The sequence below is a fragment of the Nicotiana attenuata genome, chromosome 9, assembly GCF_001879085.1.
Source record: "Nicotiana attenuata strain UT chromosome 9, NIATTr2, whole genome shotgun sequence".
Lineage (NCBI taxonomy): Eukaryota > Viridiplantae > Streptophyta > Magnoliopsida > Solanales > Solanaceae > Nicotiana > Nicotiana attenuata.
In genome coordinates this window covers 46,097,242-46,169,330 of record NC_031997.1, presented here as the reverse complement: position 1 = coordinate 46,169,330, position 72,089 = coordinate 46,097,242, and the positions used below count along the sequence as shown (strand labels likewise).

Genomic DNA, 72,089 nt, shown 5'->3' with positions numbered 1-72,089 from the left:
AAAATATATTTGGTTTTGACAAATCTGCCCGAACTACGCTAGTTTGATTCCCACAGGGCGTGGGATACGTAGGCAACCCCCATCGGGTCCAACTGCCCTTTTTCAAAAATAGCCCAAAACCAACAAAAATCTTAATTTTTGCCACAAATAAGTCAGGTGATGCCATTCTTGCTTAAAATAAGCCGAATGTCCCCAAAAGGGCCCCGGAAGGCTGTTTTTGCAAGAACAACCACCTTGGGTCATTTTCAACGGTTAGCGGGCACAGCCTTAAAATCTTCTTCCCCGAAGTGCTAAAAGGCCGTATCTGCAAAGCCAGGGTTTTGTTTTTGAAATAAAAGTTTTTGAAAAAGTAAAAAAAAAATTCCCAAAAAATTGTTTCCTTACTTCTCGCATTTATTTTCAAGAACTACGCTTGGTCTGATTCATGCGGGGTCATGATACGTAGGCAATCTCCATAAGATTCGACCGTAACCCTAAGAGAAAAGAAAAAGGGAGGAAAGAGAGTAATAAAAAACAAGAGAGGAAAAAAAACAAAAGAGAGAAAATAAGAAAACCGAGAGAAAGAAACCATAGCAAAAAGCAAAAGCAAGAATGAAAGAAAAGAAAAGAGGGAGAGAAAAGAAAAATGAGAGAAAAACTAGAAAAGCAAGGAAAAGGCAGGAAAAAGAGGGTCGGAGTAAAAAGAAAAGAATTTGGACAGGAAAAGCCGGGATGACGCATGCAACCGTTGCGAAACATATAGAAACACATTTAACTGTATAGGTGCATCACGCCTCAACGTGCGATTACCTATCTGTTATTTGCCTCAAACTAACCGTTTGTTGCTGTCACTTCCAGTCCAGATTTTATAGAAACGGTGGTTGGTTTTTCGTGGTAAACTGGCATCATATCCGTACTTTACCAGATCAAAGGGGAGCATAGAAATGTCTTCGGAAATGACCTTGCCAGCAATTCCCATCCCAGAAGATAGCCCAATCTCGGGCATCCCGGCCTCCGAGTCTGCAGCGGCTGAAGAGAACAGGATCTTACGTCTTACGGTCATGGAGATGTGGGATGCGTGGACTAATGGAAGGGAGCCTCCAAGTGCCATCCCCGGATTCCCCGAGTTGTTTCCTAGAACAGGGGGTACCTCTAATATCCCCATCAGCCACCCGAATACCCCATTGAGACAGCCCACCATGTCGGCTCATTTTGTGGGAACACCTTCTGAGGTCCGCCCCCAGGTGTTCACATCTGGAGCACTCCCCAATATCTTTACCGCTCCACCATGCTCGGCCACCACACAGCCTTCACTGCCTAGGCCTACTTTTGATCCTTCGGCCTTTACTTTTCAAAATCCTATTTTTCAAGTGGAGCCTCCTCAGTACCCCACATATACTTACCCGCGGCCACCTCCATGTGAGTTCACACCCGGACAGGATAAAACCCTGAAGCTCCCGAACAGGATGAGATGGCAAAAAGGATGAGGAGCCTAGAGCAAAGCCTAAAAAACATGCAAGTTTTAAGCTGGCAGAAGAGTGTTTCCTATACTGATCTGTGCATGTTCCCTCACGTGCATCTGCCTATGGGATTCAAGACTCCGAAGTTCGAAAAATACGATGGGCATGGCGATCCCATTGCTTACCTTAAGAAATACTGCAATCAATTGCGTGGGGCTGGAGGAAAAGAAGAATTGCTCATGGCTTACTTTGGGGAAAGCTTGGTGGGTATTGCCTCCAAGTGGTATATGGATCAAGATATCTCTCGATGGCACATCTGGGACGACCTCGCGAGAGACTTTGTTAGACAGTTCCAGTACAATATAGACATTGCTCCAGACCAGAACTCGTTGGCAAATCTGAAAAAGAAGTCTTCGGAGAGCTTTAGGGAGTATGCAATCAAATGGCGTGAGCAGGCATCGAGAGTAAAGCCTCCAATGGACGAGGTCGAAATGGTCACGGTGTTCCTTCAAGCTCAGAAAGCTGATTATTTCCAAAATATGATGTCAGCTATGGGTAAACCATTCGCAGAAGCTATTAAAATTGGTGAAATGGTGGAAAATGGATTGAAGACGGGTAGAATTTTGAGCCAGTCCGCTATCAGAGCAACCTCCCAAGCCATTCAAGGCGGGTCTGGAGGAATGGCCAAAGGTAAGAAGAAAGAAGAAACATCCATGGCGGCCTCGGGTGCAAGAAGACACCGCTCTCCTAGACCCATGTTCTCGCAAAGAACCCCTCAACATTACTACCCTCACAATGACATGGCTTATGCTCCTCAACCATATGCGGTCATGAATGCTCAACCCTTTGCTCGGCCGCAGCCACAAGCATATAGAAACCAAGCTCCATTTCAAAGAAACCAGCCTCCTCACGAAAACCACTATAACCCCTGTCCTCCACAAAATAACTTTCGTCCTCGTGAACCACCCAGGAAGCCAAATTTTACACCAATCGGTGAATCCTACTCCAGTCTGTTTCTGAAGCTTGTTCAAATGGGTCTGCTGCAGCCCATACCTCCAAACAAGCAAAACCCAGAATCACCCTCCTATCAGCGGGGTGTCCGATGTACTTATCACTCAGGAGCTGAGGGGCATGATACAGAAAACTGTTGGACGTTGAAAAGAGCCGTGGAAGACTTGATAGAGCAAAGAAAGATAGTGCTAAGGGACGAGGAGGTCCCAAATATGACCAACAATCCTTTGCCAGCCCACAATAATGGGCCTGTGATCGGGATGATCTGTGAGGATAAAGAGTTCGATCCGGCATTAAAGGCCATCATTGTTATTGCTGATGCAGAAAGAAAGCCAGGGGTTGCCCCAAATCAAGATAAAGGGGAGAAGAAAAACAAAGTCACCAAGACGACAGAAAAGAAAGCTGAAACTAGAACAGAAGCGATACCTCCCAAAAATGGAATTCTCTATGTCCCACGAGGCCGCCAAGAAAAGCAGCTGATTGTGAGCCCTCCAAAAAAATTGGAAGTGAAAAAGGGAACACAAGTGTACGTACCCAAGCAAGCCTATGTGGTGCGGGGGACAATTAAACCACCTCGGCTGAATGAGCCAATGGTTATTGGACGCGTACCACAGAAGCCTATGACGAACCCTGCTGCAGTGCCCTGGAATTATCATTAGACGGTGGTTACGTATAAAGGAAAAGAGATCTTGGGAGAGCTTCCAGAAAATGTTCCCGCTGAAAAGTACTCAAACATAGAAGCGCTAGACAATGCTACCAAAAGGCGTTTCCCGCCTAAGAAACCTGTGAGTGCTGAAGAAGCAGAAGTTTTCTTTCAAAAGATGAAAATGGCCGACTATGAGGTGGTCGATCAGTTGCGAAAATGTCCTGAACAAGTGTCTTTACTGTCATTACTGTTGAAATCCCCTGAGCATCAAAGGGTGTTAATGAAAACTCTGAATGAAGCCTACGTGCCAGTTGAAACTTCGGTAGAACAACTTGAAAGAATGGCGGAAAGGTTCTTTGCTGTCAATCAAATCTCATTCAGCAAAAATGACTTGCCTTCAGAGGGAGCTGCTCACAACAAGGCCTTGCACCTGACTGTCAAGTGTGAGGGATATTATGTTAAGCGAGTCATGGTAGACGGAGGCTCGGGTGTTGACATTTGCCCACTCTCCACACTGCAACGTATGGAAATCGGGACTGGAAGGATTCGTCCCAACAATGTCTGTGTGAGAGCCTTTGACGGTATCAAAAGAGACACCATTGGAGAAATTGACCTAATCTTGACCATTGGCCCGGTGGACTTCGAGGTGACTTTCCAAGTGCTAGACATGGACACGTCCTACAATTTTCTTCTGGGAAGGCCTTGGATCCATGCTGCAGGAGCTATACCCTCTACCCTCCATCAAATGGTGAAATTTGAACACGAGGATCAGGAGATCGTGGTTCACGAAGAGGATGAACAGTCAATCTATCGGGACCTATCTGTCCCATGCCTAGAAGCGAGGGAAGGCAGTGAGCACATAGTTTACCAAGTATTCGAAATTGTGGTGGCGAATCAGCATGAAGAAGGAAATCCTTACCCTCAACCCTTCCTATCTAATACCTCGATTATGGTGGCCAAGGAAATGATCAGACACAGTTTCAAGCTAGGGAAGAGACTTGGAAAAGCTCTGCAAGGAATATCTGAACCAGTGACCCTGCCTACAACTGAAAAGTTCTTCGGGATAGGTTTTCATCCCACCCCAGATGATGTAGAGTGGGCGGATAAGAGAAAGAAGGAGGGATGGGTCTAGCAACAGCCACTGCCACATCTGTACGAGACTTTTGTTAAGCCAAAATACAATGAAGAAGAAGAGGATGAGGCCTTTACGGCCGAAGAGATTGAGGAAATATGTGGGGCAATGAGGAAGATACTCTACGAAACCCACATGGTTCAGCCGGGAGAGGGCACTAGCACCGCTGAGGTGTTATACATGGGACCAAGCGCCAAGCTTCAAAATTGGAAGGCTACGGCATTCCCAATCAGGCGGGAGTCCCGGTAGACCTGTCCTGCCACTTTTCCTGCATCGCGAGTTACTCCATGGTGTAACTCGGGTGTTTTCTTTAGTTTCTTGTCTTATAATTTCCAAATGTAAAACCCTGCTATCTTCAAATTCCAAGAAATGAAATCAATATTTCATCGCTCATCTATCTTTATTCTTTCTGATTTTACTTTTTCTTTCAGTTCTAATAATGCGGCCTTAAATAACATGACATACTTGCGGACTTCATGCCCAGATCCAAACATGCTGTCTAATTGTGAAATACTGAACCAAGAACCAGAATATGATGAACAAGAGGTTTTTAGGAAAGTAAATCGAGAATCGGAACAACTTGGGAATAAACCTAAGGCCAATGGTGCCGTTGAAGCAGCAAACAAGAACATCAAAAAGATTTTGAGAAAGATGATTCAGAGCTCCAGACAATGGCATGAAAAGTTGCTAGGATATCGCACCACAGTGCACCCATCGGTAGGAGCTACCCCATACCTTTTGGTCTATGGAACCGAGGCTGTTATACTCGCAGAGGTAGAAATCCCTTCTCTCCGGATCACGTTGAAGCAGAAATCGAGGATAGTGAGTGGGTCAAGACTCGGTTGGAACAGTTGTCTTTAATTGATGAAAAACGGATGACCGCGGTCTATCATGGGCAGTTGTACCAACAAAGAATGGCCGCGCTTATAACAAGAAAGTACGATCCAGGAACTTTGAAGTTGGACAACTTGTGTTAAGGCGCATTCTTCCACATCATCAGGAAGTAAAAGGAAAATTTGCTCCTAGTTGGAAAGGTCCATACATCATCCGAAAAATACTGCCGAGAAGAGCATTGTATCTGGGAGGCATCGAAGGAAATGATCCCGAAGCAGCAGTCAATGCGGACGCAGTAAAAAGGTACTATGTTTAGGCTTGCTGCGGTGATTGGCTTTTGTGCAATTGAGATGACGAAGGCTTTCCTTCCCGCTATCCAAACACTATCAACCCCTTGCAAACCCATTTGAGCCGGTTATTCTTCTTTGATTGCCCTCTTTGGAACCCGAAAGTACTATTGCAAAGAAAACAAAAAAGACAAAGAAAAAAAAAAGAAAGAAAAAAAGGAAAGAGAAAAAAAAACAAAAAAAAAACAAAAAAAAAACAAAAAAAAAACAAAAAAAAAAGAAAAAAAAAGAAGAAAACAAAACAAAACAAAAACAAAAACAACCAAAAACAAATGTTTCCCTGAACTACGTCTGACTTGATTCCGAAAGGATACGTAGGCAGCCTCTCTCTGGGGTTCAGTCACACCAAAACAAAAATCCCAATTTCCCCAAAAAATAAAACTGTGGCAGATGATATAATGGCTCGGCAATGAGCCCACCAAAACGGTTCCAAAGTTGTAATTCCATCCAAGATTCTTTTTACCCAAAAACCTTGTCCAAGTCCTTCCGATCAATTGGCAAAGGCGTGGAATTGAAAACTTCATTGTTGGAATCTGATGCAATCAAATTGAGAGAAATAAAATGAGAGAGTCTTATCGGTGAAAACCTACAGGCACCATAAGGCGACAGTAAGTAGAGAAATTAAAAAGGAGAGAGTCCGCTTAGTGAAAACTCGTAAAGAGCACTATCGGGCGACGGTGAGAAGAGAAATGAGAGAGGACGATTGGTGAAAAATCGCAATGGGCGCCGTCGGCCGAACACAAGACATCTCCCACCATTGAAAGAGTCCTGGCAAGATCCCCTGGATCTGAAACACGTGTCAATGAGTTTATGAGAAGTTTGGAAAGTTTGTGCGGGTCGGGCATCCAGTCCAAGAAGCATGTCATGTCTATTTGAAGCCTGCGTGCACCCCAGATAAGTCCTTCTTTTCTCCCTAAAAGGGACGCTTCTCTTTAAATTCATCTTCTTGCCTTTTGTTTCCCTTTCGGTCTAACTCCGTTCCCGAAAATAATACAAAGAAAAGGTGGCAGGACTGGTTTTATTAGGCTCTCCTTAACTAAAGCAAAAGAAAAGTACCCAGCCTCAGCAGGTGCATCAAGCCAATCCCGACTAGCCATGGCGGCCGATGCTTCAAGATCAAAACTCTTGGAAGGAGAAAATCAAATTGAAGTGCCTATAAAGGCAAATGAAGCTGAAAAGGTTGAGTCCCACATGGCTAACCGTCTCGGCAAAGGTTTGAAAAGCCAAGGTGCCCAAATGCTCTAAAATTGAAGTTGGAAGAAAGAAGTAAAAAATGAAAGGCCTACGAAGGCAAAATAAAGTTGGAGAAGGTTAAGTCCCGCGCGACTAACCATTACAGCAAAGTTTGAGGAGCCAAAAGTTCCCCAATGTTTTAAAGAAAAGAAAAGAAAAGAAAAGAAAAAGAAAAAGAGAATCAGAAAGGAAAGGCCTACGAAGGCGAAATAAAATTGAAAGTTGAGTTCCACCGACCGACCATCATGGCAGAGTCTGGAAAAATCAGAGGTTCTCCAGGGCCTGAAATGAATCGATCCTCAGGGAGCAAATAGTTGCAGTTGAGATCTTCATCAAAGAAGTTGGGCCGGGATCAAGTGATCAAAAACAATCAAGGCCACAAAACCGACCACCGTTTCAATCTAACAATTATTCTTTGTTTGAAAATTTGAAACAGGTGTAATCCAAAGCAACCGTGCAAAAAGCAGGTGCAACCAAAAAGGGAAAGAAAGGCACAAATGCTGGAACAGCTTGCAGTGGGGAACCAACCAAAAGGGAAGTTCCCCCCCCCCCCCAACACTTTCTTGCATTTTCTACTAAAAATGAAATGAAGAATGAAGATAAAAAAAAATAAAAATCATGGTAGCATAGAGCCCCATTCCCTAAATATCCCGGCATAACCCGCGGACCTCCCTGGCATAACCCAAGGACCTTTTTCTTTTATCCCGGCATAACCCGTGGACCTCCCTGGCATAACCCAAGGAGCCTTTTCCTTTCGCTCCCTGGCATAACCCAAGGACCTTTTTCTTTTATCCCGGCATAACCCGTGGACCTCCCTGGCATAACCCAAGGAGCCTTTTTCTTTTTATCCCGGCATAACCCGTGGACCTCCCTGGCATAACCCAAGGACCTTTTTCTTTTTATCCCGGCATAACCCGTGGACCCCCCTGGCATAACCCAAGGACCTTTTTCTGCCGTGGACCTCCCTGGCATAACCCAAGGACCTTTTTCTTTTTATCCCGGCATAACCCGTGGACCTCCCTGGCATAACCCAAGGACCTTTTTCTTTTATCCCGGCATAACCCGTGGACCTCCCTGGCATAACCCAAGGACCTTTTTCTTTTATCCCGGCGTAACCCGTAGACCTCCCTGGCATAACCCAAGGAGCCTTTTTCTTTAATCCCGGCATAACCCGTGGACCTCCCCGGCATAACCCGAAGACCTTTTTCTGTTCCGGCATAACCCGGTCATTCTCCAGCATAACCTGGTAACCCCCCTAGTTTAAGGCTTCATTCCCAAGGATACACAATCTTGATTTTATTTCTTAGATATGTGTCACAAATAACTCACAAAATTTTTGTTAGTGAAAACTGGGGCAGAAAAATTTCGTTCGTTTGTTTGTTTTGGTGTCTGAGCAGGTTTGACCTCGAGGCATAGGATCCGAGGTAGCTGAAAGAATGAGTCTCCACCCAGAATAAAGAAAGGAAGAAAAGAACAAAAAGAAGTGAATTCAAAATGCTGAAGCGGACAAAGATGCGGACTGCTCAAAACCTAACTGAAGTCACAAGCTCCGCCTGTCCCGCTTTGATCCCATGCTGAAGAAAGAACCCGCACCTACAGCTTGCGAGCATTAAGATTCAGATCGGGGTCCATAGCAAAACCAGCTAAAACTCAAGATCAAGTTTCGAAAGATTTATAGATAGGAATCTTGTAACTCATAGTTGATAGGCATAACTAGCTTAGCTTTGATTTTTCTTTTGGTGTAATAAGGAGGTCAGCAAGCAGTAGCAGTAGCAACAACAGTGAAATTATAGCTCCTGGTAGTCCCAGCTACCAAAACTTCCAGAACTACACTGACCTGATTCCTTTATAGCCAAGGATATGTAGGCAACCTCTGAAGCAGGGTTCGGTCAGACGTTTTTCAAAAAATGCTTCTCATGGAGTGCTAAGCAGGCAAAAATTTCTCATAATTGCTCATTTATCTTTGCCCGAAAACCCTTCGTGTCTCCGAGCAAAGAGGGGCAGCTGTGAGCACGCGATTTTTGCCTCGCTTAAATTACTCCTATAGAATTCTTAAAATTAGGATTTTTCTTTATTATTTTATTTTTAGGATTTAATCGTGTGTTTTTGTGTTTGTTTATATTTTGTGTGTATCTTTAGTTAGTATAATTCATAAAAATACAAAAAACAAAAAAATAGTGCATTTACATTTAGGACCCCATTTAAATATTTTTAGTTTTATTAGTTAATTAGCATTATAAAAAAGAAATGGAAGAAAATAAAAAAATAGTCCTTTTGCATTTTTACTTTTAATTTTGATTTTTTCCTTAGTATTCTTTTAAAATTAGGATTTAGTTGATTTTGAAAATTAATTAGTTTAGTTTTGGAGTTAAATCAGGTCTATTAGTTTTAATTTTGTATTTAACAAAAATCTAAAAATGAGAAAAAGAAGAGAAAATGAGGTGAAAATTAAAAGAATTAGAAGTCTTAATTAAAGTAACCAACTTTTGGGCCAGCCCAAGTCTTTGAACCCCTGAACCCGTTCAAAATCACTCAAACCCGGCCCAAAATCACCCCCAGTCCGGTCCAGTCCCCTTTACCCCAAAACGACGTCGTTTAGGATAGAGTTAATCCAGGCCGTCGAGGTTAATGGATCAAACGGTTAGGAACGGAGGCCCAAATTCCTTGAATGCTTTTAATAATAGTAATTAATAATGCTAATTAATTAAGGCCTTTTTAGAGACAATACTTAATAGAAAATCATAGTTCCTTTAGGTTGGCCTTAAAATAAATTGAGGTGTGCCGCGCCAAACAAAAATTCATAAATTGTGTGGCCCTCTTTAATTACTCCATTAAAATATCTAGAACTCGGGACGTGCCATTTAGCGAATTTTCATGGCCTCCCGCAAAGTTAATAACACGTTAGTCACTTTAAGCGCGTTCTTTAATAATCTTACCTTCCTAAACTCGGGTGTGCATTTCATGTAACCCAAATCCAAATCCCAAAACGTTGAATAAAATGTGTCGAGGATCCGGGTGCATTTCATGTGACGTGATCCAAAAATATGTTTTAAACAACGTTCAATTTCTTAAAAATTAATTGAAAGCGTTAAATAATTTTAAAAATTGCACTATAGGATGACATGTATTAAAATCTGATGTTTAGCCAATTATAATGGTTTAAGCGACCGTGCTAGAACCATGGGATCCGGGGGTGCCTAACACCTTCCCTCGGGTCAACAGAATTCCTTATTCAGAATTTCTGGTTCTGAATTAATTAATTAGCATTATTAATTACTATTATTAAAAGCATCCAAGGAATTTGGGCCTCAAGTTAATGGATCACCTCAGAAACCCTAAAGTAACGCCGCCCGCCGGAAATCGCCCACGGCGGCGGGCGGCGGTCAATCGCCACCATTTTCACACCACTGCTTCTCCTCCACTTCCTCATCCCAAATCCATCCTTCATTCCTTTCAAATCCCATCCCAGCTCCTCAAATATTGAATCAAAATCCCAGCCCAAAACCCTAACTCGTCCAAACCTCACCAAATTCACACCCCATACTCTCCTCACCTTCCTCTTCCCGAACCCCTAACTGGATTCCTTCGAATATCATTAGAGCTGCTCGAATTTTAAATCGTAGAGCGGCATAACCCTAGAAGATCAAATCGATCAATTTCTGCCCAATTTCCTGAGTCCGGTGTGGGATTCGAGTCACGGAACAATGTTTCCGTTTGTTCTTTCTGAAGAACAAACGTTTAACATTATTCCGAGGCTCGAATCGAAATCCAATCTTTGTTCAAGTCTTACATAGGTGAGTTCTCTTTTCTTTCTTTTGTTATTTGAATTCTTTGTTTTAAAATTATTTTCCTGTTAATCCGTTCATCATTGCAGTGTTCTAGTTCTGTAATTTTATTTTCGATTAGTTTAGTTTGATAGTTCGATTTAATATTTCTACCTGTTCTTGGATCTTCTTTGCTTGCCTGTGTTTGATTTTCTCTTTTCATACTGATTCTATTTTAATTTTGTTCATTTCTTAGTTTTTGTTTGACTGATAATAGATAATAATAGTTTTTAATCCGGAATTCAGTAGTTAATTTAGATTTAAGAGTTTTGTTACATTTGAATTTGGTTTTAGCTGAATGAGTTTCAGAATTGTTAGTTTGACCATGGTTAGTTAAAAGGGCTAGGGTTAGTTGACATAGAGTAGTAATTTCAGAATGAATGAAAGGGTAGTATGGGTATTTCAGAATAGGGAATTTGATAGTAACTAAAAATGGAACTCCCTAGGACCTTCTAGATGGGGTTCTAATTTGAAATTCAAAAAATAGGTGTAGTAACTTGGGCAAAAAACTAATAAATAAGGGACTAAACAATTATAAATCTGAATTAAAAGAGGGACTAAAGGTGTAAAATAAAATCTGAAAGAGGCCCTAGCATTTGCCTATAAAAGGCAGTCTACCCTGCCTTACAAGCCAAGTGAGAGAGCTCCCAAAATCTGAAAGTTCAAAATTCAAACATAGAGCTTAGGGAAATCAGAAATTTTCAAAAAAAAAAAAAAATCAAATCAGAATTACTATTCCATTGAATTTCCTAGAGTGATCTTGGATTTCCAGTTTTGAATTAGCATTCCAGCTGATCTAAAGTTGAAAATGGCCTGAGTCTTCTTCGTGTTTTAGTAGCTGAGGTTCAGAAGTTCCTAGGGTGGTTCTCGAGTTGTTTTTGGTTCATTCAAGCTGTTTCTGGGTTGTTTACTGGTGTTTGTTGCCTGAAATTACTCCTTGGATGGTTTGATACCATTTCCTGGGTGTGGAATTCGTTTGTAATTACTGCTGCTGGTTGCTTCCTGCTACTGCTCTCATTTGCTACCTCCTGACTTGAATTTCCATTTGTTTTGGCCATATCCAGGTACATTTCTAACCTCAAGTGTTGTATGAAGACTGGATCCATATGTATGAACGCATTTGAAGAGAAATATGGAATAACTCCTTGTTCTTCGCATGAATATGTTCTGATCTATGTACTTAGACATTTAGTTCAATAGTGTTTTTTTTAGACTATTTGTCTATTTTTGTATTAGCTAGGACTGTGTGGACTATTTTTCATTGAACTGCTGGACTGTTTTATAAATACTTTAGCGTCCTGTTAACAATGCTAGGTTTAGTGTATTTGGTTTTGGTTTTGCTATCATGAAACGTAAGTTTAGAATGTGATACTAGTTTGCTATCACTAAAGTTGAAGCATCTCCAGTAGCTAAAAGGGACAGGCTATGTTAAAAACTGTTTGTTATGTTGTTCATCAAAAATCGGAAATAGATATTAATAGCTAATTCTAGCCCATAATTAGGTTGTTTTAGGTGTATTGATCGAAATTAAAGAGTTGTGGGATTTTCAGATCTAGGATACTAATTCATTAGAACGTGAACAAGTCGAAACACGTATGAGTTTGGATTCTAGACAATTAAGAGTTTGTCAAGTCCAATTGTGTTTAAAATTAAGTTCTGTTGCGTTCATTATCAGATTTGATAGAACCAGGTTTTTGGGCTCATTATCGGATCTAGTAACAGGCCCAGTCAAGACCATGAGGTCTCAATTCAAAGGCCCTAATCCCATCTCACTTTCCATTTGGGTCTGCACAAAAGCCCACGACTGGGCAACAATTAAACTCTGACCGGATTGCCTCATACCTGGGCTAGCTTTTTAGGCCCAATATGCTAAAGAATTTGAAATCTCATTTTAAGTTATTGGTTAATTTCAATAGTGCAATTTTGGGCCTTCCAAGTTAAGTAGCACATTTGAATTAGGAGGCTTTCCTCTTGTTTAAGTGTGGGCATGAACTTGAGGCCCAAATTCCTTGAATGCTTTTAATAATAGTAATTAATAATGCTAATTATTTAAGGCCTTTTTAGAGACAATACTTAATGAAAATCATAGTTCCTTTAGGTTGGCCTTTAAAATAAATTGAGGTGTGCCGCGCCAAACAAAAATTCATAAATTGCGAGGCCCTCTTTAATTACTCCATTAAAATATCTAGAACTCAGGACGTGCCATTTAGCGAATTTTCATGGCCTCCGGCAAAGTTAATAACACGTTAGTCACTTTAAGCGCGTTCTTTAATAATCTTACCTTCCTAAACTCGGGTGTGCATTTCATGTAACCCAAATCCAAATCCCAAAACGTTGAATAAAATGTGTCGAGGGATATACACTTTCAAAACATCATACACTTTCAAAACATCATTTTTGCATCATTATTTAGTTTACAAATCTATACAAGCATTTTCTAAAATTTTCCATAATTTTGGAGCTTTGAAATTGATTTTTCTGTATTTTAATTACTTGAATAATTATTAATTATTACTTCAAATTATTTTGATATGAATTAATCATCCAAATTATTATTTTGCATCCTCATATATGTTTCATAATATTTTTACTTTATTCGGTATAATTATGTTTGCATTTTTAAGCAATTTACCTAATTTTGCAATAATAGCCTATATTTATATATAATTGCTTTTTGCATATACTATTTGTGTCAAAATAGCCTTCTATATTTTTATAATACTAAATTATTATTGTTATTCATTTTATTGCATAAATAACATTTTTTATTTATTTATTAAGTATTTTTATAAATTATTTTGTTAAATTTTGTGTATTTAAATAATAGCCCATTTTTTTAAAACCAAAATTCGGACCCAATTTAGCCCAATTACCCCTGGCCCAAGACCAAATGACCCTGTCTAATACCGGTTCGGTACCCATTTTATTTTAACCCGCCCAGTTCATTTTTAAATCCAGTCGTTGATCTTTCAAGATCAACGACCCACATTCTTTCACCCTGTTTTAATTACCCTAGACCTAAAACCCTAACCCATTTCCCTCTAACTCGTCGCCCCTAAAAACTCTCAATCTCTCCACTCTCTTCTCCTACGAAACCTAGCCGCCGCCTCTCAAAACCCTTTCCCTAATCCCTCTTTTAATGGGATTTCCCTCTCATCTACATACCATATTAGTATGTTTCCACTATTGGTTGATTCTCCAGGGTATCACTCAGTACTTGCCTAAACATGGCAAGTATTAACACTTTGATTCTGTCCAATTGACTCCCATCTCTTGAATACAGACGATATTCCGTCTACACACGTTTTATTCTACATTGTGTGAGTCCGATTTTGTTTGTATTTTTGCTCATTTACACTTTCCTTGAAACTAGGGTTTTCAGATCTCCTCAAATCGAACCAAATAGGTTTGATTCTATGATTTTGAATGTTATTATGTCTATATTTGTCCTATATTCTACTGTGTGTCCAATTTTTGTTATATTTTTATCAATATTTACTTTCCCTAAAAAATTAGGGTTTACCGGTTTCTTCTCCTAATTCGATTTTAAATGATTTATGTGTTCTTCTTCCCTTTTATGTTTGATTGATTTTATTTCCTTACTTATGTGCTGATTTTACCACTATATAAACCCCTTCAAATTCCCCTTTTGGACAGACCGAAATTGCTATTACCTCACTAAAAATTTGAAGCTCTGTTATGTTATTTCTTTACTGTGTTGTTCTTTACCTTGCCTTCGCCGGCTGAAATCCAAGGCCACTAAGAGTATACTGTTCGAACTTTCTCCTGGTGCGAGCATTGCCCGAGGCTCTTTAGAAGCTCTTGGGAACTTTGACGCATTGAGGTTCTGGGTTCTTGTGGATCTTCTGTTCTTTATTTTGTCCGTTTAACTGGTAAGCTACTTGATTCTCGTAATTTCATCCCTATGTGTCCTTGATTTACATGTGTTCTCACCTATGAAATTCCTATCTTAAATATGTTTTCTGGATTACTTTTGTGAAAGATTTTGTTAATCTCACCTTGTTCTAAGCCTGTTAGCATCTGACTCTCCTCTTAATGATACTAGTTCTGTGTTTACCTAAGCCTAACTTGGGTAATCTGAGTGCAGGGATGTCTTGATGTTTCCCTAATTCATGCTTATTTGTTTTGTCTTTAACCTCTATAGTGAAGGCTGGAGTGTCTATGTTAATTATGACATGTTCACTTGCTATTTTGTCACTCAGCATGATCCTCATTCCCCATTGGTGATTGATTGAGATCTTAATAGTTACCTCAATCTGTGTTTCCATCCCCTATTTGAACCATTTTGTGACATGATTTAGATCTTCTCTAGTTGTTTAGTCTACTATGACCATCCCAGAATACCCATATGTGATATTTGGTATGAGTGTGCTATCTTACACTGTTCTAAGTCCTTGCAATGTTTGTTCTACATGTGCAATGTGTTACAATTTGTATTAGCACTATTTTCTATCGACTATGATCTTGCTTCTATGTTAATATGGTTTCCAGTCTGTCCTTTGTTCATTTGATACCCTGTTTCTTCCCCCAACTTCTTCCCAATATGTGTGGTACTTTGCTATATGATGAAATCCTACTAAACCTGCTGGCCTGTCTGATTAGTCACTCTCTATGGCTATGTCTACTTCCCCACTTTTGTCCCTTAACTATTGTCCATTCTCGCTCATTGTTACTAATGCTGTTCTGAACTCCTTATTCTTAGCCGGCTGAAAGCCAAGGCTATCAAGGCTCTTGCTATTGACCTCCCTAGTGTGAGCACTGCTCGGGGTCCATTTGAGACTCTTGTGAACTCTGACAAACTAGGATTTGGGGTCATTTAGTCATTCCCTCTGCCATTGAGACCTACACTATTCCTGACAATCAACTCTTTCTTCCTATGGTCTACTTAATATGTGAATTGGTTGGTCAATCTACGGTTGTGTGACCCAGATTAAGTTTTTCTATGGATTCTGTATTGTGTTAATGAATATGGCTCTTTGTAGGAAGTCTGGGTATGCTGCTGAAGGCCCAGATAGTGCTGGGTATTTCTTTTGGACCTGCTGTGGGTCTACTGTCATTATTTATACCACGTCCGTAATTGCTTTATCATTGGGTCTGTAATAACTTTGTAAATAACAATTGGTGTGTTAGTAAAAATGGGGAATGGGTAGATTCTGATATTTGTGTGCAAGCGTAGAAAACATGCATATAGTATTCAATGATTTACTTGCTATATATGCCATTCAATGTGCACTATAGAAATCATGTCATTAGGAGAAGCACACACATGTGCACTTCCTGTTAGCAAACATGAATTCAAATGCTGCAACTGTTCTTACTGCTATGTGTTGCTAGAAAACCTGCCTATAGGAATAAATGTCAATGAATTATCTTTCAATTTGCCTCAGCACATTTACTAGCAATCATGCCTATAGGATTTTGATCACTTCATTTACCATTGTCTTACACATATGCACTAGAAATCATGCCAATAGGATTTAATTACCCCATTTGCTATTGTATCATAATGCTCCTTGGATAACATGTTTATAGGGGGCTAAGCTCCAGGCACTGATCGTTAGACATTGTTCCTATAGGGTATAACCACTCGCTCTAAATTGTTAATTTTCTCAAACGATGTTTACTACTTATTCATGCCACTGCCAGAAAACATGAGTATTCTGGGCTTTTCCAATAGATTTCATTGCTCCCTCTACTGCGTAACTCATTTAGACACAGCGTCCCTATGGTTTAATAACTAGAAACATGTAATATCAACAATCAGCATGTAACAACTATGTAATCTCGTCTATAAGATGGCACCTTGCATCTGAAACTGCCTGCATGAGGTCACATAGAAACCATGTCTATAGGGCTTAATGGCTTTAATTTGGCTCAATTCTGAAACTGTCTAACGCTTAATGTGAGAATTTACTCGCGTGCAGTTGTTGTCTAAGTGTGGAGGCTAACTTGATCCCTTAATTGCTTTTACATGAAGTCAAACGTGTTTTGTATGTCGCCTAGTTTTATCATTTTTGAGCAGCCTAAGTTAAGTCTAGAACTATCCAAAATAGAGGTCCAAACGCCTCCTAGGACATAGGCATGGGACGGGTAGTGCACGCATAAGGCACGGTTTAGAATCAACTAGTGCGCTTTAGGTAACAACTTAAAGATAGTAATCGGGTAGCAGGAGATGATAGTCTGTGCCCGCTGAATAATACAAGTAACACCCCATCTTGAGGGTGTTACGAAGTATTATTCGTGTTGCACGGGGTGATCCTTTAGGATAAAAAAGTTAGGACCCCCCCCCCCCCATCTTGTCTTTAAATCAATTATTTGTGGGCATAATAGCTTGGTAGGCACTTGTACTAGTATGGCTTTGTCATCCCGGTCCTTCTACTCTACAAAGTTTCAACCGGACACTTGAACTCATGCAAAACATGACTTTTAAATTCCTCTGACCTTTGACCGAGCACATGTGGCAACAAAACATTGAGCTGGACAAAATGGGTGTAATTCACGCGGGGCAGTGAGAGTGAATATGAACATTTTGAACAATAAATTATTAAAATAAGATGAGAAAACAAATAAAAAGATAAAGTCAAAAAAGTAAAAAAAAATTAACATAAGCAAAATAGGAGACTTAATTGTTCTTCCCAACACCCCCACCCCATCTCGTTGCATTTTCTTTTTGTTCCTTTCTTCTCCCCCAACCCCACACCACCCAAAAAGAAAAAAAACCAAAGCAATCCCTTGTTGAAAGCCTCTATTTCTGCCATCAAAAACTTTTTTCCCTATGATTTGATTTAATTCTGAGTTTTTCTTTTTTCAATTTCTGATGAGAAGGCATGAATTCATGGATTTCTGAGGTTAGTATAAATAATCACTTGCATGTTTACTTTTTACTGTTAAGTGGAGTAAAAAATAATCAATTAAAATTTATGGCTTAAATCATGAAACAGGCTGCTCCAATTTTAGTTCCCCTTCTAAAATTCGATTTCAACAATGGTGTGAGGGAAGGTACTACTACTGGTACAAGAATCTCATAATTTTCATCTGGTTTTCTTTATTTTACTTTGAATTTTCCAATTCTTTATGAGATGTTTTAAATTATGGTGGTTAAGCATTGTACTTTCTGTAGTATTTTGCTAAACAGGTTGTAGACAAAGGGACTACTTGGATTTTGAGAAGTGATACTAAAAGTGAAAAGAAGAAGAGTGTACTGATGGCTGTGGAGAGATTCACCGGTAATAGTGATACAATGGGGATAACAAGAACTGATTGAAAATTGTAACCAAATGTGGGTTTGGCTATGTATTTGCAGACGAAGGAGGAAGGGGTGGTGATGTCCGGTGATGGTGGGTAGAAGATTGAGAAATGGAATAGTGGAAGAGAAAGGACTATTTGGGATTTTATTTTTTGGAAAAAAAGGGATGGATTTGGAATTTTTATAAAAAAAATACTATATTTTGTAATAAATAATGATGTGGCATTAACTTAGCTGAGGTGGATATGACGTGTCTTTCATGTCAAGCGAGTGAGCAGCATAGGTGTTTAAAATTTATATTTTGATCGAGTTCAAGTATCCGGTTGAAACTTTGTAGAGTAGAGGGACCGGGATGACAAAACCAAACTAGTACAGGTGTCTCTTAGGCTATTCAAAACTTCAGCTCTAGAGCTGAAGTTTTTGTTTAGTAACTCGGAAACTTCAGCTCTATAAAGGGAAGCTGAAGTTTTTAAAAAAATGAGTACGAATACAAACAAAAAGACAAAGCGGCTACAGATTAAAAAGGGGCGCCCAAATAGGACGCCCCGTGCAATTTTTACGTGAAAATGTGAAACGGGAGATGGCTGCTTGTGTGATGTAAATTCGGCCCATTTTATAACATGTCAAATCTGCCCAAGTTTGGGGTTTAGTTGGGTAGGGAATAGGAATAAATTCCTTCCAAGAATCTGGCAAATTAATGCTACATAGCTTACTTTAATTGATCCATAAGAAAACTTTGTTTACTACCGTCTGATCTGTGTTTGACCACTTTCTCGAAGAAAAGAAAAGTTTCTTTTGAATTTAATTTAGTAAGTTATAAGAAACAAATACACAAAGAAATGAAAAAATAACGTTGAGTTAGAACTTAGACGGATCGGTTTATAATTTATTTGACAGCTCAAATTGACCACATTAGACAAGTTTTGGGCTAATTGTGTCATGGCTGATTTATGGGAAAACTATATTGTATAGACGCTCCCAAAAATATTAGCGATATATAATATTTTTGTATATTAAGGTATACTATACATATTTTATACATAATCAATGTATATTTTTTTGTATATTTGACTAGTTAATTTATTATTTTCGGCCAACTGACTTTGTTGTCTCAACCCGGTTTAACGTGCCTATATTTAATAATACCCTACCATTAATATTTTGATTACTTCTTAATGTAATGAGCTTAGGCAAAGACCTATCAATCATGCTTACAGCAAATATTATCACCTAGTAGCACTATGGACAACTGTTTCAGGTACCAATATTCCCACCTGAACAAATGATTAATATTCCTCTAGCTTCTACATGAAAGGGAAAAAAAGGTGTAATTTTTAAAAATAGCCAGATTTACAACCGGTCGTTTAAAAATAGCCCAATTTCAAAAGTAATCGAAATTTAGCCACTTTTTATATAAAGATAAATTTGAGCGAAAACACTGTTCAAAACCCGTAAATTACTCCAGTATATTATGCTGGAGTTCCATCATAAGTATACTTGAACTCCAGCATATTATACTGGAGTTCCAGAATAAGTACACTAGAACTCCAACATAATATACTGGAGTTCCAACATGTATATTGGTCCAGTATAATATACTGGAGTTTGGAGCACCGATGCTCCAGTCTCCGGTATATTATACCGGAGCCAGCAAAGTATACCGTTCCAGCATAATATGCTGGAGTTCATACACAAGTACACCGAACTCCAGTATATTATGCTGGACCGGTCTCTATTGCAGCAAAATAGTGGCTATTTTTTATTGACTTGGTAAACGCTGGCTATTTTTGATTGACCGGTCCGAAAACTGGCTATACCGTGCTATTTTTACGAAAAAAAGGCTATCATGTCAATTTTTGACATGAACAAGTTCGTTAAATAATAAAACAATTTTTGCGAGTGAAATTAGTCCATTCATTTTAATTTACGTAATCTTTTTTCTTTTTTGATCGGTTCAAAAAAGAATATTTTTTAGTTTTAAAAATAATATAATTAAACTTCTCATTTTACAATAAACAACAACCTTTTATAGCTACACAAAATATTATGACATATTTAAAAGCATAAGCTTCAAAAGTCTCGTAAATACGCAAATATTATTCATGAATCATGTTTAACACCACATATTTTAAAATTATTATTTCCTTCTTTAATTTCATAACCAAAAGTTCATAGAGTATTAGTTTAAGGGTTTAAGCAGTATTCTAGGAGCATTTTTTTTTTTTCTCATTTTATTTTAAAAGAAAAGCAAGAAGGGGCAACATGTTAAATTTCAAAACCTCAGGGTGAAATAGTACAATTTACAGAACTGCTCAAAGACATATTTCCCTATTTTCCAAAACAACCCCAATTCGAATTCTCCCATTTCGAAAATTGCCTGTCCGAAGATTCAATCACTCTCCGGCGAATCGAGACCTAATCGCAGAAATCTCAAATCTCTCTGAAATTGCTATAGATTTTGAAGGTCATTTGGTTTGTCAATGGAAGCGATCAGAAAGCAAGCCACGAGGCTCAGAGAACAGGTCGCTCGCCAACAGCAAGTACGATCCGATTTCCTCTTTCTAAATATTAGCATTTGTTACTCCGTAATTCGTAAATTTATCCGCTATAAGCTAAATCAAATCAATTTTTACCTTTTAATTGTTCGTTGATTAAATTGATCCATTTGAATCGTGTGTTTTTTCTCGCTTTTTATAGCTCAGTTAATTCTTGGTTGATTCATATCTGATTTGCTGAAGTGCTATTTGTCAATGGATTATTTGATTTTGATGAAATGTATTTTGATTTTTTTTCACGTGCTAGACTTATTTTCAGTCACCTTTAGAGTAGTGCCACATCCTAGTAATGCTCAAATTTAATAAATTTTGTTAATTATATCCTATTATGGAAATTATTGGGAGTAATAATTTTAAGTCGTTTTCATGTTTTTTTAGAATGTTCATAGTCAATATTGCAATGTGTACTAAAGCTCCCTGGTTTTGAGTGATTATGGTTTTTGTTAGGTTGACAAGCTAGGAGTTTTCGGGTGATTTGATGGAATAAACTCACTGTATATGAAGATGAGAATACATTGTGAAATCCTTATGACTTGCCTTAGGCTCTCTTCAGTTAGTAGAGCACTTTTACTATCTTTTATTCTGTATTTTGAAATATTAGATATTGCAAATCTTGAACCTGATGATCTTCTTACGGCCATCATTATACTCTATAATTAACCATGTTATTTATGCTAAAGAAGTCCTTTCTTATATCGTAGTTGGGGCGCGTGGTACTTAGATTCCTCTAAACAATCTTGCAACAAGCTTCTGATTGCTATTTAGTTTTTAAAGTGATTTTTCTCATCCAAATATTGCAAAATATTGTAAATTGTGTCATATTTTCTAGTACTGTAGTTATAGCCTAGTAATTGATAGTTGACTAGAATGTGACTCTGCCACCTAAGTTAAGCGGTGATGTGTTTTAGGAGGTCAATTAGTTCCTATAAGAATGAGTTCAAAGCTTTCTACTCATAATTTATGTTAATATCTATTTTGTGGCCCACAATTTCCTTTGCAATATTTATAGGTGCCTCTATCAAGCTCCATTTATAAATTTTGAACAAGGTTAGCATGTCCAGTTTTAGCTTCGCCTCATGGTTTGCGTCTCCAATTCATCCATCTCTCGCCGCAAATCTGTGGTTTTTAGGCTTTTTTTCCAATGAATAGTTCTCTGGTATTTAGTTTCTGCAACTGATCAAATTACTGTTATTGGAAGTACTTAATATATTTTTTTTGGGTACTTAATAGTTTCTCACTTCTCTCTTTTCAGGCTGTCCTCAAGCAGTTTGGGGCAGGGGGATATGGTTCAGATCTTGTGACTGATGAAGCCGAACTCCAGCAGCATCATAAGCTCGAAAAGCTTTACATATCCACTCGTGCTGCAAAGGTTTCTCGTTTTGTCAGCTGATAGTTTTCCTTTTTCCCTGATTTTGTAGGAGGCCTTTGTATTGAATTTAGAAAGTTGAGTCTTACTTGCATATTAGTTAATATAATCTCTTACACTAGTCAAAGATTTTATTCTTCTACTGCATGGTGTACCTGTTTGAATGTGGTTTTACATAATCAGAGTTTTAAATATTTCTCATTTTTAGATTCTTTCTATAAATGAACTAAGCCACATAATTATAGCGCTTCAATTACATTATTATGGATCAATTTTTCAGTCAACTTCTTGATTCAAAATGAGTTGGGGTTGGTTATATAATTCCTCTATATCCATTTATCACCTAATCAAAGTCCATTTCATTCTGTAAATTCTAAAGAATTTGCTCCTTTAGTTTAGTCAAAGAAAAAAAAATGAATTTGCTCTTTTAGGCAAACTGGATTATTTCTGAAGCTCACACTTACACTTACAATGCTAACTAGTTTTAACTTTTAACCCAACTAGTTGTTATTCCTATATAAATTGCTTCTTTCCATTGTGTTTTATCCTTAGCTAAGTTGGCATTGACTCCTAAAGAGTCCCATAACTTTGAACTTTTGAGCTTATTCTGTTGTCAAGATTTTATTGTTTCTCGTTTCCAACTGGAGATACATATACAGAAACATTGAGCTATCGCCTCAAAAACATTTGATCTTTTGAAATGCAGCATTTTCAAAGGGATATTGTTCGTGGTGTTGAAGGTTATATTGTTACTGGGTCTAAACAAGTTGAAATAGGTCATTTTCTGACTTCTTCCACATTGATGATTGTTCTTTTAGGTAAAAAAAAAAAAAAAACTTATCTTCGATATCTCTTGACAAATATGAGCTTCTCCTACAGGAACTAAACTGTCAGAAGATAGCAGGAAATATGGTGCTGAAAATACATGTACAAGTGGTACTACATTGTCAAAAGCTGCATTAGGTTTTTCACGTGCTCGTGCTCAGATGGAGAAGGAACGAGGAAATCTGTTGAAAGCCCTTGGAACGCAGGTTAATGAAATAGTCTCGACTTTATAACCTTCTCAATTATATTTGATGTCACACTCTGGAACAAGTAGGTCTATCTAATTGTTGTATTTGATGCATATTCTTTGTTGTTTATATTTGGTATTCTCTGTACTTGTAAGCTTCTTTTTTCTTGTGGGACCTTTCTATGCCTTGTGGAGGGATATGTTTCTTTTCTGATGTGTTTCTTCTAATCCATGCATCAAATAAGGCAGAGAAGCATTTTGGATCACTATTTCCCGTACTGCACAACATTTGTTACTGTTGGAGAAACATTTTTTTCTGCTAAGCCATCTATTGTTTTGGCCATGGTGTTGTGTTTCAGGGGAAATATAGTGGTAGTTTTCTATAAAATGTTCTATATATTGTGAGAATTTATCGTAAATTGACAAGTTTTATGCTACTTGAAACTCATGCTAGCATTTCTTTCTTTTTCCTAAAAGAAAATGTCAGCTTCTGAAAATATGCAAAGCACTCTTTGTCAAAGATAATGAACAAAGGACTAGTGGAAAAAATATATTCCTCATTACTAACAAAGCTGGAGATGTCTTATTTAGTTCATCTGTTTGTCATGTGCTATCTCTTTAGTCTTCCTTGAACCTGGGACGTGTTAAAGATTTGTTCTGGGTAAATTAAGCCTCATCACAGTAAGTTAATTCAAGCGGAATGCTGTAGGTTCCTGCTATTGACCACGGTGATAAGAGAACTTGTTAGTAGTGCAAGTACCTAGATATCAGAATTTTGGGGCCTTGGTCGTACTTGAAGTTCATTTGGGCAACTCAAAGAAAGGGGTTGGATTGAGGCCTTCAAAATCATGCTGCTTCAATCAATTAATGGTTTTGGTTCCCTATTTTCTATTTGTCTCGGCCAAGATTTGAATATTTGATGAGCTCTAGAAGATGTAATTCTTTTAGAACTGAGACTGTTTACTTAATTAGAACTGAGACTATTTACTTAAGTTGAAGTCCATAAACAGACTTCATCTTGGTCTAACCATTTAGGAATTATGTGCGAGGACACTCCAATTGTTCTATGTCCGGTATGTCAATCTGTTTCAAGCGATCTACTTGACTATAGATATTTCCTTTCCAGGTCGCTGAACCATTAAGGGCCATGGTGATGGGAGCTCCATTGGAAGATGCTCGACATCTAGCTCAAAGATATGATAGAATGCGACAAGAGGCAGAAGCACAGGTATTTAGTTGCTTCTCTGTTTTAAATTGTAAGGCAGACTTTAAATCAAGTAATGTGGTTTCTTTCACATAATGTGTTCATGGTGTTGTCTTAAGTTGCTTTGATGATAATAAAAATTTTGGATCAGTTAATTGCACTTGCCAGATGCCAGTTCTCTTTTCTGACTAACCTAGATAGGCTGTTGAAGTATCCAGACGACAAGCTAAACTGAGAGAAGGAACAGGTCATCCTGACATGGCATATAAACTGGAAGCAGCCGAAGCAAAGCTACAAGACTTGAAGTCAAATATGAATACATTGGGAAAAGAAGCTTCAGCAGCTATGGCTGCTGTTGAAGCTCAGCAGCAAAGACTGACACTCCAACGATTGATTGCCATGGTAACCATCCTCCTAGAGCTGTGGAATAGAGTGCTTTTAAAAGGTACCACATAAGTAAAATTTGATTATTTTAATTGTCATTTCATTCTTGTGATTAGGTTGAATCAGAACGGTCATACCATCAGAGAATCCTTCAGATTCTTGATCAGCTAGAAGCTGAGGTATGTGTGATTTATTTTAGAAAATCCTGAATATGATGGACTCCCACTGATTTTTCCCCCATATTTGAGAAACTAAGGATAATTTGTTTTTATGATTCAGATGTTATCAGAGCGCCAGCGTATTGAAGCAGCTCCTGCTCCTGCTCCCAGTGTGGATACTATGCCTCCACCTCCCTCATATGAAGAAGTAAATGGTGTCTCTACTTCACCCGTACAAAATGGATCAACTGATAGTATGGGTTACTTTCTCGGAGAAGTGAGTATTTTGAACTTCCAAGTAAATTGAATAGATTTAGCTCTGTGATGAGTGCTCAATAGCTTTCCTTCTTTCTGGGTTGGTAACAGGTCGTGTACCCATATCAAGCTGAATCCGATGTGGAGCTTAATTTATCTGTTGGAGAATATGTTGTTATTCGCAAGGTTTGTTTAGTTTATTTTGCTCTACTGGATTCACTTCCGCATGTTGGTGTCGTATTTTCTGATATTACTCATCTGAACTTGAGAAATGCCTTAAACAAAAGGATGGTATGATGCATTTAGTAATACATCCTGGAAGCTTTTGGTTCCAGTGATATAGCAGTTACAGGTGTTTTACTGAATCGCCTCAGCTTGTGATTTAACTCCTACTGATCTGAATTCATATTTGCGTATTGGTTCACTTGCAATCTCTACAGTTAATAGACTTCTAGAACTAGAAATATAAAATGCATTTGAGAGTGATATCCTATCTCGGAGTTGCCTGCTCTGTAACATCTGTTTTTTGTTTGAATTCTACCCATCAACCGTGCCAGTGGATGCTTTTCAAATGGTTGATTATATCCAAACGCTCTATAGATAATAGTGTGTTTCATTGGTGTTTTCAGGTTTCTAACAATGGTTGGGCTGAAGGTGAATGCAAAGGCAGAGCAGGATGGTTTCCTTTCGGTTACATTGAAAGAAGGGAACGTGTCCTTGCAAGCAAAGTGGCCGAGGTTTTCTGAAATGTAGGGATTTCTTTTATTATAAAGGAGCCGTCGGATTTCTGTATCTTCTGCTGCTTATATCATCTGCTGCTTGCGATCGTTTCTGCCTCTTGTAACATTCTCTATGTTGTTCCCTTAAATACTTCTTATAGGGGTCTTTTTTTCCTTTCCTTTTTTGATCGTTATTCCATCCGAGGGTAAATTTTTATATATTTCCCCTCTTTTAAGGACTTGGAGGTGATTGTTGTATGTTGCAATTTGTTGTGATTAATTTTGTAGCAATGTCTATCCTAGTACATTTTTATAACTTGTTTTCCCTTTTTGGGTCTCGGAGAATGCGAGCAAATAATATATTTTGCCTTCAGCAGATAAGGAATAGTAACACTTTGAAAACATTGTAGAATTCCATATTAACATTTCTAACTACAAAGAGTTGCTGCTAGGAGGCTTTCTGCGCTCAAATAAAGCGAATATCACAATTAAAAAGAACATATGAAAAAGCTTTGGTCCTTTTGAATGTAGCCAGGTCTGTCCGAAACTTTTCTAATGCCTTTTTGGGCACAAAACACATTTTTACTACTAAAAAAAAAAGTTACATAAATAAGTAAAATGCAATACTATATTGCGAATTACTTTAACGGAGATTTAGCCGTTAAAGTAATTCGCAGTATAGTACTGCGTATTATTAAAAAACTTTTTTTTTTAACAAATTCGCAGTACAATACTGCGAATTACTTAATCGCACTACTGTACTGCGATTTCCTTATTAATTTGACCCCACCAATAATTAACTGACATATAAATAATTCAAACACATAAAACGTGGTATTGTACTGCGAATTCCTTAAAAAAATTCTGCACCCCAAGCTCGGACTTGCCTTATTTAAAGGCGTTTCAATTTTATGAAAATTCATTCAATACAAACTTCAAACTTCCGTTCATACTTCTCTCTTCTTCTTATCAATCATTTTTGTACAATGTCTGAAGAGCCAAAAATAAAGGTTTCATTATATGGGGGGGGGGGGGGAGGTTGTGCTGGAGAATAACTCTGTGAGGTATAGCTCACCTCCACGGTATCATGTTAAATTGCCGCTTATTATGGAGTATGATAAATTGGTTTCGTTGTTATGTAAAAAAATGAGTGTGAGGAAGCGTTCGGTTAACCTTAAAGTAACCGGTAGGTTTCCGTATTCAGTGACTCCGCAGGAGTTTGCTTATTATTCTGTGTTTAACATCGAGGATGATGAAACTCTTAGAGATTTTTTGCGGATTCCGGATGAATACAGGGAATTTATTGTAATAAAATTATTGGAAATGTACGTCAAGGTGAAAGACGTTCCCAATAATGAGGGCGTGCATAGTAGGGATAACCCTGTATTCAGAGTGAAACACAGTACAGTACTGCGTTTAAGTACTTCGCAGTATTATTAACAAAACGATAAAATATGTAGGGCTTATGTGCTCTTAAGGAATGGAAAACTATTTCAGAGGTTGTCTTTGTTTGACATACTAGTCACCTTCAGATAAATGCGTAAAGAGGTTGTCACTTTTCATTTTCATTTTGACGATCACACCGAGATGAGCAAGGCATTTCACTTTCTGAAATATGGAATTTTAATACAATGGCTGTTATTTAAATACGTCAGTTTACCACAAAAATGAACAAAATATTATAAAAGACATGTTTATTACACTTGGAATTTGCTTACGTAGCTTGCAAACAAGTACATACCCAACAAACCACAAAAAATAGGTTTTCGTAATTATCTTGTCAGGTCAAAAGGTGCAACTATCACTTAATGAACATAGAATTACAAACATCAAAATCTGCACTAATCACATAATTGGCCAAGAGCTTGTTGCTGTCTTCCTTGACCAGACTTCTTTTTTGTAACCATCCCAAACTGCAAAGCAAGACAGAGCATAAACTGGGCTAATGATCTCCACGAAGAAGCTGAAAAAGCTACAATTTCCATGTATCTTTCTTAACACAGTTATCGTAAAATTGCAAAGTGATGCCATCGGTTTGAACACAACGCACTAACTTTAAATCTAGGAAACAAACCTATTAAATCATCATTAATGACACTGTTGAAGTAAGTACGATCCTAATTTAATATGATCTTCCAATTTTAGTGTTTCGACATAATTGACAGTGCAACTCCTCCTTCGTGAACCTGTTCATATTGTGAATTCCAAGCTCGAATAAAGGAGGATAGTTGCGGTAAGCTGACAGCTAGCGTGAAACTAATCAATAAGGAATTTCGTTGGGAATGTAAGCTGACAGGTAGAGCGAAACTAATCAATAAGGAATTTCGTTGGGAATGTAATGGGTCCAAAGTCCAAACGGAGTTAAATGGACGGTGAGGATTCATACAACTTGGAACTGAGGCAATTTTGATGTTATTGTTGTTCTTGACATACTCCTGACTCCACCTGTGGGATATCACTAGGTTTGTTGTTGTTGCTGTTGTTCTTGATATAGATTTGAACATTAGGGAAATATGACCTTACAATTCTATTGAAGTCCACAATGATTTGTTAAGGGAAACTTTTCACTTAGACTTGGAAATTTGTGATGACACAGGAATGACAATCTAAAGACAATCACTTGTAAATCACATTCAAGGTGAGGAAGAAAAATTTGTGTTTTTTGGGAAGTGAGGAGGATGTGTTCATATTCATTAAAAAAAAACATACAATACAGTCTAACATAGCAGGTAACACAGAGAGAGAGAGAGAGAGAGAGAGAGAGAGAGAGAGAGAGAGAGAAATATCATGATTTGAAAAAATAACCCTGCTTATTGTTTGAAGGCTAGGAAAAAACATACTTCCTACAATGATCCACGTGCTTATCAATAGAAGGCGAAAGCTTAGGTGCATAGAGGGTATATTTTTGAACCATGAGACATGCATCTATATAATTGGCATGCCACTCAAGTACATCGTCATTATGAAAATTACATATCGTCTAAGATCGGTTTCCAGATAGCTGTGCAAGAACAATAGCCAGTATGATGAAAATGACAACAATCTGCAATAAATTTCAGAGATGAGAAAATATTAAATGCAGAAAGGCAAATTGTATCTAAAGCGTGAAACAATCAGCTGTATACACTTACCAGAACAGGACTATAATTAGGCTCGCTCCTGATTATGTATGATTTCCTGGTGATAGGTACATGCATTAGTTGATACTCACAGCAATGTGAAGATGAGAACAACTAGGATATGTACAAACCTTTTGTTCAAGGTTCCCGAATCTCTGCAAGTTTTCAGGATCGCTTCAAGCCTCTTCAGAGTTTTTGTTGCATTTGGATCATCATTATTAACCTAAAACAATAAAAGAGCAGTTTTGGTGGCATGTCTGTTCATCAAGAAAGGAAATTTTGACATAAAAAAGGAACAAAAAGAAACAGATAGCAGACAGAGTGCATAACCCATATTATTAGCCGTTAAGCAAAAGCTTTGCCAAATTATGTATCGTCGGTTCAAATAATCGTTAGATGTATCAATTCAAAGGCTAAGAGGTATCAGTATTGTAATAGGAACATGTTACGCATAGATATGTTTACTAATTTGTTCTATTTTTGTACTACACCTTTGTACATATGTGTGAGAGAGACTCCTGGATAACTATTTTGCAAACAATTATTCAGTATTTCTGGAAGAAAAGACAGGCATCTGTAGTAGGAACATGATTCAGAAACCCCATCACAACTTGTATGCACAAGGTTTCTCGTACCGTAATGCAAGGTCCATATTGACCAAATGAGCCACAAAAGTGCGCATATACTTATTCCAAGACAACACATGCATTGTTAACGTTAAACAAAAAGGACTGGGTAATCCTCAATTTGACCCAGCAACTTCAACACGAGCACATTATAACTGGGCAATTAGGCATGATTGAGAATAAATAAGTTCCATACCTTGGATTTCAGCATACAAGAAAAGTCAAAAAAAGCACCATATACATCTGCAATAGTCCTGGTCCGGTCAATGACCTTAGCAGTCAGACCTAGAAAGAAGAAACCAAAAGTTAATAATAATGACAGGTATAGTATAAAATTAAGACGACAAGGATATAATGTGATGCTTAAAAACTGCTAGAATAATACTCAAGAACAGAATATCTACTTTAAATAAGTTCCATCAGCAAATGCAGTAGAACATATAGATGCATGAATAATACATGCTGGGAGAGAGTTCTCAAAGAAATGATACAAAGACAAGAAAGGTAGAATATACAATAAGACAGTGTTAACGATAAAGCCCACTCCATTACATGATAATAATAAGTCCTTTTTATAGGGTAATAAGATTTTATTAATGAAGGCAAAAAACACCCGTATACAATGGAAAACCTTACAAAACGATGTGGTTTTCTACGAACAACACCTGACCTTCTATACATATAAAAACATCGTGGGTGCACCAAAAATAAATAAGGAATGAGAGGCTATTCCGCAAGTACACAAAATCTCTCTCTACCCCATCATAATAACAAGTCCTATTGACAAAAGATGCGATTTATAAACAAATTGGCCGAATTTTACGGTGTCAGATTGCAATTGGATATGAAGTCACAGGAAATGCATGTCGAGAATCATAGTTCTTACCACGTCTCATTTTTACCACTCCTCTGAAGACTTCAATGTTGTCGTAGCACATAGCTAATGTCCCAATTGCCATGACCTGGTACCATTAGATAATACAACAAGGCAAAAGCATGGTAAAGAAGTATGCTTAGCAAGTTACTGGTGCAACAATGCTTCTGGATGCTGTAAAAGGTAAATAACTGAAACAAATACTGTAATGCAAATTTCTTCCTTCCCCAGCCTACAAGTCCATGAACAAATACTGGTGCAACAATGCTTCTGGATGCTGTAAAAGGTAAATAACTGAACAAATACTGTAATGCAAATTTCTTCCTTCCCCAGCCTACAAGTCCATGTTTAAAAAATTGTAGACTATTAGTCATTCACCACACTTAACTCTATGGTCAATTAAACAAGCATGAATAGAAATCATGGCAATAAGACAATACGAAGATCCTTGATCTATAACTAGATTGAAATTAAATGATTCGACATAGAGTTTACTTCAGCAAATTCGATACATTTTCTGTTTCGATCTTTATCGACACTTACCCAAACAGAGAACATAAAATTCCATCATAAGAAACACTTTATGAAAAATTGAATAAATGGAAAGACCAAGAACTAGAATTCCAAATAGTTAGAAAAGGAATCGTCAAGTGTGACAGAAGAAATGTCTTCATGTAGGAAGCGTTTAGCCTGAGATAAATTGAAAGGCTAGAGAGCCTAGAAATAACCTAGAGGATATACCTGTGGAATAGCACAGAATCGAAAGATGGAAGGATCACGCAAAGCAGACATGTAAGTCAAACAATCTTCTACATGTGATAAAGCATTAGTGACCATGTCATTGAGACATTGCACTGCTTTGGCCGAGTTATCCTCGTACTTTAATTCCTGTGGGAAATAAACAAAGATGTCAATTAACCTATGAATGAAACCCATCTCTGAGCTTTGACTAAACAACTGCACTTGCTACAGTCCACTCAAGTTCATTCAATAACTATGACGGCAGGGAAAAAACGAGTTGAGAAACTCGTACAAGACCAAGGAGATGAAGAGTTCAAACCTCAAGCTTGTTAACATATTTACTCCATATTTCACGGGGCCAGAACATACGGCACTTGGGCACTTCATTTATGTCCTCCAAATAATCTCTAATGATGTTTGTTTTCTGCCATATATAGCAAATATGTTAGTATTACTGCCCTCAAGAAAGAAGAATCTCAAAGATGGACAGTTGTGCCTGCCACACATGTAAAGGTTTAAACCTGAAGAAATAAACCCATGGAGTTGGAGAGAGAATCTGAAGCCAGATCTTCTTTCCCAGAGGCATGGAACAGTTTTGACAATCCTAGCCCAACAAGCCCAGCTACATAGTGACAATATTCGTCATAATCATCGGTTGTTTCCACCTGCAGAGGTAGATTTGTTGAAATTAAAATACATGGAGGTTGAAGGAGCATTCTAGAAATGAAGCTTGCAGCAAAAAACTATTAAATCGTAAAGTAGCTACACATCGGGCGCGCTTAAAGGTTAAAGTTACCTTTCAAAAACCTAACAAGATTTTAGCGCTCATTAACCAAATTCCATGTACTTGTCTTCTATAGTGTTAATAGCCTTGTCTTACTTAACAAACAAAGACAGAGATGATAATTCAACAAAGACGACAATATCCGTACGGGCTAACAACACTGGTGCAAAACATGTTCAACAAAATACAGGTGAAAAAGATACCAAATCTCAAATAGCAGAAATACTAGTAATACCACATCAATCACGATGTAGTGAAGCAGAGACCATGGTTTATACTTTTGAGTAGGTGGATTAATCCAATGGCTTGAAGATGAGGAATTGCATAAAAAGGGAAAACTTGAGAGATCGAGCCAATTCATACAAACAAAAAATGCAAACAAGTATAAACTGCTTTTTGTGAGTATCAGATAATTTGATCCTGTTCTTTATGGTTTATCTTACATACCTCCTTGCATATGAATTTTGCCATTCCTGCACCCATTCTCATGGTAATATCCTCAATTGCCTGCTGATAACTGCAAAATATAAGAACATAATCTTCATTATAGCCTACTCATACAATGGGACCCAGAGTTTGTACATTTTGAAATTCAGACTACAACCCCAGTTCACATTTTTTGTCGTATAAGTAGCATTTCTTTTTTTCTGATTTTTTAGGGTTTAAGAAGGCAGAGAAAGCTGCACCGCTCAGAAGCAAACATTTCTGAATTCACATTAGGGACATATCACGTGGATCTACAGTTGAATTTGGATTTCTCCAAATCTTGCAACAGAATTTAAATTCTAGAGGACCTACTGCTACATCATATTCAACAAATATGCTGATTGTAACCTCTCAATTGAGCAAAATCTTAGTATCAGAAAAGCACACAAGCTGGGTAAGAACTCACTGTTTCCTAAGCTCCAGAAAAGCAGTTGAAACATGATGGAACTGGTCCATGAGAACCTTGTACTCCTTTGTACCACCTAACATGTTAAAAAATTGGGATTAGGAATTCACTCTATAATAAAACAGCAATAACTACAACGCAGTCCCAAACAAGTTGGGGTGGCTAAATGAATCCTCACTTCTCCATTAAGTTCAACTCATGTCATCATCATACCGAATAAAAAACAAGTGAAAAACAAGTGAAATATATATAAATGATAGTAATAATAATATTAGAAGTTCTCTAACAAGTCTAATCCTATTCCCCATTAGTAGACAACACCCTAGACAGAATATATTTGTAGGGAGGGCAACGCGCATGGCACCGTGGGAGCAAGACACATAGAAGAAAAGAAAAGCCTTTATTTAGGGTAAGAAACTGCAGTAAAAAGAAGTATAACAAATTTCAGAAGATTTCTAAGTTCTAACTTGCTCCCTTCCCCTTAGCATCCAATCGTTGAGTCAGGTTGACCTCTTTGGCCAACATGTCATGACATTTTGAGTAGCAAATTAACAAAAGAGTCCATTGCAACCACTAGTAATGCAGAAATAGTTCCAGGGTTAGAACATAGTTTTCGAAGCTCAATTCTCCTATCTGTCATCCAACTATTTATACATTGAAAGAAATAAAATCAAGATAAGCTATTTACCCAGAGCATGTGAAAAGTTGGACTACAGGACCCACCAAAATGCCTAGAACTAGTATACATTGTCTTATTCAGGTCAATATTTTAGTGTTGCCCAGCCCTTTGGGTGGGAAGGATCCTCCTTCATGTTCATACATGAGCATGCAGGTGTATAGCTAGCAATGTAATCACTAGAATGCTATCATCGGCATACAGATGATGAGCGAGCAATGATAGGGTCACAAGTTTTTTTTAAACCTAAAGTATGGATTTTTCTCAATGAGGTAACAGGGTTTCAAGTATTATGACTTGTTTGGTGTTGTATGCCTAATGTCAGCAGTGTCTCTGCATGGTACAGGGGCGTGGGGGCCAATTTGGCCAACCTGAGAAGAAGGAAGTACGTTATGGTCAGCTGGTGTAGTATGTGCAATAAGACGGGGGAGGGCATCAACCACATGCTACTTCATTGCGAATATGCGTCACAGGAATGGGCATTGATTTATGTGGTCTTCAAGATAAAGTAGAATGTATTGTCAGTAGATGATTGAAGGTGTTTTTGAGAAATGGGAATCATGCAGGAAGAGGTTAAACACCATGGCTGGAGGTAATATAGATGTGTATTCGCTATGAGCTTAACAATTAGCTAACCTCTCTCACACTGATTACAATAATAGTAAAAGATGAGGTTATAATGGGCTCTTGATTTTTTCCGTTAGGCAACTACCAGTGGCAGAGTATTTAGCAAGTAATCAAACAAAAGCAAAGATGCCACAGTTACTTTCCCTTCTTGTCCATTTTCCTATATGACCTCCGTCAGGCACTATTCTGATGCATTATGTGCTTTCAACTATCAAATATGGTCCATATCTTGGATCATTAGCAGCTTTCTGCATGTGTGCAGCCTCTAGTAGTAGTTTGACTGCAGAGCCAAAAGAGAAACATTTTTGGGTAGACAGTGAAACATTGCATTGGTTTTTAACCAACTTATTAAAAAAAAAGTTTAATAGTGACCCTCCAAAAGTAGTTGAAGTCTTTCCAATTTGGGATTCTTCAATTGCAAAAGCACAATCATTATAAGAGAAAAAGGATATTGAGAATTTAGGGAGATCGACAAGTTGAACTCAGAGACTTACATGAAAAATGCCATTCGCGATCATAAACATGCTGATGAAAAGAGATCAGAATAGGTACTTTAACATCGGTGGGAATGCTGGTATCATCCTCTGTCCAGAATAAGAACATCCAGATATGAAAAAGAGCAAAATAAGTGTTACTCAAAAATATGACTGCAGCAACCCGTGAATCAACTAATATTACAAGGTAAAAACTACCTTATGAATGTCTAGAATGAAATAGAAAACAACATATGATAACTCATACTAGTATTTCAGCAATATAAGTTAGTCAAAGCTTGTTTATAACCAAGAAGAGTTCCACAGAAAGCTGGTAGGCAGCTCAGAATTATCTAAACGAAATATCAACTAGTTGGATAATTAGCATGGGTAGAATAACTTGCTCTTTTTTATTATCTTTTTTAATTAATGAGCAGTTGATGTTTTCACTAATCACTAAATAAATTTACCCTCTGACTATACTTAAATGCTAGTTTATCATGTTAGCTAATAGCCTAATACTACGAACAATCAGTGGCGGATCCAGGAATTTAAAGTCATGGGTGCTAGTCGAAAAAATTCCGAAAGAAGAGCAAAAAAGAGTTTAATTATGGGTGCTCGCTCAATATTTATCTGAATATTTTTTTTACTTATCTAAGCAAATTTACTAATTCTAGTTAGGGGTAATGGGTGCTTGAGCACCCACAATTGTCACATAGATCCGCCACTGCGAACAATCATCTGTTTTCTAAGGTCCATATCTCCTTATAATTACTAAACAAAATTTAGATAGATAGTAAACTGAGCTTACCAACAGTGTCAAGTGCTCGAAGAACCAAATAGAAAATGCACACCTGGAAAGTTCAATTAAAGTTAAAAATAAGAATAATAAAAGTCAACCTTCAAAAATCAAAATATCAGTCATAGTAATATGCGAATCCAGAACATTAAAACAAATCAACGAAATATATATAGTATATTAACAATTCCAATCAATTCACAGAAGCAGGAAATTTTTAAAAAAAAAAAAAACTAAACAAAAATCCAATTTTCATGTATATAAACACACACACACAAACACACAGAGGTTACCACACGCTTTAAATGCATCCAAATAGCAAGCGCTAGCGATTAAATGCCACAGAAAAAGAAGAGAAGAAACATACGGCATCACGAAGCTCGACGGGAAGTTGTTGAATGACGAGAGCAAAGCTACGAGAAACCTTATGAAGCATTGAGTAACAGAAGCCCCAATGTGGAGACGGCGGGATCTGTTTCTCCGCGTGTCGAGCCGCTAGTTTAAGCTTTATCAATGGATACAAATCATCTGGATTCTTCAAAATCGCCCTCAAACTCCCCATTCTTATTCAGCCTTCTGTTCACAACAATTTGATCAATCTCCGATCCACAATGCAATCACACACAGAGAAAATACTTAAATATATATAAGAGCAAATCGAGAAAAGGAAGATGAGAGAGGCGAAGGATATTCGAATTTATGTACGCACTTATTGGTGTGTGTGGGGGTGGGGGGGTTGTTTGGTAAGAGGAGAAAGCGTTAGCAAAATGGCTCTATTTGAAGAAGTCGTTGAATGATGAATTGCGTGGAAACGATGATACCTATGTCTGTTTCGAATAATAAACATTTTAAAAAAGAAATGGAAAAATTAGTGTTTGGATTCGGTAAATACGGACGTATCGGAAATATTGGTAAAATATATAAATACTGCAGTTTGAGAAATATTTTATATAAGTAGGCGTTTGGACATAAGAATTGTGAAATTCTAAAAAATAGTGAAATCTTTTTTTCATGATATTTGAAATTTAGAGTTATGTTTGAATATAAATTTCAGTTTGGGTGTTTTTTGAAGTTTTGTGAGTGATTTGAATGAAAATTTTGAAAAACAGCTTTTTGGAGTTTTTTAGATTTTCAAAAATTTCCAAAATCACCTTCAAATGAAAATTGAAAATTTTATGAACAAATGTATTTCGAAAAGAAGAAAAAACTTTTGGAAAAAAAATTTATGTCCAAACGGGCTCTTAAAACTCGTTTTTGACAACTTCTCTTCCTATAATATAAGTGAGAATAACCAGGCAGCTCACGATCAATATATCTGTCTGGCAGAGGGGTATTTTTAGAATTATTGGTTTTCCTTGCTCAGCTATATTGCACCGTCTGCTTCATCAACTTGAATTTTTTATGTGTTGACTGAAAAAATCAGCATTATTTCCTCTAAATCCCATAGCATCCGTATATAGTTAATTGGCATGAGTTGCGGTACTTTTTTAAGGTCTCATTTAGCCCCTACTTTTGCATTTTTTAACCATAAATACACTTGTACATTTGTGTAAATCCAATGAATAATACAGCCTTCAATTGCCCAAAAAGATATATGCTGCTGATGTCACATGAAAGTGACATGCTCACAAATTCACGTGTGTCCAGCTTTATCTTGTGGCTTCTTCAACTTGAACTTTATATTGATCATTCTTTTCTTCATTGTAAATTAAAATTTTCCAACTTTAGCATATTTGTTTGCAAAATGTTATAAATAAATAATAGTAGGTCCCTTTTTTGGGTAAACAAAATAAGCTCATTTTGTAAATTAAATTAAATCTTTTATTTCCATCATTATAAATTAAAATCGATGTAACTTTAGCATACTCAACTGTAAATTCTTACAAAAATAATATAAAAAAAAATTGGGTAAAGAATTTTGGTTAGAGTAATAGAGTCAATCTTAGGTAACAAAGAAAAACAAGATAAGGGGTCCTGACAAAATTGTGTTAATTATTATATGATAGAAGAAGGATTCAACGAAGGATTATATACTATCACTATATTTTTCACTTACCTAGAAGAAGAATAAGTTGCAAATAAATTCTACTAATTCACAAATGAAGAACTATAAATGCAATTGTATATGACCATTCTTCTTTTCAATCATTGGGAATGAAAATGTTTGTTAAATAACTTGTGTTAATTGTTAGAAGGACAATTGGAGAACCAAATAGTTAGAGTGAATTATTCAATAAAACTTGTAAAAGTAAAAGTATTTCTAACTTTGTAAACTTATGTGATTGAGTCTTGTTCTTGGAGAGTACATATCTTTTACCTGAAAGGGGATTGAAATTTTTTACATTAGAATCATAATCTAATTCTAAAATATGGGAATAGAAAACATAATAAGAGTTTGACAAAAATCTCAGAATTAATTCCTTACATAAAGATGTCGCCAAATCTTTTATGCTATGAAAAGAAATATTTATCTTGAAAATATATTGAAATTACTCTAAATAAATTTTGTATTTAAGATGGTAATAAATTTTTTGTGTTATAAAAAGGAATTTTTAGTACAAAACTTAGCACAATATGAACATCAAGCAAGCTCCTTTTGCAATTGTTTTTCAGGTAATAGTTGGGACCAAAAAAATTATAGTATATTTTTTTCTTTTCAATTATTTTAGTTGATTTAAGACTAACTTTAGGATGCTTCGAAGACGAACTCTTGACCAAAAAAAAAATCGCATATTATATAATCCATATATATTATATGTATAATCATGTTTTATTAATATATATTTATGTATAACAACTAAAAGAAGTAAATAATAAATCCGACCATTTATTATATGAAGATCCTAAAAATTATAATGTAATATTTAGTATATGTTTATTGGGCCCGTGCAAAATTCAAAAATAGCCAGATTTACAACTGGTCGTTCAAAAATAGCCCAGTTTCAAAAGTAATCGAAATTTAGCCACTTTTCATTTAAAAAAAAATCTGAGCGAAAACACTGTTCAAAACCCAGAAAAATACGGCAGTATATTATGCTGGAGTTCCAGCATAAGTATACTTAAACTCCAGCATATTATACTGGAGTTCCAAGATAAGTATGCTGGAACTCCAGCATAATATGATGGAGTTTCAGCATAAGTACACTAGAACTCCAGCATAATATACTGGAGTTCCAGCAAGTATACTGGTCCAGCATAATATACTGGAATTTGGAGCACCGGTGCTCCAGTCTCCAGTATATTATTGTATAGGGTCAAATTTGACCCTCAGCATCTCTACGCCAGTGGGTACGCCCAGTGAGTGTACGCCGACTAACGTAGCGGGTACGACTCGGACGTGGGGACAAAAGCGACATCGTTTAGGACTCAGTGTCTTCACTAGGGAGACGTTACCTGTCTTTGTAACTTTTTGATTCTTTCGAGAAAGGTCTCTTATTATATAAAGGAGACCTTCACATTGTAAAGGGGGGATTCTGATCTAATACAACTCTCTCATTTTCTGGCTTTCTCTCTCTATCTCTACCTCAAACGAACATATCTTATTGAGTTCATATTATCACTTTGCAATACTAGATCTACGACAATAATATCATCTTTGCATCTCTAGATTTATTATATTTGATTACGATTTACCCTTTTCTTACTTTTGATTGTTTTCTAGCTTACAAAGTATATTGTTAACTTTTGAGCCAAACAATTTGGCGCCGTCTGTGGGGATTTCGAGAATCAAAACCATAGTATCCACCTAGAGATCAACCAACTACCACTCTCTACACCACACAAAAACAGAAAATGGCCGAAAATAACACAAGATCGAAAGCTATATTGAGTGTCACTACCAATCTCCTTGGCCCTCTCAACGAGGCCAGTGACGATGGCATCCTGAATGCAACCCCTAGCATCACACCGGGTGCAGAGATCTCACCTTCCCCATCCGAAGGTCTGACGATCTTGCACGAAAAAGGAGCTTCCGCATCTGCGGCTACAGAAGCACCCTCAGTGGTCAAGGAGCTACAGGAAAGATGGCTAACAATCACTCTAAGCGGCTTGGTTGAAAGGTCACCACAAAGTAACATCGGGTGTACACCAACGGTAGGTACCACTGCTGCCGTGGGTGAACCGGATGTTGCACTAGCTAAAGACAAACCCATCGAGACACAGACCAATGATAGCACGCTAACAGCCATCCTAAAGAAGATGGAAGAAATGAAAATGAAAATAAGGCGCTCCGCAGTCAGATGAAGGAACATCAGGAGAGGGTCGACAAGATCCCGGTGCTCCCAAATTGCTACCAAAGCGCGACGTGGGAAGGCTCGTTGAACAACCATACGCTGAAGAAGCTGCCCCTCATTCCACCCCAAAAACCTTCAAGATGCCACCATACTTGAGGGTATATGACGGAACCACAGATCCCGAGGATCATCTGATCCACTACGTCACCGCTGTGAAGGCAACGACCTATCGAAAGAACAGGTACCGTTGGTACTGCTGAAGAAGTTTGGAGAGACGTTGATAGGAGGGGCCCTAACATGGTACACTCAGCTACTGGCTAAGGCAATATCAACGTTCGAGGAAATGGTGGATAAGTTCGTCACAGCCCATGCAGGCGCGAAGAAAGCGGAGGCCAGGGTCAACGACATCTTCGCCGCCAGGCAAACCACAAGAAAGGGACTCAGGGACTTCCTGGCAAGGTTTAACAGGGTAAGGATGAGTCTACCAAATGTATCGGAAGGTATGGCAGTCGCCGCTTTCTAGAACGGGCTGAGCAGGGATGGTTCGAAGGCAACCAAGAAGCTGCTGAGCCGCCTCATAAAATATCCCCCTACCACATGGGAGGAAATCCACAACGCCTATTGCGCCGAGGTACGAGCGGACGAGGACGATCTTAATGGGCCGACCCAACGACTAACAGCGATACTCTCAGAAACGAGGAGAGATCGACGGAACGAAGGACGACGAGAACAACTCCCCCGCTCCAACAGAGATCGACATCAGCCATACATCAGATCCTCCCATCCGCCACCAAGGCATACAGACGTGCTACAGCGACACGTCGCCCCACTCCGAAACGAAAGAGGTACGCCCCCTTTATTAACCGCCCATAACTTTTGTGTATCTCCTTTAGAAATAGTGTACGCACTAGAGAATCTGGGCACCAAGGTGTAGTGGCCGCAGAAGATGAAAAGCAGACCCTGCCACAAGGAAATCAAACGCCCTATGTGAGTTCCATCAGGAACGGGGACACAAAACCGAAGACTGCATAGGCCTACGGCAAGAGGTGGTCAGGTGCTGAACCAGGGATACCTGAGGGAATTACTCAGTGACAAAGGGAAAATCAACTTTGCACGCGGACGAGAACAACCCCACGGGCCGCCGAAGCCGCCTTCCCCAGCGCGCACGATAAACATGATCGTCGGAGGCGGCGACGAGTCAGTGATCAATCACGTCAAGTCCGCCACCAGACACAGACTAAAGCGGACCATCGCCCATGAACGGTATGACGACTTCGAAGATAGTATCACCTTCGATAAGTCTGATGCCGACGGTTTGTCTTTCCCTCATTATGATGCTTTAGTTATCACTTTATCCACCCAAGGGTCCTCGTACAAATGGGACTCGAGGATAGGGTAATACCGCGCTGCATAACACTAACCGGTTTTAACAATGCAGTGGAACGGACGTTCGGAGAAATAGCACTACCCGTCTTAGCGGGAGGAGTCACGCTGGAAACAACTTTCCACGTGATGAACCAAGAAACGGCGTACAACGTCATCATAGGACGCCCGTGGATACACGCCATGCGAGCGGTCCCTTCAAGCCTCAATCAAGTGATCAAATTCCCAACCCCATGGGGAGTATTCAGTATTCGAGGCGAGCCACGCACCGCACAAGAATGCTACAAAATAGCCCAAGACTGTGCCCACACCCAACAGCTAACGGGGGCGAGCGCGGAGGCATAGCAATTAGCCGAGTCGGGGACTAAGGTCAACCCGACAACGGACGCCATCAAAGACCTCGACGTCTTGGAGGCCTGTAAAGCAACGGTCGAAGATCTCGACCCAGTCCAATTGGATGAAACCAATCTTACGAAGAAAGCCTATATCGGGCACGGTCTCGCCAACCCAAGTAAGTATTGTGAATTCTTAACTAACCATGCGGATTTGTTCGCCTTTTACCATTCAGATATGCCGGGAATCCCGTGAGACATCGCCACCCACAAGCTGAACGTCGATCTACTACATCCGCCCGTGCGACAGATGAGGAGAAAATTCAACGCCGCTATTAATGAAGCGGTCAGTAAGGAAGTAGACGAGTTGCTGGCCAACGGCTCCATCAGAGAATCAAAGTACCCCAGTAGGTCGCCAATGTCGTCATGGTCAAAAAGAAAAACGGGAAGTGGAGAATGTGCGTGGATTTCACTGATCTGAACAAAGCATGCCCAAAGGATTCATTCCCACTACCCCACATCGACCAACTGATCGACGCCACTGCAGGACATGAACTACTGAGCTTCCTAGACGCCTATTCCGGCTATAATCAAATTATGATGGCCGAGGAGGACCAAGAGAAGACAACTTTCATCACCTACCAAGGGACTTACTGCTACAAGGTAATGCCCTTCGGGCTCAAAAATGCAGGGGCTACGTACCAGAGGCTGGTCACCAAAATGTTCAAAGAGCAGCTTGGTAAGACTATTGAAGTCTATATCGACGACATGCTGGTAAAGTCGACAAGAAAAGAGGACCACATCGACCATCTGAAAGAAACCTTCGAGATATTGAGAAGGTACGGGATGAAACTGAACCCCGAGAAATGCGCCTTCGGCGTGGCATCAGGAAAATTCTTAGGGTTTCTCGTATCACAACGAGGTATCAAAGTCAATCCAGATTAGATCAAGGCGAAAGACGCGATACCCGAGATACTGAACAGCAAAAAGCAGGTGCAAAAGCTGACGGGGCGAATAGCCGCCTTGTCTAGGTTCATCTCACGGTCCTCCGACAGATGCCATAAGTTTTTCAATGTGCTGAGAAAGGGCAATGGGTTACAGTGGAATGAGGAATGCATCGAGGCCTTAAGGAAATTGAAAGCGTACCTATCTTCGCCGCCACTGCTAGCCAAAGCAAATCCAGGCGAGCCACTGCTGGTATATTTGGTCGTATCCGAGGTCGCCGTCACCGCAGTCCTAGTTCGTGAAAACGAAGGTACACAATCTCCTATTTACTATATTAGCAAAACCTTAGTGGACGCGGAAACACGATATCCACACCTTGAAAAATTAGCTTTGGCATTGGTCGTAGCTTCACGGAAGCTCCGACCCTATTTCCAATGCCACCCCATAAAAGTAGTGACGACCTTCCCCTTGAGAAGTATCCTACACAAGCCTGAGTTATCAGGCAGACTCGCCAGATGGGCCATAGAGCTCAGTGAGCACGATATCTCATATCATCCAAGAAACGCCATCAAGTCGCAAGTACTTGCCGACTTCATAGCCGACTTCAGCGCAAAAATACTGCCAGAGGCGGAACTAGAGGCACGCCGTGCCCCCTCCAACGCCGACCTATGGACTTTTTTCACTGATGGCGCCGCTAACACCTCGGGGTCGGGACTGGGACTCGTTCTTGAGGTCCCCACGGGCGAAATAATTCGCCAGTCCATACGATGCCCCGAGATGACTAACAACGAAGCCGAGTACGAGGCTGTTATTGCAGGTTTAAAACTAGCCATCAAGTATGGAGCTCGACGACTCGTTCTCCATTGCGACTCTCAACTCGTGGTGAACCAGGTCACCGGGACTTACCAAATCAAGGAGCAGAGGTTACAAAAATACCAGTCAGAAATCCACAGGTTAATGACCGAGTTCGACGAGTGCCGCTTCGAACAAGTTCCGAGAGCACGGAACATTGAAGCAGACGGCCTAGCAAAACTGGCCGCAGCCACTAAAAACTTCAACAAAGAAAGCGTGGTCACCCTCCTCCATTCAGCCATTGATCACACTGAGGTACTCTCTTTAAATTTGACTTGGGACTGGCGCAACCAATTTGTATCCTATCTGCAGGATGGAACAGTCCCACTCGACAAAAAAGAAGCCAAGAAGCTCCGCGTACAGGCCGCCCGGTATTGCCTGATAAACCACGAGCTCTACAAAAGGACGTTTGGCGGACCCCTAGCCAAGTGTCTAGGGCCGCAACAAACGCGACCAATGCTCGAAGAGGTACACGAAGGTCATTGCGGCGCCCATACAGGTAACCGCGCCCTCGTGCGCTGCATAATACGAGCCGGCTATTATTGGCCCACTATGAAGAAAGACGCAGCGGAATATGTTCGCCGATGCGAACAGTGCCAAAAGTATGCCCCCATGATACACCAACCAGGAGAACCACTCCACTCGGTCACTTCCCCATGGCCCTTCATCAAATGGGGAATGGACATAGTCGGTCCCCTACCAGCGGGACGAGGAAAGGTACGATTTCTATTAGTTTTAACTGACTATTTTTCCAAGTGGGTAGAAGCAGGAGCGTATGCCCAAATACGCGAACAAGAAGTCATCGCCTTCATATGGAAGAATATCATCTGCCGTTTCGGCATCCCCAAGGAAATCAGCTGCGACAACGGACGGCAATTCATCGGCCAAAAGACAACAGAATTCTTCGACAAATGGCGTATCAAGCGAATACTCTCCACACCATATCACCCCGCCGCCAACGGCCAAGCAGAGTCTTCCAATAAAACAATACTGAACATACTGAAAAAGAAGCTCGAGGAAGCCAAAGGGCTATAGCCCGAGATACTACCGGAAGTGTTATGGGCACACCGAACCACACCCAACTCCTCCACAAGAGAAACACCGTACTCACTGGTCTACGGAACCGACGCGGTCATACCAGTCGAAGTCGGCGAACCAAGCTTAAGGTATTCACATACCAGCGGAGCATAGAACGACATAAACAGACTTCAAGACCTCGATGCGGCCGAGGAAAGAAGAGAAATGGCCCACATAAGAATGGTGGCTCAGAAACAACAAGTCGAAAGATACTACAACAAGAGTGCCAAAATAAGACCACTCAAAGTGGGGGACTACGTCCTCAAAGCCAAAATATTGGCATCAAAAGACCCAAGCGAAGGAAAACTGGGCACCAACTGGGACAGACCCTACAAAATCACAGCGGCAGCAAGTAAAGGAGTATTTCAATTAGAAACAATGGAAGGAAAAATGCTCCAAAACAATTGGAACGTCGCCCACCTCAAGTATTTCCATTTCTGAAAGGCATCTCCCGAGTCGCACTCTTTTTCCCTTACCCGGGTTTTGTCCCAATTGGGTTTTCTCGGAGAGGTTTTTAACGAGGCGACAGAGGGGACACCTGGAGATATTTGAGAAACAAGTTTATCATACCAGCCACTCCATACGTCCTCCCGACTGGCATGACAAAGGGACTGGACTAGCTTGATCTCCAATGTATGAAAGGCCACGGCCATCTCCAATGTATGAACGGCTACGGCCATCTCCAATGTATGAACAGCTACGGCCATCTCCAATGTATGAACGGCTACGGCCATCTCCAATGTATGAACGCCCACGGCCATCTCCAATGTATAAACGGCTACGGCCATCTCAACAAAAGGCTACGGCCATCTCCAACAACATTATGGCTAAGGCCATCAACGCCGATAAGTTGACCCAACTCGACTATGACGGCAAGTAATTCGACGACAATCGAAGTTATGTACATGGCTAAGGCCATCAACGATATTATGGCGAAAGCCATCGACGCCGATTAGTCCACCCAGCTCGACTATGACGGCAAGTAACTCGACGACAGTCGAAGTTACGTACATGGCTAAGGTCATAAACGATATTATGGCTAAGGCCATCGATGTCGATAAGTCGACCCAGCTCGACTACGACGGCAAGTAACTCGACGACAGTCGAAGTTACGCACATGGCTAAGGCCATCAATGATATAATGGCTAAGGCCATCGACGCCGATAAGTCGACCCAGCTCGACTATGACGGCAAATAACTCGACGACAGTCGAAGTCACGTACATGGCTAAGGCCATAAATGATATTATGGCGAAAGCCATCGACGCCGATAAGTCGACCCAGCTCGACCATGACGGCAAATAACTCGACGACAGTCGAAGTTACGTACATGGCTAAGGCCATAAACGATATTATGGCTAAGGCCACCGACGCCGATAAGTCGACCCAGCTCGACCATGACGGCAAGTAACTCGACGACAGTCGAAGTTACGCACATGGCTAAGGCCATCAACGGTATAATGGCTACGGCCATCCACGCCGATAAGTCGACCCAGCTCGACTATGACAGCGAGTAACTCGATGATAGTCGAAGTTGCGCACACGGCTAAGGCCATCAACAATATTAAGGCTGAAAATAAAAGTTACCAAAAGAAAAGAATAACAGCAAAAGTATAACTTCCATTATCATCCAAAAATACATTTACAAAAGGACCCATTTACGTCTCCAAATACAGCAAAACAAAATGAATACAAGTCCTAAGGGGCTTCGCCATTCTGTTCACCGCCCCCCATCGGACCGCCATCTCGTCCGCCGCCGTCCTCGGCCTGATAGGCCGCAGAGATCCAAGAGCCAGATTCTAGACGGTTGACGTCTTCGGAGTTATAACCCACCCGGTCTGGGGAATCAGAACTATATCCACAAGTTTCACGGGCGACACGGGCTATGCACCGACCTCCTGAACCTCCGCCTCAGTAGCTCGACCCGCAGCTAAGAACTCCTCGAATACGACCAATCTGGCCTCGGCGTACACCCACATATCATGCGCCTCATGATGCGCATCCTCATCAGGCCTTGTGCAGCAGTCCGCTTAAGGACTTCAATCTTAGCCGCCTTGGCATCGAGTTCGGTGGTCATAGCGGCAACCTTGATCCGCATATCAGCAGCTTCCGCCGCTACCCCACGGCCAACCTCCAACTCTTCCTCCTTAGACTGGAGAAGAGTCTCCAGCTCAATGTTCCGAGCTAGGGCGGTCATCAGTTGCTCGTCGATCTGCTCCAGCTCGGCCACCTTCCGTTTCAGCTGGGCTTCAGACTGCTCCAAACCCTCACGGAAAACCCGAAATTTCGGGTCCTGCTTGAGTAGGTCCGCCAGTGCCTGATGCTTGACGCGGCACCGCCGATATTTCTTTACCACCTTGTTAAAGGTGGCTGCCTTCCTTTGCGCTCGCCGCCCCCTCTCTATCTCCAAGATGAGAGTCTAAAGAAGAGGAAAAGGAGGAAAGGCAAGTCAGTATGCATCAAAATTTACTTTACGGTACATGAAGAAAATCGAAAAATACCTGCAAGGCCGCGCCGGCAACCCTCCGGGATTGTTCCCCGTCACTAACCCCTTTTAACATTTCACGCTCAGCGGCCGCACATAGCAGGGTCATATCCGCTGCGGCCTGCTCGCTGTGTTGCAACAGGTTATACCCTCCTGGGATCAGAATTCGGCGGTTGGATCTACCTGCCGTCATCCCCACACGGGCCGGACCCCGCGTTAACGCATCTGCATCCGCCTGGGCGGCCTTAGGGCCCACCCTCTCGGTATCATCGCCCGCTTCTCCAACGGCAGCCGACGAGCCGCTCTCCGGAATGCGTGTTGGGCTGGCATCGAGAACCGCCCCCCTTGGGGAGCCGACCTCCCGGAACGGATGGCATCTGCCATAAAAACTGGCCTTGACTCCCGACGGGGCTCGCTCGCCCCCTCGTCTTCTGTGGCTATCCCCTTGCCGGTTATCAACCGGCGTCTTTTCCTTTCCGGCGGCTCTTCGCTCTCAGAAGTCTCCTCCACAGCCCGTGGGGATGGCATTGAAGGAGTCGCTCCCCTCGCGGATGCCGCCACGGGCAGCGGTTGAGGAACCTCCGCAGCGCCATCACTGGGCGAACCACAGGGTATGTATCCGTCTTCAGAATCAGTCCCCGCCCCAGGTGAGATGACAACGTTCTTTTTCTTCTTCTTAGGGGCGCTCCGACCTGCCAACGCGAATAAGTCAGGTAACAAGAACGTAGGGAACTCCCAAATCGTAGCCAAAGAATTACCTGACGGGCCGTACTGTTGAAGAAATGCAGCCCAGGTACGGCATTCCTCCGCATAAGGTATTATTCTTTCCACCCATGATTTAATGTCATCAGTAAACTGGGGTGGAGAAGCCCTCGCTGCGAATAAAAAGGGGAGAAAAGCAAAGAAATCACAATGGCCGTATGGTCAAAAGCGCAAGCAGAAATATTCTGGATTCCATCTTTCCGGGAACCCTTCGGGTTTTGACACCAGGTGCTCCGTCCTGATGTAGAAATATTTACGCCAAAAGCGGCGGTTGGGCTTATCATCGGCTTTAACAACCAAGCCCCTTGTGCCACGACTTTTTAACTGCAGCATGGTACCCCTCAGGTAACCAGGGCTGAATAACTGTAAGAGGTGGTGGACCGAGACGCTGCACTCAGCCCTGGCCGCATAAGTGGTCATAATACGGCACACCTTCAAGGTGTAAGGAGTGAGCTGAGCCGGACACACATTGTAAAAAAGGCAAAGCTCCTCCATCAGAGGGTAGATTGGAAGATTGTAACCGATCAAGAACGGGTACTCACAGAATGTGCAATATCCAGGCCGGTGCACATTGGCATAGTCCGTCCCGACCGGAACCATTTCCACGTGGTCCGGAATATGGTGTGTCTCTCGAAGATCATCTAAGTGGGATTGTAATAAAACGTTGTGTTCCCAAGGAAGGTCTGAGCTTTTAGTTGGAAAATCCCTGCGAACATGCATCTCCTTCGGAAGGACGTTGTCTACACTGAGAGGAACAAGGGCCTTCTCCGCCTTTTCCCCTTCACCACCGGAAGATGGCGGAACCCTAGACGGGGCATTATCTTTGGCCTTTTTACTACTCTGTCCGCGTTTTGTCATGATTATACTACGTAAGAAACGAAGCACTGACAATAGGAAGTGTGGTTTCAACAGAAGTGGGAGAGTCCTTCATGAAATAACGGTTACAGGAAAGAAAGACAAAGGAGTAAATCAGAAAATGCTTTCCGAAGGCTTGAAATTTGAATCGAATCGAACCTCTCTCCTACTTATAGGGATAAGTTGCGCAGAAATCGAAGAGTCATGATTCAAAACGTGCGCGGGAAACCAAAATGTCACATCATCCTCTGAACCACCTCGGAGTCAAGTATAATAATGACGCATACAGGCGATGATGTCATTCCAAAAAGGAAGCCACGCGTCAGTGGCTCAACAACGTCATATATTTCACCTCATTCATATTGTCGCCCCTGATCGAGGTCAAATTCTCCTAAGCCGAGGTTCGCATTTCCGCCCATCGAAGACGCCCACTGAATGCATCTCCAACGAGCGGAGGGACTAACTGTATGGGGTCAAATTTGACCGTCAGCGTCTCTACGCCAGAGGGTACGCCCAGTGAGTATACGCCGACTAACGTAGCGGGTACGACTCGGATGCGGGGACAAAAGCGACATCGTTTAGGACTCAGTGTCTTCACTAGGAAGACGTTACCTGTCTTTCTAACTTTTTGATTCTTTCGAGGAAGGTCTCTTATTATATAAAGGAGACCTTCACATTGTAAAAAGGGGGATTCAGATCTAATACAACTCTCTCATTTTCTGGCTTTCTCTCTCTATCTCTACCTCAAACGAACATATCTTATTGAGTTCATATTATTACTTTGCAATACTAGATCTAGATCTACAACAATAATATCATCTTTGCATCTCTAGGTTTATTATATTTGATTACGATTTACCCTTTCCTTACTTTTGATTGTTTTCTAGCTTACAAAGTATATTGTTAACTTTTGAGCCAAACATTCTCCAAGTTTTCCAGGATTCTGCTTCTTGCAAATTGCAATGTATTAAGTCAGAGAGGTTTGGATCATTGAGATATAAAAGTCGTGGCTGAGGACATAGATTCTTCCACTGCTTTTGACTCGAACCATGTATGTGATAAATAAAATGAATCCCACATTGGACCGGGATGAAATCTCTAGTCTCCTTATAAAGCTTGGACAATCCTCCTCCCTTCGAGCTAGCTTTTGGGGTGTGAGTTAGGCCCAAGGCTTATTTGACAAGGAGTTTTACCTAGCTATACTATATTAGAAACTTATTTACCTATGTTCTACTGTTTTTAATAAGTATCTAGGTTTTTATTATAAATTGTATACATTGCTTCTTAAAAGGCTCCCGCCCCATTATTAGCCTTCAATTAAGGGATTCAATTACAACCTTTCCTTTTTTTTCTCTCGTATAGCTAGGTAAAAAAAGGTATCGGAGCTAGGCCCATGGTCGATGTGAGTCCCCCAAAAAAAAAAAAACGGGGGGGGGGGGGGGTGGGGATGCCCCCCTTTCCATTCACTCCACAATTGTTGAATAATTGGTCAATTGTATTTTATTTTCATTACAGTGAAATACTGTATTCATCTTTCACACAGTGAATTCTCTTTTTCCCATATCAAAATCATGGCATGTTTTTGTTTCCAGACCACATTTTTCCGTTGCATATCTTGTGTATCGTGAAGGGGAGCCTTGGCACAACAATAAAAGTTGTTGCCCTATGGCCTCAAGCTCAAGTCGCAAAAACAACCTCTTCTAGAAATGTAAGGTAAAGATGCAACATGGACATGTGGTCCGGCCCTTTGTGACCCCATGCATAGCGGGAGCTTACCGCGCTGCCTTTTTTATTTTTTTGAATTTGTGTATCCGAGAGATCACACTACTTAATTCCTTGCACCACTTAGTAGACACAAAATCGAGCTTATTGTATACAGATTCAAACTTGCAGTAGCATTACAACTTTGCTAGCTGTGGACCAGCAGAATAATGTTGAGCATATCTATACATTTGATATATTGTACATGCAATTGTAGCAACAAAATATTGTAGGAAAACTATACCTATTGCAGCCCATCTTATGAGATAACGAAAACTCTAAGCTCTCCTCTGTCTCCCCTTGTTACGCGTGTATCAGAATCAATATAGGTAACTTCAAACTCACCACTTCCTGTATTAGATGGTGGCCTGAATTGATCTGGTATCCGAGGCACCTCAAATGGTGGTAGCTGTGATAAGTTTCCAGTTGTCTTCACTGTAGTTTTCTCGAAGGTAATCTTAATCGAGGATGATCCTATATGTCGAAATATATAAACATGAAATGAATCAGGAAACTGCAATAAGAGAAGCAATGATACCAAAGAAATCTTCTTGGTCCAAAAGATATGAGAGAATACACAGAACCAACCTTTCAGTTCAAATTTATGGGCTAAAGTGGCAGTCAACTCAGCAGGCGGTAAAGGCCAGGGAGCGCCTAATTCAAGCTCCACTATGTTGTCAAAATCCTTGCTTAGTACATCAATTCTTTGAAATACCTGATCAAACCAAATCAGTCTGTTATGCGATGGTGTATCAATAAATTAAGCTTGACATATGCAGTAATTAGAACACTCTGCTAAAAGTAACGGATATAGTGATCCTTATAACTGCAACAGAAAAACTAGCAAGAAATGTTCGAAAGCAAATCTTGGATATGAGGACTCCAAGAACGCAACTTCTCATCCAGAATATAATCAAGGGCTGATCTTGTCGAGGTTCTTGGTTCGTGCCCCACACACGCGTGCGCATGTAGAGGGAGAGAGTTGAAAATTCTTTTAAGGAATATATTTACACTAAGTCTGAACTCGTTATAATGACATAGTGGGTGCACTTGTACTCCGAAATCACTAACTTTATCTACCTCAGAATATAATGCCAGTCTCTGTTCTCTCTTCATAACATGCCTATGGTAATTATAATAAATGTCGCACAACCTCTTTTTGTTCTCTTTAATTCATGGCTAACCACTGTATGCATGTTTGTAACTGAAGACAGACAGATGCGTGGAAATGACAAAATGAAAGGGATCCTTCTTTTTTAGTTTACCTGACCAAGAGTAATGGGAAGAAGTCTTCCGGTGGGGGGTCCAGGACGACTTCCACCAAGAGTGCGACCTGAGAATGCACTGCTGTATATCAATTTCCACCTCCCTTGAAGTTTATCGAGATCAGCTGAGAGATCTACAGCTCCTGCACAGGATTCTAGCTCCTTGGCAGCAGCATCCGCCTTCTTTAGGTCTTCTTCGCTCGCAGCAAGACCTCTGTTTAGCCCAGAAACAGCACTCTGCAAGTGACCAACACATTTGTCAAGAGGAACCTGACTTGCTGTAATTAAAAAGATTAACTTCCATGGAAAAGAGAAAAAAACTTCAAACAGTATGAAGAGATGGAAAATACTCGCAATTCCTCGCAGGGACAGTTATACTTTCATGATTACGGTTCAGCCAAATATTGGACCTAGCTAAGAAAGTGCTACGTCATGGAGATAGGCATAAGCTCATAGTGACGGCAACATCAGGTGCATACATCTTTGACACCAGATCAACAACTATTCCGTTGTACTTAGATGTGCTAAACCATGACATTCTTGGCATGTAAAGCTAGTTGATTGGCAATTGAAGCGGGATAATAGGATTTTCTAGCAAAATCCACATCTTTTATTTGTCCTTAGACATTGCCATTCCAGTAGTGATTGCTGTAATCATGCCAATCCAAGATCCAAATAAAGTAGAACAAAATACGTTCTAATATTCGAAACCATATCAGCTCTCCATTCATCTCAGTCTCTCGCCCTCAAAGTCTAAACAGATCCTTCAATGGACAACGGTACAATGGTCGTACAATAGGCAGTAACTTCTATAATTATTACTTTTAGTTTTATTGCAAGAATGGTGCTGGATAATTTAAATGGAGAAACATGGTCAATGAGGATTAATATAGTAGTTGTTTGGGTTTGAGGCTCAGTAGTAGATGTTATTGTTGTCGCATGGGTGGTCCAAGGGGACATAGTTAATAACAGTAATCCCACCTGAATGAACGTTCCCAATTGATTCATTAGCCTCCTCTGGCCTCTGGGACTTGATTGAGCAGCATTAGTTCCTCCCCATTTGCATGTTCCATGTTCGCTAGCAAATCAACCACTTAGTTAGCACTCGACATGCTGCACCTAGCACTCCCATACTCTTCCTACATGGTTACAACTAACGACCCTCAACTAAGGCTAAGCCTTCAGCATTTCGTGAGTGACTAATACTCATGTACATTAGTAAAACTATGTTGATAACAATTTTTCATTTAGGAAACACATACTGATATATCATGTCTCAACACCTTCAATTATTAAAGCATATGCATATTCATTTCCTCTTTATGTTTGGAGAAAAAATTGTCGATTTGGAGTTTCTTCTTCATTTGTACTCTTCCTTTAATTTTTGTGCTCAAAGAATTTACTGGCACGATGTATTCTCTGATTCTCAAACTCAAGCATCAGTAATCACTTGGATCCTCATTCAGTTGCAAAAAGACACTAATTTATGGTTCTTTTCTGCCTAAACATGTCCAAACCTTCACCTAAAAGTTATCTGCTTCTCCTGTATACAGCAATCTACCAACATTGGATGTACGATCATCAGCACTATTGACAAATATCTCTTCAGTAAGGAGAGGTATCTGTCATAATAGTGCTGATGATCGTATCATGTTGTCACTGTTACGACAGATATCTCTCCAACCACAATACTCACTAGTCTCCTAATTCATCCAGATCAAGAAGAAAGGTCAACTAGAAAGAAATTGTTGTCAAATAGACAAATAGATACGGATGCAGGTTACGAGAAACCCAATTTCTACACGTCTTTTATATGACCTTATCTCAATTCTCAGGTATTAAGCATGTCTCTTCAAGGCACTTCAATTAAAAGGTAATGATTGTGCAAGGAATTAACGCATTCAATCCGTCCTCAGTATCTTTGAAGGAAAAGCGAAAGGTGCGAGTCTAAAATCCTGGTACTAACATGCAAAATATGCCATGTGGTCAAATTCCAAATTCTGAATCACAAACTAAGTTTCAGCTTTTATATATGAATTCAGAGGGCAGCGATAGAGGTAGATTTAGCCTTGATCTATCATTTACCTCGTCACATTTAATTCCTCGGTGATTCGAGTTGTTTAGGTGGTAACAAACAAGTTGATTATCACTTGCATATCAATATACTCATATAACAGACATGCCAAAAAAGAAAAACAGATATCTAGCCAAGATTCAATTCAAGCCAGCTACTCAACCCCCCAAACTAGTTGGGGTCAGCTATGTGCACACACTACCCTCGAATTTAGGTTAACGACTGACTATTTCTATATTCCTGTCAATCTACCACAATATTAGTTAGCTCTTTTTCTGGGATCGACTATGTTTTAACAAACTAACACGGGCGGAGTTCAACAACAACCCAGTGTAATCTCACAAGTGGAGTCCGGGAGGGTAGTGTGTACGCAAACCTTACCCCTACCTTTAAGAAGGCAGAGAGATTGTTTCCGGTAGACCATCGGAAGAAGAGTTTAACTTCTATGCGCCATCAATTAATTAAAGGTAACTCTATTTAGTAACCATTAATTAATACCTAGAGTGGTAAACAAACTGCTATAATAGGTTAAATTACAGAAATGGTATAAAATCCTATGTACCACAAAAGAGTAAGATAATTAACAACAATCAAGAAAAAAGAATCAAAGACAAACCCATCAAATTCAACATAAGAAAGTCCATAGGGAAGTAAAAATAAAAAGATTAATCCAAGAAAAAAAGGAGGGGTAAAAAAAAAAGATTAGAGCTTTGAATTACCAATAACTTGAGTTTGAGAGACCCAATAAGTTGAGCTTTAGCTTCTTTAGTACCAGGTAACTCAATGAATGCGATCTCATCAATACCCGACTGGCAAATTAAGCTTTTCTTGATATGATACTTCTTTTTCTCTAATAATTTTTGAGTATTTCTATTGCTTCTTTTTGAGAGATGACAAGTTAAAGATGGTAACGAAGATGAAGAATGATTATGAGAAAGAGGAATTGTAGAGTACTGAAGTAGAGAAGCCATGGCTGAGCTTTTATTTCAGCTCAATATTTGGAAAGGAAATGTTATGCGAAAAAGAAAAGAGCGATCTTTGAATTTTGATCTAGTCTCTGTAGAATCCAAAATCTGTGGGACCCACTTTCCATAGCGTTGGTGGTCTAATATGTACCTTGTGATAGATTTGATATTTTCTTGGGATAAAACTATAGTATAATTAATTTTGAGAATAGTTTTTTTTTTTTTAATTGTGATTTTTATTTTCCTATAAGAAGCTGGAATAATATTTCGGATAATTAATTTTAGAATAATTAATTCTGTGTAAATTTTTCCCAACCCCTCAAAGACAGCAGCAATGTGGGCACCATGAAATGTGGAGATGATTGTAATATCCCATTTATATTTTCTTTTTCTCTTTCTTTGAGGTTTTAATTGATTTTGCTAGGATTTTATTTTCTTTGGGACAAAAAGTTGCATGAAAAGAAATGGCTAAATATCTAGATAGTTCCTTAAACTTGACACATTTTGTAAGATAGCCGTTCAAACTTAGTTAGTGACCATGAAGATAGAGGCAAATCCATTAGAGAGAGAGGGAGTACTAGATATAATGCAAGCATTAGTTTTGTACATTAATGATTTCTTATTTAGTATATTTTTTTTAATTTATGTATAACTAATATTTGTATTAATTATACTTACTATTTGGTATTATTCTGTGTATAATTAATACATAAAAAATTATTGTATTAGCAATGCAAAAGTATTTAATACTTGCATAAATATGGTTAAAGACATAACTATCCCTCGAATCCCTCAAAACCTATACCAAATACATTTCGTCATATTTTGTATATTTCTATATTGTTATATTTTAATCAATTTTTTTCCTTTAGCATTCTACTATATCAAAATAATATCATATTTAATACTAATTTGATTTTGAATTGTTACAAAGTATAAACTAAAGTTTTCTTTATTTCTTAAAAATCTACCAAGTTTTTTAATATTATATAGTTTGTATTATATGTAAGAGCAATTAATTTTTTTTTTAACTTTAATATTTAAATTAGATTTCCCTTTTAATTTTGCTTCCCGGTAAAAGAAGTTGGCTTTAGAGAGAGTAAAGAATCTGAAGGGTAATAAAATTGTTGCAATATTAATCGTGCATGAAGTTAAAGAATATGGTGGGTATTTTAGTGAAAAATCATTTTTTTATAGAAATTATGCAATGCTTATTAATTAGCACCCTTATGGATTGACACAATAAAGTAGCAATTTTACAGCAACACCTATCCTTATTTTACAATAAAACTATGAAAAAGGCTATGTGACGATTAGGGGTGTTTATAAAAACTCGAAAAATCGAACCAAACCGAAAACCAAACCAAACCGATACTTTTTGGTTTGGTTTGGTTTTGGTTTTGAATTTTAAAAACCGATCAAATTTGGTTTGGGTTTGGTTTTAATCAAAAAATAACCGGGAAAAACCAAACCAAACTGATTATAGGAGTAGCTATTTCAAATTTATTATTACACGTGTATATATGTATATTTTTATACAAAGTTTCAAAAAATGTATGGTGAATGTCAATCGTTTGCATTTTTAGTACAGTTTTTACCTTTATATTCTAGTTTGATTGGCAATTTTCTTTTGTTAAGTGTAAGAATCCATTTGATGTTAAAAAAAATATTTTTTTAATTGAGTCCTTAAATTATTCATCATTATTTGATTCAATTATCATCAATATATTTTAGTAAATAATAGATTTCTCAAAGGACAATTGATTTGATAGTGTTACGTTGAAGATGTGGTCGCCGAAATATGTGTTTGGTAGTGTATGTCTTATATTTAAGAAAAACCTGACAAATAACTGAAAAAACCGAAAAAACGACAAAACCCGATATAAACTGGATCGAGAAAAAACCGACTTAATTGGTTTGGTTTGGTTTGGTTCTAATATTTGAAAAACCGATTTACTTGGTTTGGTTTCTTTTTAGGGAAAAACCGATCCAAACCGAACCATGAACACCCCTAGTGACGATGCTACCACCTCCTCTTAGAACTTTTAAGATGCATTAAGGGAGATATATATGACTCTATTTATAATTGAGAAAAAGAGACAATCATAATATACGCGAACTTTTTCCTTGATTTGAATGATTGTCTTTAATCTATAAACTGATCAAACTGTATTTGATTGGTCGGAATATCAATATTTAAAAGACTTCAAGTGGTCTTCAATTTGATTGCTACCACATCAAACACCTAACATGATCTCATAGCTCTTAATTAAATTTGACTTAACAAGCGCTACTACTTGACATATTGCATGCTTGAGTCTTGCGATAAATGTGAATTTTAAGTGGATCTTGTGCTTAAGTCATTAAACGGACTTACTTTGTGAAATCAAAAACTGGCTTAATCCAAATGGAGTGGGATTTTACTTAGGCCATAAAACTAGACGTGACGAATAAATCTAACTTTATTGAATCTGTTATAAAACAATAACAGAAAAAGAGTATAGCAGAGAAAATTATATAGAGAAAATTCTTATTGATTTTGGATGAACTATAATGGAATAAAGCCCCTCTAGTTATGGGGAAAAAGTGATTTAGCCACCAAGTAACAAACCCTAAAATCTTTCTAATATATAGACATTCACCTTAAATACAATTCTATTTATAACATTCTCCCTTGAATGTCTATTCAACAAAGTGCCTCATTAAAACCTCAACTAAAATAAAATCCAGTGGAAAAAAAAAATTCTAGTGAAGGAAAAAGAGTACACATATCTAACAATATGTCTTTTGGTTGCCTCGTTAAAAACCTTGCAAGAAAAGGTCAGTGAAAACAAAACCTTGTAAGGAAAAAAGAGTACATCACGTATTAACTCCCCCTGATGAGAACATCAATTCAGATATTTGAGTCTTTGCATTCCAATCTTGTGCGCCATCTCAAAAAATTATTGGTATAGATTTGATAAACAAATCACCCATATTAACTTGAACGAATATGTTGCATTTTGAAATCATCATTGTTGATAGAGATGTATTGCCTTCATGTGATCTTGATAGAGATGTTCAATATCTTCACATAGGGGTAAGGACTCTTAGCATCGTATTACCATGCTTATAGTTATGACAAGATATTTATGTGCACAAATTACACTTAGGATGGAGTACTTCATGACCAAGATTTCTATCTGCTTTAAGCCATTTAAATCCTTCATGGATTGTCATATAAGAAATAGACTTTAGATGCATATCAAGTTTTCATGTCATGCTAGACATATATGATACGTAAAAGTGATTGCACTAAGATATGATACTTCAGGACCAATAAGCTCTTCATTCTTTTCTTGAGGTCGGAACAGATTCTTATTCACATCAAGTGATCGAACAACCATCAGAGTACTTAATGGATGTGCTTCATCCATGTAAAACTGTTTCAATACCTTTTCTATGTAGGCAGATTGATGAACAAAATTCCCGCTTGCCAAATGTTCAATTTGCAAACCGAGATATAATTTTATCTTTTTGAGATATTTCATCTCGAATTCCTTCTTTAAATAATCAATTGCCTTTTGGAGTCCTGTAGGAGTTCCAATAAGGTTTATGTCATCAACATATGCGACAAGTACAATAAACTCTGATGTTGTTTTCTTTATAAAAACACATGGACAAATGGCCTCATTTATATAATCTTCCTTTAATAAATACTCAATAAGGCGGTTATACTACATTCTTTCTGATTGCTTTAGACCATATCTTTGCAATTTGAATGAAAATATTTCCCGGGACTTTAAGTTATGTGTGTCGGGCATTTTAAATCCTTCGAGAATTTTCATGTATATTTTGTTATCAAGTGTGCCATAAAGGCAGGCTGTAACCACATCCATTAAATGCATGCCAAGATTTTCATGGACATCAAAACTAATGAGATAACGAAATGTTATTGCATCCATAATAGGTGAATATGTCTCTTCATAATCGACACATTCTTGTGCAAGAAGGCATGCTTATATTTTTGTACCTCATTTTTCTCATTTCTCTTACGTACAAAGACCCATTTATAGCCAACAGGCTTAACACCATTAGGTGTTTGGACTATAGGACCAAAACTTCATGTTTCGCAAGTGAATCTAACTCATATTGGATTGCTTCTTGTCATTTTGTCCAGTCACGTCTTTGTTGACATTCTCCAATAGATTGAGGTTCAAGATCCTCATTATCTTGCATAATGCTAGATGCAATATTGTATGTAAAGACATGATCCACCATTATATCCAATCGATTCAAATTTGTCTCAAAATCAATTGGGTTTATTGATAGTTCCTTATTTTCTTGAGCCTCTGGCTCATTGATTTTCTCATGAATCTCATGATTGGTTAAATCATGGGTTTCTTTATGAGACTCATTCGTAGCGTCATCTTATCATTTATTTTTCTTTTTCTAGATTTCGATCCTTATAACCCAATGGTCTGCCATGCTTTAGGAGTGCTTTTGATTCATTAGTTATCACACTAAAAGATTGTCCAATAGGGACATCAATACGGATTGGAACATTCTCTATATGGATATGTGATTTCGCTATCCTTTCAGATCCGTAAATGCATCTGGCATTTGATTTGCTATTTTTTACAAATGGTTAATCTTTTGCACCTTTTTTCACAAGAAGAGGCACGTGGATCAAGATGAGACAATGATGGATTTTTCCACAAAAATTCCCGTTTGGTTTCACCAATTTCTCCCCCTAATTTTGGGGAAAATGCGTCATCAATTCGACAATCTGCAAATCGAGCAGTAAATAAATCTCCCGTTAATGTTTCAAGGTAGGGAATAATGGAGGGCGATTCAAACCCAACATATATTTCTAATCTTTTTTTGGGACCCATCCTGGTGCGATATGGTTGTGCTACAAGCACATATACTGCGCACCCAAAAATTCTTAAATGGAATATATTAGGTTCATGACCCAAAACTAATTGCAACGGGAAATAGTTATGATAATTTGCCGGTCTGAGACGAACTAGCATTACTGCATGCAAAATGGAATGAACCCAAATCGAAGTGGGTAACCGCGTTTTCATGAGTAACGGTCTTGCTATCAATTGCGAACGTTTATCAAAGACTCCGCAAGGCCATTTGGAGTGTGAACATGAGCTACAAGATGTTCCACTTTTATCTCAATTGATAAGCAATAATCATTAAATGTCTGGGATGAGAACTCAGCAATATTATCAAGTCTAATAAACCTAATTGGATTATCGGGAAATTGTGCCCGTAATCGAATTATTTGTGCAATTAACTTTTCAAACGCCAGGTTACCAGATGACAATAGGCACATATGAGACCATCTAGAAGATGCATCTATTAAGACCATAAATATCTAAACGACCCCCTAGGTGGGTGAATAGGTCCACAAATATCCCCTTGTATACGTTCTAAAAATGTAGGGACTCTATTCCAACCTTTATTAATAATGGTCTAATAATTAACCGAAAAGGGTCATATATGTCCTTCTACTAGCTAAAATAAGCTAGATCTATCCTCCGTTATACTATTTGATCAAAATTGTCTCTGCCGTTCAAGTCTCTTGTTCAAAATACCCCTCTACCGTCGAATTCCAGTTTTAAATTATAAAAAGTCACGTGTCAGAGTCCTATTGGCTATAGTAAACCCGCCCCTCCTTTTTCTTTGACCCAGTCGACCCGCCTAAATAATCCGACCACTCGAAAAAACCCCTAAAAAAGTGCACTCTCTCTCCAACCTCACCTTTTCCTTCTTTCTTCATCAAATCATTTCTCCATCCCATAGTATTTGGAGTAAGAAGGATATGTTTTAATGTTGAGATGAAGAAGGATCTCTTTTAATATTGTTACATTTCAAAGAGAATATTAAGAAGATTTTTCATCAATTCAAACAAATAAAAACTTCAGAAGATTTGGTTTAAATGGTGAAAAATGCTACAGAATATGGAAGTGCTGATAAGAATAGGGAAATTCATTGGTATAACATAATTAGCTATCCAAGCAGATGCAACCAACTATGTGCCAATTTCAAAGTGCCGGCCTGTTTCAACGCAATTAATAATTGACACTCCTGGAACTATACAAAAGAAGGTCACGACAAGAAAAATGGGCATGAGTGCATGAAGATTCTTGTCTTTGATGAAGCGGACCACACGTTTGCAGAGATAATTGATTCTCTATCAACACTTACTATAGTTCCTTTGATTTTTTCGATAGTTATACATGTATATTTTTTTTTTCTTTTTTAAATCAGTTTTCTTTTTGTGTTAGTTGGTGTAAATTTTTTAGATTTAGTGTTTAGTTTCATAGATAAATGGGAGCACTGAGCTTAATGGGCTAATTATCCGAATGTAATTTTCGATCTTCATTTTTTGAGGAATTTGCCCTGCAGTATTTAGAGGAATGAGTTGTTGGAAAGAAGAAAGGGTGAGGTTGGGAAGATGACAGGTGAGAGATTTGGGCGGGTCAACTGGGTCAAACAAAAAGGAGGAGTGGGTTTAGTTTAGCCAATAGGACTCTGACACATAACTTTTTATAATTTAAAATTGAAATTTGACGGCAAAGGGGTATTTTGAATAAGAGACTTGAACGGTAGGGACAATTTTGATCAAATAGTATGACGGAGGACAGATCTAGCTTATTTTAGCTAGTAGAGTGATATATATGACCCTTTTCCGAATAATTAATTTTCCTTGATAACAAAAAGTACAAGAAAATTCATTATTTAAAAGAATCTTTAAATTCTTTAATAGATGCCTATTTAAGTTTTCTATAATTCGTCTCATCATTGTTGATCCAGAAAATCCCAATCGATCATGCCAAAGTACAGAATAATTGGAATCAATAACCTTTTGGTTTACGATCGAATGTGTCTCAATTACACTCATTCTTGTCCAATACAGGCCGCAAGACAAAGATGAGAACTTTTCAATAACCCTTTTTTAGCCAGAGACATTTTTGGGATATTCAAGGTTATTCTCATCTATTGTCTCAATATGATATCCATTCCGGCGGATATCTTTAAAACTCAACAAGTTCCTTCTGGACTTGGAGGAGAATATTGTATTATTTATGATAAGTATTATTCCCCTATGCAGAGTTATAGTAGCTATTCCAGAGCCTTCAATCAAATTACTACTATCACAAATTGTAGTAACATCTGTCTTACACATATTTAAATGAGAGAAATATTTCTTCTATTTGAATATTGTACGTGTCGTACACGACTCAATTAAACAAATAGTTTTACAATTAGACTTAGATCCAAGTTTGCTTTGTGAGATAACCATATTTGCTTAGTCTTTTCAAAGAGCTTCTTACGACAGTAGAGTCCCGTGCTGGTAACGTGTTATAAAAGAATAAAAGAAGAAGAATAATATTGCAGAGAAAAATATAGAGAGAGAATTATTATTGATTTGGGAATGAAATAAAATCCCTCTATTTATAGGGGAAAAGTAAAATTACATTCACCTTACATACAATTCTATTTATAACAAAACCATAATTTTAATTTAGACCAATACATTTTGAATGTAAGATCATAATTTTAATCTGGACCAATACATTTTGAATGTAAGATGTATCCCTAATTTTGTATGAACTTAGTCGAATAAATATTTAGGGTGTATGATGATGAATAATATTAGCCTAGCTAGAATCTCGAAAATGCTACTACATAATATAGGCTTTTAAACTTTTGTTTGCATTCATTCGATTTCTATTACTACACGTTGTTTCTCTTGTGTTGATTTTCTTATTGTTTTGTTATTTTCATTATTTTTAACATGGCTTCTTCATTATTGTTTTTATTTTTTGAACCTAGTGAGAATTGCTTTTCTTGAGACGACGGTCTACCAAAAATAATATTTCTACTTTCACACGGTAAAGGTAAGATTTGAGTATACATTATCCTTTCCAGACCCCACACTGTGAAATATATTAGGTATGTTATTATTATTATTATTGTAAACTTTTGTTTGTATCAAGCATGAAATGCCATTTCAACTTTAGCACAAATGTTGGGGGTTCTTTCGCCGTTGAACGTAATTGGATCATGTTTAACCTAACTAATCGTCAATTATTTTCAATCCCTCACTAACAATATTTGCTTGAATTAAAAAATTAATCTCCTAATTATCCTCCAGAAATTTTGGCTTCAAATAGAAAAATTCCTGATTTTAACAATCAACAACGAATTCCTTTTTCGTATTTCCCAATCACTCAAAACTCAAAAGTCCTGAATTGTTCATTATTTCATTCTATCCCAAATTTTATTTTAAAACATTTGACGTTTTTGAAAGTAATATTACCTCTTTTTCTCTAAATCTACTCATATGCATAATTAATGAAGTATTAATTAAGCGAAGCATTTAAAGGAAAGATAAATGATAGTTTCAATAAATATTTTTATGACTAAGGGTGTGTTTGGTATAACGGAAAATGTTTTCCGTGAAAAATATTTTCTAAGAAAATGTTTTCTTGGAAAACAAGTAGTAATCTTATTCAGTTTCCGGTGTTAGGTACGCAAATTAAGGAAAATGACTTCTCAAAAGTATTCATAAATAATTTAGATATAATAAACATGAAGCCATAAACTTTCAAACCAACAACCTTCCGAATCCACAAATTTCATAAACTTTCGAACCGCTAAACTTTCGAAACCGCGGATTTTGAACCCGTAAACTTTATAATTTCTAAACCTGTAAACTTCCAAACACATAAACCTCCGAACTCATAACTTTGGTACTTGTAAAATTTTGAACCTTTAAACCGATAAAAAAAACTAAAACTGAAAAATATATTTAAAAAATATTTTTTTCGGGGGAGGGGGTGGGGTAGAAAAATGAAAAAAACAGAAATTTGAAATTACAAAAAAAGGTAAAATTTTTTTTTTTGTCCGGGGAGGCTGGGGGTAGGGGTAGGGGAGAGCGGGGGTGGGTGATGCAGAAAAACGAAAAAACAAAAATTTGAATTGCAAAAATAAAAATAAGGTAAAAAAAGTTTTTTTTTTCCGAGGGGGGGGGGGAGGTTAGGGTGGGGGGTGGGGTGGGGTGGGGTGGTGGGGTGGGTGGGTGGGTTGGTGAGAGTGGAGAATGTTGAGAAGGAGTTTTGGAAAATGTTTTCCCTTCTCTTGATAAGGATAACATTTTCTTCCAATTGGAGGAAAATGAGTTGATAAGGAAAATATTTTCCAAAACATTTAAGCCAACCAAACATGGGAAAATTGGAAAACATTTTCCGAAAAATGTTTTCCTTCATACCAAACACACCCTAAGTTACTAAATATTTTATAAGGGGTGTATAGAAAACATTAAAACACATTACCTATCGAACGGAATACGTATATAATAAACTGATCGTTTGGTACGCGGACCAAATTATATCGGGATTATAATCTCAAGGCTAATTTATACCACATGGAAAGTGGGATATGCTGGAGTAAAAGGGATATGCTGGAGTAAGTCTGAGATTAAAGTTATACCGTATTTGGTTGGTGGTATAAATTTATTCCAGGATAAATTTATATCACCAACCAAATACGGTATAATTTTAATCCCATCTTATCACACCTTATCCCTCATAACAAACCACCCATAAGGGGTCGTTTGGTATGTGAGGTATAAGAAGGTATAATGCTGCTATAAGAATTTAATACCACCTTAATATTTCGTTTGGTTAATAAACCAGGTATAAGTTATTCCAGGATTAAAATTAATACCGGGATAGCTTATACCTTATAGAGGGTGGGGTAATTAGTACCGGCATAACTTATACATTCTTCTTACAAATTATGCAATTGTCATGTTTAATACAACATATACCAAACAATGAATAAAAAATGATCCCAGCATAACAATCTCATCATAACTTATCCCAGCATAACTTATACTAGTATAACTTATCCCGGCATAAACCGTATTCAAACCAAACGACCCCTAAGAGAATAATAGCAGCTTGATGCATAAAACATGTCGCATTCACCCAAGGTAGAAAAGTGTCACATTTTGAAGACAATTTTGCCCGGTGTCCAACATCCATCAAAATTGTTTCTTCAGCTTATTTGGCTTCTAATGTAAATGACAAAAGTTACCCAAACGCGCAAATTTGAATTTGGGATCTCAAAAATTTGAAAATTTTCCAAACATCTCAAATTCCCGCTCATTCTTCACCCATCTCATCTCTTGCCTTTTCCTTAACCAATAACTCAAAATCATTTCCTTTTTTCTTCTCCGAATACCTTAATAAACACGTTCACAAACCCAATTTCCCTTACATTAAAAAAACCAAAAAAGAAAAAAATTAAATTAAAATGTCGACGACAACATCAGTTCGCCGGCTAAAAGACCGCGGCGGCGCCGGAGTGAAGATCACCGCGCCTCCGTCCACCAAAAACCTAACCCCACTTTCCAACAAATCTGGTTCCATTACGTCCACTGGCGGGGAGAGTCTCCGGCGGTCTGCCGGTAAAGAAAACCCGAGACCGACGTCTCGACTTCGGGCCGCGACGGCGTCGACCAATCAAAAACCGACGCTTCGTGCCATGCCGAGAATGGACAAGGCAGCATCGTCATCGGCGACGGCGAACGCAGTTGAAGTTGGCGAGCCACGTGCGAGGTGGTCAACGTCGTCGGTACCGAGAGGTAGGAGTTCTAGTCCATCAGAGTTCTCTAAGACTTTGTCGAAAACATCCAGGGTTTCTAAGGTTTCAGTGAATTCTAGGGTTTTGAATGACAAAGTGAGTGAAAATGGGAATAGGGTTTTGAAAGAAATGGAGAAAAGTGGTGAACTTTATGGAAAATTTGATGTAAAGTCTGACAAAATCAAGAAATCTGAAGTTAAAATTTCTAAATTTTGTGATACAAAAGAGCTTATCTCAAGCTCAGTTTCAATAAAATCAAGTGTGGTTAATCTTAATGTGAAAAATCCTGTTCTAGATGAAGTAAAGTTGAAATCTTTGGTCGAAAAGAGTGGGAATATTGTTGAGTCTAATGTTAAATTTCCTGCTTTAGAGGAAGTAAAGGTGAAATCTTTGGTTGAAAAGAGTGGTAATATTGTTGAGTCTATTGTGAAAGATTTGAGATTGGTGACCAGATCAAATAGTCTTTCTGGAGTTTCGAAAGAGAAATGTGAAAATGAACAAGGGAAGGTTGGCATGAGTGTGAATAAGTACCCGAGTAAGCTGCATGAGAAGCTTGCCTTCTTAGAAGGGAAAGTGAAGAGGATTGCAACAGATATTAAGAGGACTAAGGAGATGTTGGATATGAATAATCCTGATTCTTCAAAGTTGATCATTTCAGATATCCAAGAGAAGATATCCGGGATTGAGAAGGCAATGGGTAATGTAGTTGATGGTGATGGAAAAATAGGTTTGCTGAGCTGCAGTAAAAATGAAAATGTGGATGCTGGTGAGAATATATCCGGAATTGAGAAGGCGATGGGTAATGTAGTTGATGGAGATGGAAAATTAGATTTGCTGAGTAGCAGTAAAACTGAGAATGTGAATGCTGTTGAGAAGATATCCGGGATTGAGAAGGTGATGCGTACTGTAGTTGATGGCGACAACAAAATAGGTTTTTTGAGTGAAAAGAGGGAAGAAAAACTTGAGGATGATGGGAAAAGCTTTGTGAAGGGATTAAACGTAGAGCAATTAGAGGCGAGGTTGTTCCCTCACCACAAATTGTTAAGAGAGAGGACATCGTTGAAGACATTAATGGGCTGTACCAAAAGCGAGGAACTTGAATCTGTTGAATCAACTAGTGAAGTGAAGCTTGAGAAGAAATCTATTAGTCCTATTGATGAGAACCCTATTGCTGTGGAGTTCTTGGCTTCTCTTAGTAAGGAGCTATCTAAAGTTACTACTAGGTGTGAGGATGCTTGTTTGCAGGTTACCAATGTTCAAGATGTGGATGATGCAGTGAGTTTGGAAAAACAAAATTCTTCTTCGAAACTGCTCAAAGGAAAAGATAATGTTGATCATCTTCTGGCAAGTGATGAGAGACTTGAAAGTTTTGATGATCAAGAGAATAAACCAGATATGATCATGGAGGAAGAGCCGGAAGATAGTTGTACTTATGAGCTCAATGAGATTGGCCGTAAGACTTCTACTGGAGGGTGGTTTGTCTCTGAGGGAGAATCTGTTCTCCTCACACACGATGACAGTTCTTGCTCCTTCCATGATATCGTGCATTGTGAGGTATTATCTTCCTAGCTTCCCATCTCTCTAAATATCAAGATGTCAAATGAAGCCGCACATGACCTTTTACAATAATGTCTCCTGTTAACACATGATTCTTAATATGCGACTTTAATAAAGTTCTGATTCGTTAAATTTTAGATAAGGCTATAGCATCCAAGTTTTTAGTTAGTTCCTTCAGCTCCTAAGAAATGTTTCCTTATAATCATTTTGTTATCATTTCAGGAGAAAGCCGAGTATAAACCTCCTGTTGGGGTCTCATCAAATATGTGGAGAGATTGTTGGATAATTCGTGCTCCTGGTGTAGATGGTTCCTCAGGGAGATATGTTGTGGCAGCATCTGCTGGAAATTCCATGGATTCAGGTTTTTGTTCCTGGGACTTCTACACTAGAGATGTGCGAGCCTTTCATGTCGATGATGGATTTAGTACTACAAGAGCACCCCTTGCTTCATTACCCAATAACCCAATGTATCGGAGAAATACTCTATCATCAATTATGGCACCACAAAATCAGCAATGGTGGTACAAACCTTGTGGACCACTCATCGTATCAGGTGCTAGTTGCCAAAGGATGGTCAGAACTTATGATATTCGTGATGGAGAACAGATCCTGAAATGGGATTTACAGAGGCCAATGTTGGCTATGGATTACTCAAGTCCCTTGCAATGGAGAAGCAGAGGAAAAGTAGTGATTGCTGAGACAGAGGGTCTTTCTTTATGGGATGTCAATTCTATTAGTCCTCAACCACTGCTTTCTGTATCATCCTCTGGTCGCCAAATTTCTGCACTACATGTAAATAATACAGATGCTGAGCTAGGTGGAGGAGTTCGACAGAGGTAAAACTGATTTAGTTCTCCTAATTTTCCCTGGTTTTGTCCCGACAATAAATTGGAACTCGACAAAATTACTTTCTCCTCATATGCTTTTCTTTCATGAGTTTCTTAATATGTAATCAAATTTCTCTTGTTACAAGTAAACATGTCCACCTGTAATATATCTCCAATAGCCATGTCAATTAGGTGGTACCCAAGACTCTTTCAACTTGAGGGGATTGAAAAAGGTTTTTTTTATTGGCTTATTGGTAATTGAATAGGGGATCTGAGCTGCCTTGTTGCTTCTGTTTAAAAGAATGTAACTCACAAAAAGATCCAAGATATGTATGTATGATGTTGTTAACACTTGATATTTTCCAAAACTAAGTTAACCATTGGTTCAGCTAATCAGCTTGTATGAGGTAGTTAAATTTAAGAAGAAAAAAAAAAAGACTTTGAAACTTGTGGTCTTAAAAGCTTGAGGGGTAAAAACTTTGTGGGGCTATGACATTTTTGTAGCTATAAAAGCTTCTCAATAAGGGTAAAATGGAAATATTAAATTTAAATTGTTTTCAAACATAGAAATGTGTCATTCTTTTTGGAATAGACTAAGAAGGAAAGTGTCATATGAAATGAAACTGCAGGAAAATTAAAACAGGTTTATATCCCAGGACTAGTATAAAGCTATCAACTGGCTACCATGTCATATCACCCTTAATTGCATCCAAGAAGTATAATTCGAGCCTTCAAACTTGAAGGAGCAGTAGTAATATACCTAGCACGGGTCTGTAGTCATTAGTCTACTTGACTGGTTCAAAGAAGTTTCTGTATGATGTTTTCTCAGTTCAAGTACCGTTATGTGTTCTACAGAACAGTAGCAAAATTCTCATTTTCAGTTCAATTATTGGGAAAGCCTTTTCATCTGTATCAAAAGTTTAAAGCTACATATTTGGCTGCAGGGTTAGTTCCTCCGAAGCGGAAGGAAATGATGGGGTGTTTTGCACTTCTGATTCCATCAATGTATTAGATTTCCGTCACCCTTCTGGTATAGGACTAAAAATACCAAAGGTTGGTGCAAATGTACATTCACTTTTCTCCCGCGGAGACTCTCTATACCTCGGCTGCACTACTGTGAAATCTGCAGTGAAAAGACAAGTTTCCTCACAGATCCAGCAGTTCTCGTTGCGCAAGCAGAGGCTTTGCAGCAACTATGTATTGCCAGAATCAAATGCTCACTCCCATTACATGGCTTTAACACAAGTTTGGGGAAACTCAAACTTTGTTATGGGAGTTTGTGGACTCGGGCTATTTGTTTTCGATTCACATAAGGATGATATATTGCAATCTTCCATTTTGGATCAAAACAATGGGCAGAATTTGAGAGAAACAATTGGACCTGATGATTTGTATTCTCCTTCTTTTGATTACTTATCATCTAGAGTTCTTCTCATATCAAGAGATCGACCAGCTATGTGGAGGTATATGTTTTAAGTGTTATATCTTTAGGTATAGTTGCTAAGTTATTTTGTAACTTAATATGTTTAATGCCCTTCTGGTTTGAGGCTTTTGGTGTGATCTTTACAGTAATCCTTTTTTCAGTGTGGAGGAACTATAGAAAGATTTGTCCTTATAGCAATGAGGACATTGCTAATTTATAACTAGCTTCTTGTTTTGTTTTGTTCTATGTTTGTTTAAACAACTATGGTGCCTTAAATGTTGACGTGTAATGCTACAAACTTATGGTTTTGTGAGTTAAGAGTGCACAATAAGGGCCAACCCGGTGCACTAAGCTCCCACTATGTGCGAGGTCGGGGAAGGGTCGGACCACAACGGTCTATCGTACGCGACCTTACACTGCATTTTTGCAAGAGGTTGTTTCCACGATTTGAATCGGTAACCTTTTAGTCACATGATAGCAATTTTACTAGTTACACCAAGGCTCCCCTTTAGTGCATTGAACAATATATGAAGTAAAAAATGGAATCATAATAAATGGGCACATTTAATCCACTGGAGCCTATTTTAGCAGAAACCAATTCAAGGTTGTGTACAAATAGGTTGGTCCTTAGGCTTAAACCCAAATTACCTTTTAAAACCCACCTAACCTATAACCTATCAAACCACCCAATAATCACCCTAGTAAAATTGCTATTATGTGATCAAAAGGTTACAAATTCAAATTGTGGAAACAACCTCTTGCAAAAATGCAGAGTAAGATTGCGTACGATAGATCGTTGTGATCCGGCCCTTCCCCGACCCCGCACATAGCGAGAGCTTAGTGCACCGTTCTGCCCTTTGTTGTGCACTCCTAACTCACAAAACTATAAGTCATTTGAACAATATGAAGTAAAAAATGGAATCATAATACATGGGCACATTTAATCCACTGGAGCCTATTTTAACAAAAACCAATTTAAGGTTGTGTACAAATAGGTTGGTCCTTAGGCTTAAACCCCAATTATATTTTAAAACCCACCTAACCTATATCCTATCAAACCACCCGATAATCACCCTATTAATATTTCACGAAATACGTATAGGGAATGGTAAGAAGAATTTCATTGAAGATTTATAACCCCAACGGAAAACTTATCCCTATCTTGTGAAGGTAGAAGTTGTTTCCTGATAGACCCTTGGCTCAAGAAAGCATAATCGCAACATTCTTTTATGGTGATGGAGAAGCCATGGAAAAAGGACGCATTAACAATATTAAGATAATAAGATAACCGAAGCAAAATAACAAACATTTCGTAATACAATTTTAAAAGCAGGAAAATACGAGAATAATACTAATGCTACTGGTCTGGAACGGAAATACACTCGACTACCTACTAGGCTTCTACCCTAATTATCGGCCTCCACGCCCCTATCAAGGATCTTGTCCTCGACAAGCTAAAAATATTCCATATTCTGCCTAATCACATCTCCTCAATACTTCTTCGACCTACCTCGACCTTTCCTTACATCCACCATTACCAACCTCTCAAACCTTCTTACTGGGACATCTGACACATCTCCAAATTGGAGTTCAGCTATGGGTATATTAGCAGAGAAATCTCTTAACGTCACGCAATCAAATTAAGAAAAAAATTTCACCAGAAAAAAAGACCCAGAATTTCACTAAAATAAGCCCAACCATTTCCTACTCATCCAAAAGCTGATGAATAACACTTTTTCTTTTTTTGCTGAAAATAACACTTTTTCTAAGCAGACCAATATTACAAAAGTTCATCATTTTTCTCTCTCAAAAAAGAAAGAAATATTTATTTGATCTTACTTCTCTGACTTCTGTCTACAGAGAAACGAAAATTCTTTTATTTGAATCATCGCTGATCATGTTATTCTATTCATACTCATCTTAGACAAAATATTACACAATAAAAAGTATTATAATTCTCTATATTTTCTAAACGTATAAAACTCCTAGAAAGCATAGTTAAACATGACTTCCTAGTTTAAAAAATTATAAATATTAAAGACAACTGATTTAATGGCATATAGTTTATTGTACCCTTTTGAATCCACTAATTCTAAATCTCGAAAACCTTTCCATTTAATGGCTTGACGTTCTCAGTCTTGTCACTCCAAATTTAAATTCGTGGCCAATTTAAATGAATGAATCAAATTAATGTGGTTTCCAAACATTAATTTGATAGGAACACTCACCTAATCTTGATTAGGATCATAGATAATAAAAAATATTTGGATATATCAAGTAAACATATTTTATGTCAAGTTCTTTTAATTTTTTGATGAATGACTTGTAGTTCCTAGGTAGTGCAGTATAGGTACATTACGAGGGAGGTTCAATGAATATTAAAAAAAATATACTGTATAATCGCTGTAAAAATAATAGCCGAAAAATATATACAATTTGTATATATATATATATATATACACACACACATTATGTATGTTATATACAACACTTATACAAATTTTATACACTTTTTCGGCTATCAGATGTAAATAATTTCTCGCGCGGGCTAAAAATGATAATACCCATGAATATTGATATATCAATGTATGCTGTTATTTTGTCTTGTTCCTAAATTTCTGTATTCTCAGATGATGTTTATTTGTTTAAAGTTTAATATCAAGATACCATAATCCAAACAAAATTATCATTAAATAGAAGGAAGAAATTGCCAAAAAAACGATTGCGTTTTCTTTTATTACTCCCTCCATCCCAAATTAGTTATTATAAGTCGCTTTTCGAGAGTCAATTATGTGAACTTTGATAGTAATATTTAAGAATGTATTTTTTTTTATCATATTGACATGAGAAGATTTGCAGCTGGTAGTACTTTTCTTATAGTTTCCGAATATTTAAATTTTAACTTAAAACAATTAATTTATCTAATTCAACTTAATTTGATGATTAATCAAATTAACTCTCGACAAATATGACGACTAATTTGGGACGGAGAGGTATCACTAGTGAAGTAAGAGTCTAGAGGTTGAAGGAAATTGCGTTTGCGTGTTTTTATTATTAAAATATTAAAATCAACAAATACTTAATTGAAAAACATAAAACATCATTATAAATGGATTTGGTTCTTTTCTTCTAGATGCTCTAAGATTCGTTCAATTGTTACGTATTAACTTGGGTGGAATAAAAAAAATTAAATTTCCATAAATAGATCACACGTTAAACAAACAAAGTCTGTTTTAATTTATAGTAGTAAACTGATTTTAGATAGACGATTTGCTTTACTTGAAATAAATTGTTATAGAAGCAAAAAGATTTTTTTAATATAGGTTTGGTCGTAGTGAATTATTTATGAAATCTGAAAGTAAAGTAACATATACTTTATCCAGTCATATCCGAGTTTTATTTTCTTTTTGAGAAGCAATTGAACCTAATTAAGAACTTACAATTTAGAGATGTTGCTTGTGTCACTTAAACTAAGTATAATTATTTATTATTCATATAATTAAAAATAAAGATGAGTGCAGTAATATTATGGTAAAAATCTCCTAAGATAAGGCAATATTTGACTTTTAGTTGTTAAGCTTTTATGTCATTTTCAATCACATATTAGTTTTCAGTTAATAGTAAAATTCCTTCAACAGTTCAAAATAT

The 72,089-nt window shown here is 38.3% G+C and overlaps 4 protein-coding genes across 4 annotated transcripts; 2 read left to right on the top strand and 2 right to left on the bottom strand.

The window, feature by feature from the left end:
• LOC109232374 (SH3 domain-containing protein 2) lies at positions 20,038–25,762 on the top strand. The gene is made up of 10 exons (XM_019398112.1): positions 20,038–20,273; positions 21,541–21,657; positions 22,361–22,430; positions 22,534–22,685; positions 23,793–23,894; positions 24,072–24,272; positions 24,371–24,433; positions 24,534–24,689; positions 24,779–24,853; positions 25,297–25,762. Exons 1-10 carry the CDS (start codon positions 20,214–20,216, stop codon positions 25,411–25,413), a joined length of 1,113 nt encoding a protein of 370 aa, XP_019253657.1. The 5' UTR covers positions 20,038–20,213; the 3' UTR covers positions 25,414–25,762.
• LOC109232373 (squalene synthase) lies at positions 28,158–35,798 on the bottom strand. The gene is made up of 13 exons (XM_019398111.1): positions 35,365–35,798; positions 35,010–35,052; positions 34,220–34,309; positions 32,423–32,498; positions 31,978–32,047; positions 31,268–31,411; positions 31,066–31,170; positions 30,747–30,893; positions 30,018–30,093; positions 29,328–29,416; positions 28,637–28,728; positions 28,518–28,563; positions 28,158–28,429 (listed from the first exon to the last, which is right to left on the bottom strand). Exons 1-13 carry the CDS (start codon positions 35,557–35,559, stop codon positions 28,367–28,369), a joined length of 1,236 nt encoding a protein of 411 aa, XP_019253656.1. The 5' UTR covers positions 35,560–35,798; the 3' UTR covers positions 28,158–28,366.
• Positions 49,769–54,056, bottom strand: LOC109232371 (probable plastid-lipid-associated protein 6, chloroplastic). The gene is made up of 4 exons (XM_019398110.1): positions 53,739–54,056; positions 50,946–51,182; positions 50,269–50,395; positions 49,769–50,154 (listed from the first exon to the last, which is right to left on the bottom strand). The coding sequence occupies exons 1-4, from the start codon at positions 53,988–53,990 to the stop codon at positions 49,940–49,942; spliced, it is 831 nt and encodes a 276-aa protein (XP_019253655.1). The 5' UTR covers positions 53,991–54,056; the 3' UTR covers positions 49,769–49,939.
• Positions 64,154–68,685, top strand: LOC109232370. Its single transcript, XM_019398109.1, has 3 exons — positions 64,154–66,188; positions 66,414–67,027; positions 67,963–68,685. Exons 1-3 carry the CDS (start codon positions 64,305–64,307, stop codon positions 68,492–68,494), a joined length of 3,030 nt encoding a protein of 1,009 aa, XP_019253654.1. The 5' UTR covers positions 64,154–64,304; the 3' UTR covers positions 68,495–68,685.

Bases quoted from the DNA above. Each gene is read 5' to 3' on its own strand.
- LOC109232371 (XM_019398110.1), bottom strand. From the start codon at position 53,990: ATGGCTTCTCTACTTCAGTACTCTACAATTCCTCTTTCTCATAATCAT. The intron at 51,183-53,738 runs GTAATTCAAAGC...GGTCACTTGCAG, and splicing joins CTCTCAAACTCAAGTTATTG to AGTGCTGTTTCTGGGCTAAA. The intron at 50,155-50,268 runs GTTGGTTCTGTG...TTCGACATATAG, and splicing joins CCATAAATTTGAACTGAAAG to GATCATCCTCGATTAAGATT.
- LOC109232370 (XM_019398109.1), top strand. From the start codon at position 64,305: ATGTCGACGACAACATCAGTTCGCCGGCTAAAAGACCGCGGCGGCGCC. The intron at 66,189-66,413 runs GTATTATCTTCC...TTATCATTTCAG, and splicing joins ATGATATCGTGCATTGTGAG to GAGAAAGCCGAGTATAAACC. The intron at 67,028-67,962 runs GTAAAACTGATT...ATTTGGCTGCAG, and splicing joins GGTGGAGGAGTTCGACAGAG to GGTTAGTTCCTCCGAAGCGG.
- LOC109232373 (XM_019398111.1), bottom strand. From the start codon at position 35,559: ATGGGGAGTTTGAGGGCGATTTTGAAGAATCCAGATGATTTGTATCCA. The intron at 30,094-30,746 runs GTATATCCTCTA...TAATGGTACCAG, and splicing joins GATTCTGTGCTATTCCACAG to GTCATGGCAATTGGGACATT. The intron at 29,417-30,017 runs GTAAGAACTATG...TCTTCTTTCTAG, and splicing joins AGTGGTAAAAATGAGACGTG to GTCTGACTGCTAAGGTCATT.
- LOC109232374 (XM_019398112.1), top strand. From the start codon at position 20,214: ATGGAAGCGATCAGAAAGCAAGCCACGAGGCTCAGAGAACAGGTCGCT. The intron at 21,658-22,360 runs GTTTCTCGTTTT...TTTGAAATGCAG, and splicing joins TATCCACTCGTGCTGCAAAG to CATTTTCAAAGGGATATTGT. The intron at 24,434-24,533 runs GTATGTGTGATT...TTTATGATTCAG, and splicing joins TTGATCAGCTAGAAGCTGAG to ATGTTATCAGAGCGCCAGCG.